This window comes from Nicotiana tomentosiformis, chromosome 9 (assembly GCF_000390325.3).
Source record: "Nicotiana tomentosiformis chromosome 9, ASM39032v3, whole genome shotgun sequence".
Lineage (NCBI taxonomy): Eukaryota > Viridiplantae > Streptophyta > Magnoliopsida > Solanales > Solanaceae > Nicotiana > Nicotiana tomentosiformis.
This window is the reverse complement of record NC_090820.1, coordinates 22,954,991-23,027,079: the sequence shown is the minus strand read 5'-3', so window position 1 is coordinate 23,027,079 and position 72,089 is coordinate 22,954,991. Positions and strand designations below refer to the sequence as shown.

The 72,089-nt window shown below is 37.8% G+C and overlaps 1 protein-coding gene and 1 long non-coding RNA gene across 2 annotated transcripts; both read left to right on the top strand.

Annotated features, from left to right (window-relative positions):
* Window positions 1–44,243: 44,243 nt before the first annotated feature.
* Window positions 44,244–45,728, top strand: LOC104115146 (probable glutathione S-transferase). Its single transcript, XM_009625729.4, has 2 exons — window positions 44,244–44,580; window positions 45,278–45,728. Exons 1-2 carry the CDS (start codon window positions 44,272–44,274, stop codon window positions 45,632–45,634), a joined length of 666 nt encoding a protein of 221 aa, XP_009624024.1. The 5' UTR covers window positions 44,244–44,271; the 3' UTR covers window positions 45,635–45,728.
* A 1,669-nt stretch (window positions 45,729–47,397) lies between these two features.
* Window positions 47,398–49,603, top strand: LOC117281171 (uncharacterized). The gene is made up of 2 exons (XR_004511787.2): window positions 47,398–47,951; window positions 48,057–49,603. It is a non-coding gene; the product is annotated as an uncharacterized lncRNA (long non-coding RNA).
* Window positions 49,604–72,089: the final 22,486 nt, after the last annotated feature.

Genomic DNA, 72,089 nt, shown 5'->3' with positions numbered 1-72,089 from the left:
AGTCATTGCCTTTCACGCCAGTAGTTAACGCAGTCACGTGATCTCGAGGGTCAGTTGTTCCATCATATTTGGGAATATCATGCATTTTAAACTTTTTAAGAATTGGTAAAAGTGCTGCACTTGGCTTCCAGGGTTGTTGTGAATACCCCTTTGATTACAGGTGGTACACATGGTATCTGCTCTATACGATCGTTATGTTCCTTCAACTGTTTTTGAAAAGTTAGCACTAAACTTTGAAAATTAGAATTATTTGGAGTACCTGACCCTTCATCACGGATTCATTAGGATTTTTTCCACTTCCGGAATTATCAAACCCTGAACGTGGGTTCTCCAAAGTTGTTGTATTAACCGGTGGAGGAGTTTGCGCCTCATGGGGTAATCCTCTGACAAAAGCTTGCAGCACATTATTCACATGCCCCTCCATCAATTACTTTAGAGCGTCTTGCTCCACAGTTTGGTCATTTCCCTGTTGATCATCAACGCGAGAGGTGGACCTTGAAGGCGAACTCCCACGTGACTATTGAGGGGATCCCGTTGGTGTGTGGCGAGGTGGAGTTACACCTTATTGGTTTAGTTGGTTATTGTCCTTAACAGTAGACATATATGATTGTTAAAGATTGGAAAGTGAACAAATTATTAGATTCCCGGTAACAAAACCGATTTCTTTAACCAAAAATAGATTTCTCGGTCAAAGTCATTATCTATAAGAAATCGGGTTACTGATAACAAAGATTTACTTCACATTCCCAATAATTTTGGAAGAATAGATCAAAGAATGGAAATGATTGACAAAGGAAAATAAGAAATTAACTGATAATCACTTCCCAAAATTAAGGCTTAAAGCTTAGAGAATAATGTCACGTCCCAAAATCTACTATAGGTTGTGATGACGCCTAACACCGTCGTCACGCAAGCCAACGGTGAACTATCACATTAATTATTCATTTTATTACTTTCGAAATCAAAAGTTTTATTAAGGAACGAAATTTACACTTTTAAATCAACGGAAACATACTTAAGTAGTTGTTTATAAAAGAAAATAAAGGTGATAATGATATATAAATCCGTAAGCAACAACTAGCATATCCCAAAACCCGGTGTCACAAGTGCATGTGCATTTACTAAGAAATACAATAATAATAAAACATCTGTCCGGAATGTAAATAAGACAAGATAAAGTAAATAGTACGATGAAGACTCTATGGGTTGCGATGCGTAGCCTGGAATGCAGCTCACCATATAATCTCCTTAGCAGCAGCGCCTACGCGCCAAGATGACCACCAGATGAACATGTCGGATCCTGCACATTTAGTGCAGAAGTATAGCATGAGTACGTAAATCAACGTATACCTAGTAAGTATCTAGCCTAATCCCAGAGAAGTAGTAACAAGGGATCGACCTCGACACTTACTAGAGGTCCAATAAAGCAATACAATAAATCATAAGCAGATATGAAACACACAACAATAATGGGGTAAATCTGTAAGTTACATAGTCTTCCAAAAATTTCTTTTAAAGGTATGAATTTCTCAGTCTTGTATCCTACCTCAACAGCTCAGATGTATCAAGTGCCAGTATCAGACGGATAAGGAATACCATATAAAATGCCAGGCATTAGTGGATAGATAATCTCGTGAATATTCGATTGCTAGCTATAACGCACGATTATGCCGAGGTCGTTCAGCCCGATCCAGAACAGAGTGTACACTGCCGAGGGTCGAGCGCAACAAACCATAAATGCATCTATTATACTGCCGAGGCATTCGGCCCGCTCCATAAGAAAGAAAGAAACTTATCAAATTACAAGACACATGCTTACAATACAGTACATGCACAAAGTGAATATAAGGTGATAAGGCGCAGCCAAACACACACACACACACAACACACACACACACACACACACACACACACACACACATATATATATATATATCCAAATAAATTTCAATTATAAATTTACTTAATTAAGCCATCATAGTGAGTTCAAGTAATTCACATATTACATGATAAAGTCCTAAGTCTACTCGAACATAAATATGCTTTAGCTACGTATGGACTCTCGTCACCTCGTGTGTACGTAGCACCCACAACTAGTAGCACATAACAATAATATCACCTACGAGGTAGTTTCCCCCTCACAAGGTTATACATGAGACTTACCTTGCTTGGAAGTTCCACAACCGGCTCCAACACCACTCTAACACCTCAAGCCGATGCCCGTCGATTCAAAGCTAGTCAACCAATCATTAAAAATAATAAAAATATACTCCAACATCATAATTAATTAATTTATAATACCTCCCAACTCCGCTCAAAAAGTTAACAAAGTCATCCCTCAGGCTCACGTGCCCAGATTCCGAAATGTTTCGAAGATAAACATTATCCATAACATTACGAACTCAAATATATAATTTATTCCCAATTACATGTCCAATTTCGTGGTCAAAATTCAAAAATACCAAATTCTAGGTTTCCTACGAATATTCCACAATTTCCATAAATTTTCATCCTTAAATCCACATATAAACCATATATTTGGATTTCAACAAGTGGGAAATTACTTACCTTGTATTGCATGATGGAAACCTCCCTCAAAACAGCTTCTCAAATTCAGTAACCCAAGAGAAAAATGCGAAAACTAAGAGCGAAGTCTCGATTTAAAAGCACCACTGCCCGACGACTTTCGCACCAGTGGACCACTAGCTGCACCTGCGGACAAATCCTTCGCAGGTGCGGTTCTCCCTAAGCCCAGGCAAATTCGCTTCTGCAGACCAAAGTCCGCTCTTGCGTGACCGCTTCTGCGGTCCGACCTTCACTCCTGCGCACACGCATGTGCGGAGCCCTTACGCTTCTACGACTCCAGTCTTGCCCAGCTCTTTCCTCTTCTTCGATCACTTCTCTGCATCTGCGACTTTGCAGGTGCGGGAGTTTCCTCGCAGCTGCACTCCCATGTCCCTTCAACCAAAATTGCACCTGCGTGGCACTTCTTCCGCAGGTGCGATGACACCAGACTTCAGTAGCAACAACATGCCCTAAAATCCAAGTTTTAATTCGTTTTCAATCCGTTTCAAACCCGAGGACCCCGGGACCCCGGGACCCCATCCAAACGAACCAACACAACCCAAAATACAATACAACATTATTCAAAGCCTCAAATCATGCCAAACAACATCAAAACTACGAATCGACGATCAAAACCTGTCTTTAAACTTTTAAACTTCCAAACCTCAACGAACGCATTCGTACCATATCAAAACATTTCGGAATGACGCCAAACTTTACGTACACGTGATAAATCACGACACGAACCTATTCCAAGGCTCGGAATCCCAAACAAACATCGACACCATCAAATTAAATTCAAATAAAACTTAAGAAATTCTTGAACTTTAAAAATGTCAACCTTCCATAATAAGCGCCGAAATACTCCCGGGACACCCGATATCGACCCGAACATACGCCCAAGTACGAAATCATCATACGAACCTATTGGAACCTTCAAATCCCGATTCTGAGGTCATTTACTCAAAATTCAAACCTTGGTCAACTCTTCCAACTTAAAGCTTCCGAATTGAGAAATTTCCTTCCGAAACCACTTCGAACATTCCGAAATTCAATTTCGACCACACGTCCAAGTCATAAAAACATGAAGTGGAGCCACTCGAGGCCTCATACCGTCGAACGACGCGCTAGAGCTCAAAACAACCGATCGGGTCGTTACGTTCTCCCCCACTTAAATATACGTTCGTCCTCGAACGTGCTAAGAACTGCTCCGGAGTTGCCCCAAAATCACTGTTCAACACCTTGTGCACCTACCTATGCCACCAAAACCCAGTTGAGCACATTAGCTCGAGCCAGACTGAAGATCCTCCATTTTATTTAGTTTATAAGCCTTAGAACCAAATTCCAACCTCCAAATTTCTCTACAAGACCCGATTCTAATATACGAACACCTTATCAATCACTACACACTATACCAAAACATGATCATACACCTTTGCTGAATTCAAACCAAGCACCGCATTATTCACACGGCCATAGTACATCCTCCGACCACAATAGCTACAATTTCACAAATCTGATGCCTGCAATACGCCTCATAACACATGTAAGCCATGTTCCAACTCTCGCAATACCGTCACGACTGAAAGAGATGTGTAGAAACTATTAACCACCTGCCAGAACAATAAATCATGGGGTCTCTTCACCTGACAAGCACAATTACCTCATTCTGAACTAAATAATGATATTTTCTCTTTAATATACCCTACTTAAGTCCAATTGTACTGATTTCATGTCCAATAATCTCGTCTCACGCAGTACAGGATGCTCGGTAAATAAGCCACCTCAAACACCATCTAAAATCTTATATGATGCCATCAATGTGCCAACAAGCTACAACCCGAATATGACTCATAAGGAAAAACGAACTCAGACAAAGAATTAAACGGCCAAGCCGATGTTATGGTTCCATCTCGGAGATAAGAAACAAGGAACACAAATAAGTATAAGAAACCATACTTAAAATCTCACTGTTGCGGCGTGCAACCCAATCCAAACATAACATCGTTGCGGCGTGTAACCCAATCCGATATGACATTGTTGCGACATGCAAATCGATACACTCAACATACCCGTGGCGACATGCCAGCCGATCCAACAATATACATGTGGCGATGTGCCACCCGATCCATAAAATAATCAATAAGAAAACACCCATCAAGCCGTAATGATTATACTTACGAATGCTCGAATGTCGACCACAAACACGCCAAGTGCATAATACAACCTTGGGGAGACAAATAGCACCATATGATACAAAAACCAAGCACGACTAAGGTGTAATAAATGACTTGTATCACGAGAGCCATCCTACTCATATAACACCATAAGCTACGCGGGATCACAACACATGTGCGAATAATCAAGCCGTCTCACAACCCACATAGCATAATAGAGTATTACATGGAATAACTGACCATAGAATTAACATCCAATGCCCGAAGACTCCTCCGTAAGCAATGCTATGTCGAATTAACACATCCGATATGATGTAAATCTACTAGTGGACCTCAAGTTGATTCCGCTTACCCCATGCTGGGCTAATAACCTTTCAAGGATCCACCATAACATTATTCATGATACATAAGAATAGTCATCAAATCCGTAACAAACTCACGTAGTCCACAACCAATGTAATAGAGCGCCTCTCAGTCATAACCTCTCCCATTGGTGACAATACCAAAATCTCCATACCTGTTTTTAAATCTCTACCAATTGAATGATTGCATTTCAATACCCAACACTTCTTCCATAAATAGACCATCCTCAAACTGCCCAAAAATAATGCCGGCATACTCCGAACATCTTAAATCTTCCCCCACTCCTCCGAGCCCGTGACATTCTTATCAACACCAAATCTCGACCTTGGCCCTCAACCTCCAAATTACCATATCGCCCGCTGTACTTACCATGCCGCTACACGAGAGTATAAGAATTTCATCATAAATCCTTAACCACCAATAGAATAACCACTTCATCATCTAGAAACCTTTCACTTAACTCATTTCAAAAGAACCATTGTAACACGCGACTTAATTCCCATAACCGCAGAATATACAAACCTCAAATCGCGGTCTAAACCGACATAACTCTTCCGAAAATCCATTTACACAACAAGACCATTTGAATCGAATACCTCCCAAATCAATCAGATTATGGTGCCCGTCAAGCCCGCACGTACAACCACAACCCACTTATATAATTTAACACGCCGAAGGAACTGATTATTTCCACAATCCTGCTGATTCAACCATTACTAACCGACCAACTTCTTCTAGTTTACTCTTGACTTGCCTTAGAAATAATAATATCTCAATTCAAAACATAACGTAACCCAGCAACACTCAACCCGGGTGACCCAATTCACGAGACCACGTGGTCTCAATACCCACGAACCATCTCATGCCATCCTCAAGCATACAATAGCATCTCCAACTGGTACACCCATTCTGCAAGACCTTCTGTGAATCCAAAGCTATTTCTCCCATTCCTCCAATACTACCCTGCATACCTGATGATAACATAGAAAATTCCCTGAGTATTCTTCACACTCTGCCGCAAAATCCCGGTCTCCATCCACACAATGAACCCAAAATCCTTAGGCACCGCACTTACACCCTTGAACCCATTAGAACCACTGTTGAGAGTCACCCACTCTGATTTGGTCCCGAATATAAAACCAAACTCTAGTGTGTTGTTAGCGCATAAAAATTCCGAAGGAAGCAACTAGATTAATTCTTTTCCTTGTACATCACATACACAAGAAGCATAAACTTTGAGTCTTTCCAAAACCTGCACTTGAGTCAATAAGGCAAAATATAGCACACATTCATCAAGTTCTTTGCTTGAATTACCCCTCATGTTTTCTTTTCTTAGTCATAAATAATCCACCAATGCATCGGTAACCAGAAACCGCACAAGCAGACAACCACGTGATCCAATTGTAGACGGTGGGCTCCCCCACTTAACTTTAAGCTACAATCGCATAAATCTAGAACCCACAAAGATTCCTCCTTCTCAATTTACCATGATCTCGCACCGTTAACCCGCCAAATTTCTCGAAATCCCTTGTTAAATTTTTCATGAACATTCTGATTTATCAGCCACAATCGCATATTCGAACTTCTGCGGAGTAGTAAGTAGAACTCTTCGTAGAAGCTTCATCAAAATCACGCAACCGTTAACCTGCTCACAGGAGATAACCCACCTGTGGAATTCCATTTCGACACTTTCCAACAACACTTCACTGGTTACAACTACCACAAAATTAGTAAACCCTCCTAAGCCCATGCTCGTCCACCAGCTGTACAAGTCTTTTCATTCTCCATTGATATCAACTGAAAGTCCGATAAAACATTCTCAAACTCATAGTTACGTCATATCCCATAACGATAATCAAGCTCTTACACCCCTAAACACTCCAAGCAAACTTCTTTCCGTCATATTCAACCTTCCTTGGCAAAGTAGCCACCATTCCAAATAAATCCGTAGACCTAAGCACTATCCACCATGAATCCCAAATCGCTCTAAACTTTTCTCAAGGCTTGTGGCTATCCTACCACATAATCCATATGCTACTCTGCCACTCCCACTTCGGTTAAACCATCTCCTTTAAGAAACTTCTCGACCTTTGCTTTTAATACTTGACCTGCTAGCAATTCAACCACCACGAAACACCTCCCACCACGTCCTTCCTCATTCTTCGCTACGCAAATGTTGCCTCAAATCAAAATCCATCTCTGTAGCACCTGAACTAATAAATTGCTACCAACTCTAAGCCTCTTCGCAGATCATCTTTCTCGAGACATCAACATTAGAAACACCGATTTGATTCTGAAACTGCTACACATCGCCTTCTCTGACAACCTCTTCTCCGGCACCATTTCACAACACCTTATCCCGAAGGAAAACTAAAGAAGACCATAATTCCGGAGAACCTTAATGCATTCAAATAAGGACGACGACACCACATCATAAATAAGAATTCCACGACGCTCGAAAATATCAAGTCTCGTTACTCATCAACCAAAGCCTAAACATCCACAGTCCAAACCTCTAAACCATGGACTGAGAAATCCTCCTTTCGAGTCGTTCTCTGCCTCGACATATAAACAAGCACCCTACCATTACACCAATATTGTAGGATTACAACGTATGGACATCATGATAGTCTGTGTATAACTTCGAAACCATAGGAAATACAGATGCTGGGATGAAAAGACAGAACACCCTTTCACAAGGCGACGATAATAGCCTGCCCGAATACGCAGGGAGAAACATCCTGCACCACGCCTGCCATAGAACTACAACTCCTTGATGCCCAATTGATAACAAGCATTCCATGTCACATAAGATTGAGTAGGAAGGAAATGAAGACATAAGCTCCAATGGAATGAAACTGCACGAAGAGGAATCAAGAAGGGAATTGCTCCTACTAGCCTTGTAGCCTCTCAAAGATAAGTACAAACGTCTTTGACCCATCCACAAGACTCTACCAGGTTCCTCATGGCTCGTGAAATCCAAGTGAACCTAACGCTCTAATACAAAGTTGTTACTTCCCAAAATCCACTATAGGTCGTGATGGCGCCTAACGCCGCCGTCAGGCAAGCCAACGGTGAACTATCACATTAATTGTTCATTTTATTACTTTCAAAATCATAAATTTTATTAGGGAAGGAAATTTAAACTTTTAAATCCATGGGAATGTACTTAAGTAGTAGTTTATAAAAGAAATAAAAGGCGGTAATGATATATAAATCTGTAAGCAACAACTAGCATATCCCAAAACCTGGTATCACAAGTGCATGAGCATTTACTAAGGAATACAATAATAATTAACATATGTCCGGAATGTAAATAAGACAGGATAAAGTAAATAGTACGATGAAAACTCCATGGGATGCGATGTGTAGCCTAGAATGCAGCTCACCATAAAGTCTCTTCAGCAGCTGCGCCTACGCGCCAAGATAACTACCAGACGAACATGTCAGATCCTGCACATTTAGTGTAGAAGTGCATCGTGAGTACGTAAATCAATACGTATCCAGTAAGTATATAGCCTAACCTCGGAGAAGTATTGACGAGGGGTAGACATCGACACTTACTAGAGGTCCAATAAAGTAATACAATAAATCTTAAGCAGATATGAAGCACACAACAATAATGGGGTAATTCTGTAAGTTACATAATCTTCCAAAAATTTCATTTAAAGGCATGAATTTCTCAGTCTTGTATCCTACCTCAACAACTCAGATGTATAAAGTACCAATATCAAATGGATAAGGAATACCATATAAAATACTAGGCATCAGTGGAAGGATAATCTCGTGAATATTCGACTGCCAGCATTATAACGCACGATTATGCTGAGGTCATTCGACCCGATCCAGAATAATGTGTACACTACCGAGAGTCGAGCGGTACTAACCATAGATGCATCTATTATAATACCGAGGCATTCAGCCTTCTCCACAAGAAAGAAAGGAACTTATCAAATTATGAGACACATGCTTACAATACAATACAATACATGCACAAAGTGAATATATGCTTTACCATTTCTCAAATAACTTGCCTACTACTCTAGGTGATATATATATATATATATATATATATATATATATATATACATATTTCCAAATCAATTTCAATTATAAATTCAATTAATTAAGCCAGCAGAGTGAGTTTAAGTAATTCACATATTATATGATAAAGTCCTAAGTCTACCCGACATAAATATGCTTTAGCTGCGTACGGACTCTCGTTACCTCGTGCATACGTAGAACCCACAACTAGTAGCACACAACAATTATATCACCTACGGGGTAGTTTTCCCCTCACAAGATTAGACATGAGACTTACCTCGCTCTGAAGTTCCACAACCGGCTCCAACGCCACTCTAACACCTCATACCGATGCCCATCAATCCAAAACTATTCAACCAATCATGAAAACCAATAAAAATATACTCCAACATCATAATTAATTAATTTATAACATCTCCCAACTCTCATCGAAAAGTCAACAAAGTCAACCCTCAAGTCCACGTGCCCGGATTCGGAAACTTTTTGAAGATAAACAATACCCATAACATTACTAACTCAAATATATAATTTATTCCCAATTCCATGTCCAATTTTGTTGTCAAAATCCAAAAATACCAAATTCTAGGTTTCCTACCAAAATTTCACAATTTTCATAAATTTTCATCCTTAAATCTACATATAAACCATATATTTAGCTTTCAACAAGTGGGAAATTACTTGCCTTGTATTCCATGATGGAAAACCCCCTCAAAATATCTTCCCATATTCGGCGACCCAAGAGAAAGATGAGAGCTAAATCTCGATTTAAAAGCACCAGTGCTCGGCGACTTTCGCACGAGCGGACCACTAGTCGCACCTGCGGACAAATCCATCGCAGGTGAGACTCTCCCTAACCCCAGGAAAATCCGCTTATGGGGACAAAATTCCTCTCTTACGCGACCGCTTCTGTGGTTCGACCTTCGCTCCTGCGCACACGCATGTTCGGAGCCCTTCCGCTTCTGCGACTCCAGTCTTGCCCAGCTCCTTTTGCTTCTGCGATCACTTCTCCGCATCTGCGAATTTTCAAGTGCGGAATTTTCCTCTTACCTGCGCTCCCAGGTCCCTTCCGCAAGTGCGATGACACCAGACTTCAGCAACAACAACATGCCCTAAAATCAAAGTTTTAATCCGTTTTCAAACAGTTTCAAGCCCGAGATCCTCGGGACCCCATTTAAACGTACCAACACAAGACAAAACACAATATGGACTTAATCGAAGCCTCAAATTGCACCAAACAATATCAAATCTATGAATCGACAATCAAAATCTTTCTTTAAACTTTCAAATTTCCAAATCTCAACGAACGCGTTCGAAGCATAGCAAAACATTCCAGAATGATGCCAAACTTTGCGTACAGGTCATAAATCATGACACGAACCTATTCCAAGGCTCGAAATCCCAAACAGATATCGACAACATCAAAATTCACTTCAAATCAAACTTAAGAAATCCTTGAACTTTAAAAATGCCAACCTTCCATAATAAGCGCTGAAATGCTCTCGGGGCCACCCGATACTCGACTCGAATATATGATCAAGTCCGAAATTATCATATGATCCTATTGGAACCTTCAAATCCCGATTCCTAAGTCGTTTACTCAAAAGTCAAACCTTGGTCAACCCTTCCAACTTAAAGCTTCCGAATTGAGAATTTTCCTTCTGAAACCATTCCGAACTTCCCGAAATTCAATTCCGACCGTACGTACAAGTCTATAAATTTGAAGTGGAGCTACTCGAGGCCTCAAACTGTCAAATGACATGCTAGAGCTCAAAACGACCGGTCGAGTCATTACAAATAAAGCAAAGAATAATAGTGTGGATTTCAATAATAATCGTAACTTGCCCTTACAAAATGAGATTCCTCTCCTTATATAGGAGCATACAATTATAACGGTCCCCACTCTTAATTTGGGCTCACTAATGGTATTAAATGTATTTATTGCATGTTAAAATATGTTACCGTAACAAATATATTTATAACTAAAGATTCCTTGTAACTGTACCGATTTTTCCTTCCTTATTTACATCAAGTTCGTGTATCTTCCCTTATTTGCAGCCTTCATTCATTTTGCTCATGTTTCTCCTATAACAACTGTCATTTCCGGTTCTTTCCTCATTGTAAACCCCTGGTGCTTCTCCCGTGCCGTTTCTGCATTCTTTAATTCGTCTAATTAAGCGCGCCACTTGTCCTTACATAGATTTTTCATGTGTCATGCCCTGTCAGCTAGTTGATAGTCCGCGTGTCATGTATCTTTCCCACCAATAAATATATAAGGGGAAAAACCAGTATGAAGCAATTCAGTAGACAAATTGTGATGACCCAAAAGGTCATCTTATATTTTAGAGCTCGATTATGTGCTCTTAAGACTTAAAATCTCATTTTTATCCTCCTCGATTTACGTACGCAATCCGGATATGTTTTCGGAAAGCTTTTATGTTAAAAATTGATAAAAATAAGAATTTATGCTTTAAACGTTGATTTTGGTTGACTTCGCTCAATATTTTTGGTAAACAGGCTTGGGATCGTGTTTTAATGGTCCCGGTGGGTCCGTATCGAATTATAGGACCTAGGCGTATGCCCAGAATCGAATTCGGAGGTCCCTAGCTCTAGTTATGATTTTTTATGAAAATAAAAGGTATGAAATTTAATGATTTTTAAGAGTTGATTGATGTTTGGCATTGTTAGTATCAGTTTCGTATTTTAGTTCCGGAGCTCGATACAGGTTCATTATAATATTTAAGACTTGTCTGTGAAATTTGGTGAGAAACGGAGTTGATTTGACATGATTCAGACGTCCAGTTAAGAAGATAGAAATTTTAAAGTGTTCTTGAGAATTTCATTTGATTTGGTGCTAAATTCGTAGTTCTAGGTGTTATTTTAGCGTTTTGATCGCGCGAGGAAGTTCGTATGATGTTTTTAGACTTGTGTGCAAGTTTGGTTTGGAGCCCCGAGGGCTCGGGTGAGTTTCAGATAGGCTACGAGATGTTTTGGACTTAGAATAATCTGGTATTTTCCTGCAGCAGGTGTTCTAGTATGTCGTTCTTCGCGTTCGTGAAGGATCTCTCGCGAACACAAAGGGTAAGCTGGTCAGGCTGGAATTTTCTTCTTCGGGACGGCTTGGTCGTGAACTCGAAGAGATGGGGGCGTTACCCTTCGCGAATGTGATCAGCTCATCGCGAACGCGTAGTGTTAGGCACTAGGGGAGGGGGGAGTCAGTTTTTCCTTCATCGCGAACGCAAGCAATGTCTCACGAACGCGAGCAATGTCTCACGAATGCGAGCAATGTCTCGCGAACGCGAAGGCCGGGGGGTAGCCTACGCGAACGCGAAGGCTTGACAGCCTATACTCTTCGCGAACGCGATGAACATTATCGCCCAACACTTAACAAAATCCAAAAATGGGAAATTGACCATTAACTCATTTTCTCATAAACCAAACGGGCTAGAGGCGATTTTCAAGAGGTGTTTTCTTCCTCAATGTGTTGGTAAGTGATTCTAAACTATTTTCTTTCAATTACCCATTACATTTTATGAATTATCAACCTAAAATCTAGAGGTTTCATGGTAGAATTAAGGGTTTGGGTAAAAACTAGAGATTTCGGAAATTTGGGGATTTAGACATCAATTTGGGGTCGGATTCCAAAACCAATTATATATCCGGGATCGGAGGTAAATGGGTACATGGATTTTGGTCCGAACCTCGAGTTTTGACCAAGCGGGCACAGGGTCGATTTTTGACTTTTTGGAGGAAAATTCGGGAAATCTAAATTTATGCAATGTAATTAATTCCTTTATAAATATTTGATATTATTGAGTTATTTTTTAATATATACGAGTGGTTTGGAGGTGAATTCTAGAGGAAAAGTTGTTATTGAGTATTAAGTGGCCTTCAGAGCGAAGTAACTGTTGTGTCTAACCCCAACTTGAGGGAATTAGGAACCTCAGATTTTTGTTATGTGAAATTCATGTGAGCGGCGTATATGTGAGGTGACGAGTACTTATGCGCCGCCAATTTACCTGTTTTCCCTGTTTTCTCCCATTTTTCTTATATTGTCTCTTTCCTACACCTAATTGTTACGTGTTTAGACTAGTGTTGTTAAATTGATCGTTCTTATCATGTTTACGGATTTTCTGGTGATAATTGAGTATTTATTTCAAAGTTGAGATTGATATTTTGGAACCAGATGTTGAAGCAAGGCTTGTATTTGTTATTCTATCTCCCTGTTGTTATTTATGCATTACATTATGGTAAGGGAGAGTGTTAATGCATGAAGGGTGATGTCGTGCCATATTGTGAGTGTTAATGCACGAAGGGTGATGCCGTGCCATATTGTGAGTGTAAAAGCACGAAGGGTGATGCCTTGTCATATTGTGAGTGTAAAAGCATGAAGGGTGATGTCATTCCATGATATGAGAGTTAATGCAAGAAGGGTGATGTCGTGCCGTTTCTATTGATTTTATGGTGAGATTGAGAGTAAAAGTACAAAGGGTGATGCAATGCATTTTTCCTTTACTGTATTTGTGTTCCTGTTGATTCATAATATATTGGTTGTTCCAGTTATCATTTTGCTGTAGTTCTTTATCTCATATTCCCCCCAGCATATTTCCCCATCCCGATATTTCCTGTCTAGCTCTTCATTACTGTTATTTGTATATACTCTGTTAAATTGCACATGTTGATTTGTAGGTGCTTTGCCTTAGCCTCGTCACTACTTCGTCGAGGTTAGGCTCGACACTTACCAGTACATGGGGTCGGTTGTACTAATACTGCACTCTGCACTTTCTGTGTAGATTTTGGTACCGGCTCGGGTTGAACGAGATTTTAGCTGTTGGACCCGCTATCCAGAGACTCAAGATAGATTTGTCGATGTTCACAGAGCTTAAGTCCCCGTCTATCCTTCTGTTTTACTGTTTCTTTCATTCAAACAGTTGTATTTCTTTCAGACTATTACTTGTAGTGAATTCTAGAATGCTCGTGAATTGCAACTCCAGATCCGGGTGGTAGTAATTAATACATTTTTTATATTATTTCGCACGTATTATATTTCATCTTAGTTAAGTATTGTTATTTGCTGAATGGAAATAAGGATTTGGCTTAATGATTCTCTAACGTTAGCTTGCCTAGCAGGTGAAATATTAGGCGCCATTACGATCCCGACGGTGCTAATTCCGGGTCGTGACAAGTTGGTATCAGAGCACTAGGTTGCCTAGGTCTCATCATTCACGAGCAAGCTTAGTAGAGTCTAGAGGATAGGTACGGAGACATCTGTGCTTATCTTCTAGTGGCTATGAAGTTTAGGAACAAATTTCACTTCTATTCTCCTCTGTCGTGCGATGTTTTTTTCTAAATACTGATTAAACTCTTCTACTCTTATTCTCTTGCAGATGGCGAGAACACGTACCGCTTCCTCAGCTGAGCAGCAGCCAGATCTTCTAGTGGCAGCTCCTATGAGGGGCAGAGGACGAGGCCGAGGCTGTGCCAGAGCCTGAGGCAGGGGCAGGGCTCAGCCCAGAGCCCGAGCAGCATCCTCAACAGTGGAGCCTTAGATAGATCTTAATAAGGAGATTCCAGCTGAGACTATTCCTGCCGGACAAGCTCAAGTACCGGAGGGGTTCATTGCTACCCTAGCACTTCAGGACGCTTTGGTCCGTTTGGTGGGCCTTATGGAGAGTGTGGCCCAGACTAGTGCATTTTCCATGGCACCAGCAGTCTCTCAGGCTGGATGAGGAGACCAGATTCCCACTACTCCCGCTCCAGAGCAGATAGCTCTCCAGTATCATGCTCCAACAACTCACCCAGTCGGTGTAGTTTAGCCGGTTGTTGCGGCGCAGACCGGTGATGGGTCAGCTTTGTCTTCTGAGGCTTTATGGAGATTGGACAGATATACCAAGCTCTTCCCAGTTCACTTCAGTGGTGCTCCTTCAGAGGATCCCAAGGAGTATCTCGACAGCTGTTACGAGATTCTACGGAACATGGGTATAGTGGAGACCAATAGGGTTAATTTTGTTGTATTTCAGATGACTGGTTCCGCCAAGAAATGGTGGAGAGATTATTTTTTAACTAGACCAGCAGGGTCGCCTGCTCTTACTTGGGACCAGTTCTCTCAGCTCTTCATAGAGAAGTTTCTGCCTATCACATTAAGAGATGAGCGTCGACGTCAGTTTGGACGTCTCTAGTAGGGCAGTATGACCGTTACTCAGTATGAGATTGTGGAGTTGGCCCATAATGTTATTCTTCTGCTTCCCACCGAGAGAGAGAGAGAGAGAGAGAGAGAGAGAGAGAGAGAGAGAGAGAGAGAGAGAGGTGATGAGGTTTATTGATGGACTTTCTCAGCCTATCAGATTACAGATGGCTAAGGAGGCTAGGAGTGACATTTTTTTTCATGCGGTTGCTAATGTCGCCAGACGAGTCGAGATGGTTCTTACTCAGGGAGGTCAGGGATCTGACAAGAGACCTCGTTATTCCGGTGAGTTCAGCGTTGCCTTATCTAGAGGCAGTGGTACTTTGGTACAGTCCATCCTCCCAGGTCGTTTCATTTAGTACTCCAGGCATCCCACGGTGCCTCAGGTGGTCGTGACCCTCAGATGCATTATTCCGACCGGCTAGCCTACAGTGCACCACCAGCTCCTATTAGTTCACCTCCACTCCAGAGTTATCAGGGTGGTTACTCAGGTCGACATGGTCAGTTTCAGGGTCAACAGTCACAACAGTCATGGTTATGTTATACTTGTGGTGATCCGAGGCATATTGCTAGATTTTGCCCTCAGGCAACGGGCAACTCACAACATCAGAGTTCTCGTGCCATGGTTCCGGCACCAGTTATTGCACCACCTGCTCAGCCAGCCAGAGGGAGGGGTCAGACAGCCAGAGGTAGAGGCCAGATTGTTAGAGATAGAGGTCAGGCCGTTAGAGATGGAGACCAGCCAACTAGAGGTCATCCAGGGACGTAGTTCAGGGTGGTGGGCCCCAACCCCGATGTTATGCTTTCCAGCCAGGCCTGAGGTTGAGTCATCTGACGTTGTTATCATAGGTATTGTTTCAGTTTGCAGTAGAGATACTTCAGTTCTATTTGATCCGGGATCTACTTACTCCTATGTGTCATCCTATTTTGCTTCGTATTTGGTTGTGCCCCGTGATTCTTGAGTGCTCCTGTGTATGTGTCCACGTCTGTGGAAGATGCTATTGTTATAGATCGTGTTTATCATTTGTGTATGGTCAGCACTGGGAGTCTTGAGACCTGTGTAGATTTTCTACTTCTCGACATGGTTGATTTTGATGTCATACTGGGTATGGATTGGCTTTCACCTTATCATGCGATTTTAGATTGTCACGCTAAGATGGTGACCTTAGCCTTACAGTGGTTGCCTCGATTAGATGGAAAGGAACTCTTGGAAATTCTACCAACAGGGTTATCTCTTATGTGAACGCTCAGCATATGGTCGAGAAGGGGTGTCTAGCTTATTTGGCTTATGTCGCGATTCTAGTGCAGAAGTTCCTTCCATGGATGTAGTGCCAGTTGTTCATGAGTTTCAAAATGTGTTTCCTGCAGACCTTCCGGGGATGCCACCTGACATGGATATTGATTTCTGTATTGATTTGGCCTCGGGCACTCAACCCATTTCCATTCCACCATACCGCATGGCTCCACCAGAGTTGAAAGAATTGAAAGAACAGTTACAATATTTTCTTGATAAGGGCTTCATTAGACCTAGTGTCTCGCCCTGGGTGCACCTGTGTTGTTTGTGAAGAAGAAAGATGGATCGATGAGGATGTGTATAGATTATTGACAGTTGAACAAAGTCACCATCAAGAACAAGTATCCATTGCCGATGATTGATGATTTATTTGATCAGCTTCAAGGTGTCAAAGTGTTTTCAAAGATTGATTTGAGATTTGGCTACCATCAGTTGAGGATTAGGGCATCTGATGTCCCTAAGATAGATTTTCAGACTCGGTATGGGCTTTATGAGTTTCTAGTGATGTCATTTGGGCTGACAAATGCCCCTGCAACATTCATGGATTTGATGAATTGGGTGTTCAAGCACTACTTGGATTCCTTTATGATTGTGTTTATTGATGATATCTTGATCTACTCCCACAGCCGAGAGGAGCATGAGCAGCACCTTCGGATCGTTCTTCAGACTCTGAGAGACAAACGGTTATATGCTAAGTCCTCGAAGTGTGAGTTTTAGTTGAGTTCATTTGCTTTCTTGGGTCACGTTGTATTTGCAGAGGTTATTCAGGTAAATCCTAAAAAGATTAAGGTAGTTCAGAACTGACCTAGACCCACATCAGCTACAAAGATCTGTAGTTTCTTGGGATTTACAGGTTATTACCGTCGGTTTGTGGAGGGATTTTCATCCATAGTAGCCCCATTGACCAGGTTAACCCAGAAGGGTGCCCCGTTCAGGTGGTCGGACGAGTGTGAAGCGATCTTTCAAAAGCTCAAGACATATTTGACTACAACGCCAGTATTTGTGTTACCCATAGGTTCAGGATCGTATATGGTATATTGTGACACATCCTGTATTGGTCTGGGTGCGGTATTGATGCCGAGTGGAAAGGTTATTGCATATGCTCCGCGGAAGCTGAAGGTGCACGAGAAGAATTATATTGTTCATAATCTAGAGCTGGCAGCCTTTATTCACGCGCTAAAGATTTGGAGGCACTATCTTTACGGCGTGCCATGTGAGGTATTCACGGATCATCGGAGCTTGCAGTATTTGTTCTAGCAGAAGGAACTCAATTTGAGGTAGAGAAGGTGGTTGGAGCTTGAAATATGGGTAGCCTTGCTTATATTCCAGTTGGTGAAAGACCATTTGCATTGGATGTTCAGGCCCTGGCCAACCAGTTTGTGAGGTTGGATGTTTCTAAGCCCAGCCGTGTTCTAGCTTGTACAGTTGCTCGGTCTTCTTTGTTTGAGCGCATCAGAGATCGGCATGATGACGATTCTCATTTACTTGTCCTTAGATACACAGTGTGGCATGGTGGTTCCAAGCAGGTTTCTGTTGGAGATGACGGAGTTTTGAGGATGCAAGGTCGTATTTGTGTGCCTAATGTGGATGGACTTCGTGAGTTGATTCTTGAGGAGTCCCACAGTTCCCGATATTCTATTCATCCGGGCGCCGCCAAGATGTATCAGGACCTGCGACAGCATTATTGGTGGAGGAGGATGAAGAAAGATATAGTTGCATATGTAGCTCGGTGTCTAAATTGTCAGCAAGTCAAGTACGAGCATCAGAGACCTGGTGGTTTGCTTCAGAAGATAGAGATTCCTAAGTGAAAGTGGGAGCGTATCACTATGGATTTCGTTGTTGGACTCCTACAGACTCAGAGGAAGTTCGATGCAGTTTGGGTCATTGTGGACAGGCTGACCAAGTTAGCGCACTTCATTCCAAGGGCAGTTACCTATTCTTCGGAATGGTTGGTAGAGATTTACATTCGTTAGATCGTCCGTCTTCACGGTGTGCCCGTGTCTATCATTTATGACCAAGGTACGCAGTTCACCTTGCACTTATGGAGAGCAGTACAGTGTGAGTTGGGTACGCGGGTTGAGTTGAGCACATCATTTCATCCTCAGACGGACGGGAAGTTCGAGCGCACTATTCAGATCTTGGAGGATATGCTCCGTGCGTGTGTTATAGACTTCGGAGGATCGTGGGATCAGTTCTTGCCCCATACAGAGTTTGCCTACAACAACAACTACCAGTCGAGCATTTAGATGGATCCCTATGAGGCATTATATGGTAGGCGGTGCCGGTCGCCAGTTGGGTGGTTTGAGCTGGGGAAGGCTCGGTTGTTGGGCACAGACTTAGTATAGGATGCCTTGGATAAGGTCAAGATTATTCAGGATCGACTTTGCACAGCTCAGTCCAGGCAGAAGAGTTATGTCGACCATAGAGTTTGTGATGTTGCATTTATGTTCAAGGAGAGAGTGCTGCTTCGGGTATCACCCATGAAGGGTGTGATGAGGTTTGGAAAGAAGGGCAAGTTGAGCCCTAGGTATATCAGACCTTTTGAGATTCTAGAGAGGGTAGGAAAGGTGGCTTACAGGCTTGCGTTGCCACCTAGTTTGGTAGCTGTTCATCCGGTATTCTATGTGTCGATGTTTCGAATGTACCACGATGATTCGTCCTATGTGTTAGATTTCAGCTCTGTCCAGTTGGACAAGGATTTGAGATCAAAGAATTACCCTTCAGTTTGAGTGCAACGGAGAGGTTAGCCTGTTAAGGCAGCTACTTGGGAGTCCGAGTCGAACATGCGGAGTAGATATCCTCATCTTTTCACCAGCTTAGGTACTTTTCTATGTCCGTTTGAGGATGAACAATTATTTTAAAAGTGGAGAATGTGATTACCCAAAAGGTCATCTTATGTTTTAGAACTTGATTATGCGCTTTTAAGCCTTAAAAATCTCATTTTTATCCTCCTCGTTTTACGTGCGCAGTCCGGGCATGTTTCCAGAAAGCTTTTATGTTGAAAATTGATGAAAATAAGAATTTATGCCTTAAAAGTTGGTTTTGGATGACTTCGCTCAACATATTTGGTAAACATGCCCGGATTTGTATTTTGATGGTCCCGATGGGTCCGTATCGAATTATGGGACCTAGGCGTATGCCCGGAATCGAATGCGGAGGTCCCTAGCTCGAGTTATGAATTTTTGATGAAAATTAAAAGTATGAAATTTAATTTTTTTAAGAATTGATTGATGTTTGACATTGTTAGTACTGGGTTCGTATTTTAGTTTCGGAACCCGGTACAGGTTCATTATAATATTTAAGACTTGTATGTGAAATTTGGTGAGAAACGGAGTTGATTGGACGTGATTCGGACATCCAGTTCAGAAGATAGAAATTTTAAAGTGTTCTTAAGAATTTCATTTGATTTTGTGCTAAATTCGTAGTTCTAGGTATTATTTTGGCGATTTGATCGTGCGAGCAAGTTCGTATGATATTTTTAGAATTGTGTGTATGTTTGGTTTGGAGCCTCGAGGGGTCGGGTGAATTTCGGATAGGCTACGGGATGTTTTGGACTTAGAAAAATCTGATATTTTGCTGCAGCAGGTGTTCTGGTATGTCCTTCTTCGCGTTCGCGAAGGCTCTCTCGCGAACGCGAAGGGTAAGCTGGTCAGGCTGGAATTTTCTTCTTCGCGAACGCGAAGGCTTGGTCACGAATGCGAAGCGATGGGGGCGTTACCCTCCGCGAACGTGACTAGCTCAACGCGAACGCATAGTGTTAGGCACTAGGGGAGTGGGGAGTCAGTCTTTCCTTCATCGCGAACGCGAGCAATGTCTCGCGAACGTGAAGGCCGGGGGGTAGCCTACGCGAACGCGAACAAGATCTCGTGAACGCGAAGGATTGGCAACCTATACTCTTCGCGAATGCGATAGTGTTCTCGCGAACGCGATGAACACTGTTGCCCAACACTTATCAGAATCCAAAAATGGAAAATTGGCCATTTACTCATTTTCTCAAAAATCAAACGGGCTAGAGGCGATTTTCAAGAGGTGTTTTCTTTATCAAAGTGTTTGTAAGTGATTCTAAACCATTTTCTTTCAGTTACCCATTATATTTTATGAATTATCAACCTAAAATATTGAGTTTTCATGGTAGAATTAAGGGTTTGGGTAGAAACTAGGGATTTCAGAAATTTGAGGATTTTGACCTCAATTTGGGGTCGGATTCCAAAATTAATTATATATTCGGGCTCAGGGGTGAATGGGTAAATGGATTTTGATCCGAACCTCGAGTTTTGACCAAGCGGGCCCGGGGTCGATTTTTGACTTTTTGGAGGAAAATTCGAGAAATCTAAATTTATGCAATGTAATTATTTCTTTTAGCAATATTTGATATCATTGAGTCGTTTTTGAATATATACGGTGGTTTGCAGGTGAATTCTAGAGGAAAAGTTGTGATTGAGTATTAAGTGGCCTTCGGAACGAGGTAAGCGTTGTATCTAACCCTGACTTGAGGGAATTAGGATCCTCAAATTATTTGTTATGTGAAATTCATGTGAGCGGCATATATGTGAGGTGACGAGTACTTATATGCAGCCAATTTACCTGTTTTCCCTGTTTTCTCCCGTTTTTCTTATATTATCTCTTTCCTATGCCTAATTGTTACGTGTTTAGACTAGTGTTGTTAAATTGATCATTTTTATCATGTTTACGGATTTTTTTGTGATAATTGAGTACTTATTTCAAAGTTGAGATCGATATTGTGAAACCAAATGTTGAAGCAAGGCTTTTACTTGTTATTCTATCTCCCTGTTGTTATTTATTCATTGTAGGTAAGGGAGAGTGTTAGTGCACGAAGGGTGATTCCGTGCCATATTGTGAGTGTTAATGCACGAAGGGTGATGTCGTGCCATATTATGAGTGTAAAAGCACGAAGGGTGATGTCGTGCCATATTGTGAGTGTAAAAGCACGAAGGGTGATGTCGTGCCATGATATGAGAGTTAATGCACGAAGGGTGATGCCGTGCATTTTTCCTTTAATGTATTCGTGTTCCTGTTGATTCATAGTATATTGGTTGTTCCAGTTATCATTCTGCTATAGTTCTTTATCTCGTATTTTTCCTAGTATGTTTCCCCTCCCGATATTTCCTGTCTAGCTCTTCATTACTGTTATTTGTATATACACTGTTAAATTGCACATGCTGATTTGCAGGTGCCTTGTCTTAGTCTCGTCACTACTTCGTCGAGGTTAGGCTCGACACTTACCAGTACATAGGGTCGGTTGTACTGATACTATATTCTGCACTTTCTATGCAGATTTTGATACCGACTCGGGTTGATCGAGATTTTAGCTGTTGGACCCGCTATCCGGAGATTCAAGGTAGATCTGTCGGCGTTCACAAAGCTTGAAGTCCCCGTCTATCTTTCTGTTTTACTGTTTCTTTCATTCAAACAGTTGTATTTCTTTCAGACTATTACTTGTAGTGAATTCTAGAATGCTCGTGAATTGTGACTCCAGATCTGGGTGGTAGTAATTAATATAGTTTTTATATTATTCCGCATTTATTATATTTTATCTTAGTTAAGTATCGTTATTTGTTGAATGGAAATAAGGATTTGGGTTAATGATTCTCTAACGTTGGCTTGCCTAGCAAGTGAAATGTTAGGCGCCATCACGATCCCGACGATGGGAATTCCGGATCGTGACACAAATAAGTGCATAAAATTCCTAGTTTCCAACCATGGCCAAAGCCTTACTACTTTCACTAGCCATATTAACCATTCTTGTTCAAGTAGTTAATTCTGCACTGACTGCCGGATATACCGTTCATATCACCAACGCCCTCCAAAATAATGACATTCCTTTATCGTTTCGTTGTCAATCTAAAGATGACGATCTTGGACTTCAAAAGCCTAATATAGGTCCATTTCTTCTTCCATTGGGCTGCTTTTGGTAGTACTCGTTTCTATTGTCACTTTTACTGGGGATCCAAACAACAATTTTTTGAGTGATTGTGGAAGAACAGACATATTTAAAAATGAGTATGAATGTTTTTGGAAAGTGCAGGACGATGGATTTTATTTTGCAGGTCATAATTCTCCTGAATTGTTTTCCAAAAAGTTTGACTGGAATTTATAACATACTCCTTTGATATGATTGCTATATAATTTGCTTGTTTTATTGTCAAACATTTCCTTTTATTTTCTTTGACAGTTGAGAAGTTATTATCAATATTAAGTCGTTACTATGTTTCGTTAAAATGCATCTCAATTTATTTGGCACTTTAAATAGAACAAGTCGGAGTAATTAATTCGGAATAGATTGAAATAATTAAAATTAAAATTTTAATATTTAGAAATTACAAGAGACATAATTTTTTTTATAAATTTCTTTTTTCAAAATGATATACGAATATAATAATGTTATCCAAATTTCATTATTTGAAACTCTGAATAACGAAAGTGTACATTTACGAAGATTTGGGATAAGCTCCTTTTGCATTTACATCATGACCTTTCTTCAACACTAACTGAAAGCACAAACTCAATGGCGAGGCAAGTGACACATTCGATGTTTCATCATATGAAAATCGTATGCGAATATATATATTAAAAGTTTAGCTAATTATGTAGAACAACAAGGGGAACTACCTCGGCCTCTATCTCGGCCCCGACCTCTTGCAACCCTAGCAGTATATGCGGATGCCAGCTCAGCTAACCCGGTAGCACGTGTCCTCACCATCTATGAGAGAATAGAGATACAAATGCTCAAATTCTAAATTCAACAAATTTCGCATGACAGGAATAAAAGAAATGAAAATTTCCTAACAGTTCTGTAGCCTCTCGAAGATAAGTACAGACGTCTCCGTACCGATCCGCAAGACACTACTTGACTCGTTCGTGACTCGTAGAACCTATGAACCTAGAGCTTTGATACCAACTTGTCACGACCCAAAATTCCCACCACAAGCGTCGTGATGGCACTTAGTCTCTAAGACTAGGTAAGCTGATTACACTTACATTTCAAGCCTTGTTTTTCTTTTATAGAAACTAACAGCGGAAATAGTTATAACAACCTCCCAAGACTGGTAGTACTGAGTCATGAACTCTAACTGAATACATAAAATGATTTCAAGGATCGAATACGCAATACTGTATGAATAATAATTAGCAGTACAATAAAATGGAAAGACTCCAAGGAACTACGACAACCAAAAAGCTCTATCTTGAATCCTTGCGATCACACTTTAACTTTGTCCGAGTCCGATATCTCCAACACCTGGCTCTACACAAAAATGTGCAGAAGTGTAGTATGAGTACACCACGGTCGGTACCCAGTAAGTATCAAGACTAACCTCAGTGGAGTAGAGACGAGGTACAGTCAAGACACTCGCGAGTCTAATAACTTGTGCAATATAGTATACAAAATAATAGAAAACAAATAACAATAAGGGCAACACAAACCAACCAGTGATATGCCCGGCATGGTAACAAGAACACTATTAATATTGCTCAACAAACAATAAATACAAGTACACCCAATTAAATCAAGTTCTTCAAATAAATATCTTTCACATATAATTCTTCCAAATAACTCTCTTTCAAATATAATTTCTCCAAATTAATATCTTTCAAATATAATTCTTTCAATAAATTATTTTCAAATATAATTTTCTCAAATAAATATCTTTCAAATACAATTCCTTTTAATACTACTTTTTTTGAAAAAAACTCCTTCCAAATAAATATTTGAATATAATTCTTTCAATTAAAAGTCACCATGTGACACCTCATTTTATAATCATAAAAAAAAGAGTCTCAGCCCTTTTTATATTTTCACGGCACTTCGTGCCCATAATTAACTCATCATATTTCCTCCGCACCTCGTGAACATTTTTCATATCACATCTTCACGGACAGTTCACGTGCCTATAATAAAACCATCATATTTACCCCCGCACTTCGTGCTCACGTTTCATATCTCAACTGCACGGACAATTCATGTGCCAATATCATCATTACTTACTCACGACACCTCGTGCCCAAATTTCTTTTCATAATTCGCCTGGCAATAGCCACATGCTCCCAATTTTAACATAAATCATACTATTATCAATTTACTAAAAACAAGACAAATTGCACAAGGTAAAAAAAATAAACACAAGGAAATCACAACATCACATAAAAATCACCAATGCAACCCCTCCACATCATCACATATCATCCCTGATAATAGCCACTCTTATTTCTCCTATAGCCACCCTTATCACTCCTATAATAGCCTTCATTATCCCTCCGCCCTAACAATATCAATAGCCACCCTTATCGCTCCTATAGCTACCCTTATCTCTCCTATAGCCACCCTTATCACTCCACCCATACAATATCCCAACATACATAACAACAGTAAAATGCCACCCTTATACCCAAATAATATCAACAGTGAAATGACACCCTTATGTCCTCAAAATAATAACTCAAATAATACAACAATTTACACGGAATATTATCACGGTAACATAACAAAATCAATTCATATCACGATTTGCCCAATGGCCACAACCAATTCCAAAGATATAACAAAATTAATAAATTTCACAACAAATAGCCCAAGGCTCCACACAATGTGTATAAAATCTCAAAAACAATCAACAAAGATAGAAATTAATCAACATAGGGCAAGGCCTTCATTAATCCAAATGTTTGATAATTATATTAATACTTCTTCTTAAGCTTGTTTTAATTAATTATTTGCTTAGGGAACATTCATAATGAAATTAAATCCCAAAAAATATCAAACCATCGAACTCACGGGATTTACATAAATATACAAGTAATAATTACATCGAATTGTCGTATAAAAACAAGTTCAATAGATGAGATTCAAGGCATGGCAATTAGATGATTAAATATATGCCAACAATTATCCAATTTACTATACAATATGCTCAAGACTTTAACTCAATAAATTTTTTACATATAAGCCTGGGTACGTACTCGTCACCTCGCGTACACGGCTTTTTACATTTCACAAATGGCACATAAGACTCGATGCCTAAGGGGTAATTCTCTCACTCGAGGTTAGGCAAGATACTTACCTTTTTGAAATTATACCGATATTCCAAAATCACTTTCTTGCTTGAATTGACCTCCAGGCCGCTCAAATCTATCCAAATTAATTGTATAACTTCATTAAAATTCATCAGAAAAAATTCCGGATAATAATACGCTGACTTAAAAATTCATTCGAAAAAGTGAACAAAAGTCAACGCGGGGCCCACCTCTCGGAACCCGACATAATTTTTACTAAATCCGAACACTCATTCCGATATGAGTTCAACCATACCAATTTTATCAAATTCCCATAACAACTCGACCTCCAAATCTTAAATTAAACCAAGAGGGTTTTTATAATTTTCCAACTTAATTCACCGATTAAATGTTAAAAACAACCATGAATTAGGGTAATTTAATCAATATTGAGTTAAAAAAACTTACCCCGTTATTTTTCTTGAAATACTCTCGAAAATCGCCTCTTCCCGAGCTCTAATCAGACAAAAATGGAAAATGGGATGAAGTCCCAATTTCAGAACTTAAAATCACTTCCCAAGCTTTTACTCTACGTGATCGCGAACATTCCCACACGATCGCGAAGAACAGTTTTCCACTGCCCATATTTAACCTTACGCGATCGCGAACTTTCCCACGTGATCGCGATGTACAACATCACAGACCTACGCGATCGCGAACTCGTCCACGTGATCGCGAAGCACAAAATGCATGACTTCTATTTTCGCTCCACTTACTCTACGCGATCACGACCTTTTTCACGCGTTCGCGAGTCAAAATATCCCATAACTACGCGATCACATCCCTCTTCATGCGATCACGTAGAAAAAAACTTAGCAGCCCCTCAATTAACCCTACGCGATCGCGGATATCCCCACGCGATCGCAGACACATTCACGCGATCGCGTAGAAGGTAAACAAAATCAGATATCAAAAAATTCTAGTAGTTGTTCAAGTCCAAATTGTTTGATCCGTTAACCATCCGAAACTCACCCGAGCTTCTAGGGACCTCAACCAAAAATATCAAAAAGTCCTAAAATATCATACGAGCTTAGTCGAACCTTCAAATCACCTAAAATAACACTAAAACCACGAATCATATCCCAATTCAAGCCTAATAAACTTTGAAACTTTTAATTTCTAAAAACAACATCGAAACCTATCAAATCACGTCCGATTGAGCTCCAATTTTGCACACAAGTCATAAATGACGTAACGGAGCTATTCCAATTTCCGGAATCAAAATCTGACCTCGTTATCAAAAATTCAACCTGCGGTCGGACTTTCCAAAAATCTTCTATTTTCCAACTTTCGCTAAAATGCGTCGAATTGTCCTATGGACTTCCAAATCCAAATCTAAACATACGCCTATGTTTGAAATTGTCATACGAAACTATTGCCGTCATCGAAATTCTATTCCGGGGTCGTTTTCTCAAAAGTCAACTCTCTGGTCAACTCTTTCCATTTAAACTTCTAAATAAGAATTGTTCTTTTAATTAAATTCCGAATCTTCCAAAAATCAAACTCGACTACACCTGTGGGTCATAATACATATTACGAAGCTGATCGGGACCTTAAGTCGCTGAACGGGGAGTTAATTCTTAAAATAACAAGTCGAGTCGTTACATTCTTCACCTCTTAAACATACGTTCGTCCTCGAACGTGCCAAAAATCTTTCTAAGGATTTTAAATTACTGAGTATATTCTTACACACATACTCGTGGGTGATTCTACGTCCCGTAATTTAACATGGGTCCGACAGCACCATCTCAGTTGAGATTATTTCTTTTATCGAGACTGGTAAACTTTAAGACCAAATTTCTTATACTCCCAACATTTTCAAAAAAGTCCGATTTTCACATCAACGCACAGTATTATTCTCAACTAGCTATAGCAACTCGTGTCTACGCACACATCAACTTATCAGAAATTTTGACAGAGTCTCCCCTGTAATTGGGCCCATCCACTTGCCAGAGTAACACCAAAACAACTCCTAACAACACATCCACAACCCCACAAAGCACCACAATGTATATATCAATAACACTAATCTCAGCATTACAAGCACCACATTATCATAATGATATCAGGACATGAAACACATCATATGTATGCCCATCACCATATCACTGGTCTTAATAGTTGTTCATAATCGATTACAACATCGCCAATTAACCTCATATTAACCAAAACCTCGTTTTGAATTTTCACAACACTGACAGCAAAATGTGAGGCATGAAAACCTCATAACTATTTACCCGAATTAACGAGTCCCATTTAACGTCACGTGGGCACTCACCTCGTATGCTAAAACTCAATAATTACAGCACAATTATGGCACAAAAACACATAAAAGAATTATCACATAAGCCTATCACGCATAACTCCCTATTAGTACTATAGTACAAATTTTTTAATTTCACAAAGGGAGAATTTAAACTGATAAATTTTTCACCACAAAGACCTCGTCCTTATATAGCTTCCACCGTGGCTTGTAGCCCGGTTTAAATATTTCACATCATATAAAACAAATGTGAGGATCTCGTCCTCAACTCCGAATCACAAGTATTTTGCACATTGTGCTAACTGAAATTTTCAATTTCCTTTCTTTCTTCTATTCAATAAATTTCGTAAATATTTTTCGTAACACATAATGAACCCCCATCCCGGTAGGGCATATAATTCATAAAATTGAATTCAATTATTCCGAAATCACATCGAAACCCACTGTAGTGAGTAAAAAAAGTCGCATTTAGACTTATAGCCCCCAATGGTGTACACAAATAAAAACGATAGATACGGGCTTACCTCATCGAATCTCCCAACAAGGATAACATATAAGTGATTCACAAAATTACGAAGCTCACCCATAAGCGGAGCATAACAGGAGGACTCACCTTAATATTCAGATCCAAATCAAATTAAGGGAAACTATTCTTTTATAGCAAATCAGGATCGTACCTGTAACGACACCATCTGGTGTGTCGGCCTCAGCCAAATCATAGCGATTATATCAATGAGTCGGGCCTCCACCTCTTAGGCGCCCTCTACCCGTCTATCCTCCATCCCTAACTAGCTGTGCACGTGGGGTAGTAGCTGCATTGGGGCCCATAGTCTGAGTGTTCTGATAAAATCCACCCCTCCCAAGTCTGGGACAATCTCTCATAATGTGCCTAGTGTCACCACACTCATAACAGCCCCTCTAAAATCGCAGTTGCTGAGTCGGTACCGGATAACTCTGGAGCACTCCGAGTCATCTGATGTGCAAACTGAGCTGGCCGACTTCTCGAGCCTCTGCTATAATGGGTCCTAGCTGAAGAGTAAATTTCATTGATCCCTCCAGAGCTTCGAGACCTTTTGGCCTCCTTAGACTCCCTTTCCTCACCTAGAACACCCTCAATCTTCCTCGCAATCTGCACTACTTGTTGAAATAGAGTATCAGTTTGTAACTCTCGACCCATGCATATTTTAATATCTTAATCGAGCCCCTCAATGAATCTGCGGACCCGCTCTCTGACTGTAGGAACCAAGATAGGTGCATGACAGGCTAACTTACTGAACCTGATAGCATATTCTGACACTGTCATAGTGCCCTGACGCAACCGTTCAAACTCTGTGCGCCACGCATCTCGAAGAGTCTGGGGAATAAACTCTTTCAAGAACATTTCCGAAAATTGAGCCCAAGTTGGTGGTGTTGCATCGACTAGTCAACATTCTTCATAGATTTTCCACCATTGATACGTTGTGACTGACAGTTGAAATGTAGTAAAGGCAACTCCGCTCACTTCCACAATACCCATGGTGTGGAGAATACGTTGACAATTTTCTAGAAATTCTTGGGCATCTTCTGTAGCTGTGCCACTGAAAGTAGGTGGACTATACCTCATAAACCTCTCAAGTCTCTTTTGTTCTTCTTCTGATGCCTCTGGACTGACCTCAGGCCGAACCAGAATAACAGGTTATACTGGTACTACACCCGGAACCTGACCAACGTAAACCTGCTGCTCAGGAGTTGTGGTAGGAGTCTAAGCTACTCCCCCAATCCACGAAATATTTGGTGCAACAGAGATCAATCCCGCCTGAGTTAATGTACCAAACATTCTCAGGAACTGTGCAAAGTCTCCTGAAGCCCGGGGGTAACAACAGGTGCTTCTGGTACCTGTCCCCTAGCTGGAGCTACTGGCGGTTCCTCAACTGCTGCTCTGACGGGTGCTCCAGTCGCGGAACGTGCCCTTCCTCGACCTCTACCTCGGCCCCGACCTCTTGCAACCCTAGCAGTATGTGCGGATGCCAGCTAACCCGGTAGCATGTGTCCTCACCATCTATGAGAGAATAGAGATACAAAGGCTCAAATTCTAAATTCATCAAATTCCGCATGAGAGGAATAAAAGAAGTGGAAATTTCCTAACAGTTCTGTAGCCTCTCGAAGATAAGTACAGACGTCTCAGTACCGATCCGCAAGACACTACTAGACTCGTTCGTGACTCGTAGAACCTATGAACCTAGAGCTTTGATACCAACTTGTCAAGACCCAAAATTCCCACCACAAGCGTCGTGATGGCACTTAGTCTCTAAGACTAGGTAAACTGATTACACTTACATTTCAAGCCTTCTTTTTCTTTTATAGAAACTAACAGCGGAAATAGTTACAACAACCTCCCAAGACTGGTAGTACTGAGTCATGAACTCTAACTGAATACATAAAATGATTTCAAGGATCGAATACGCAATACTGTATGAATAATAATTAGCAGTACAATAAAATGGAAAGACTCCAAGGAACTACGACAACCAAAAAGCTCTATCTTGAATCCTTGCGATCACACTTTAACTTTGTCCGAGTCCGATATCTCCAACACCTAGCTCTACACAAAAATGTGCAGAAGTGTAGTATGAGTACACCACGGTCGGTACCCAGTAAGTATCAAGACTAACCTCAGTGGAGTAGAGACGAGGTACAGTCAAGACACTCGCGAGTCTAATAACTTGTGCAATATAGTATACAAAATAATAGAAAACAAATAACAATAAGGGCAACACAAACCAACCAGTGATATGCCCGGCATGGTAACAAGAACACTATTAATATTGCTCAACAAACAATAAATACAAGTACACCCAATTAAATCAAGTTCTTCAAATAAATATCTTTCACATATAATTCTTCCAAATAACTCTCTTTCAAATATAATTTCTCCAAATTAATATCTTTCAAATATAATTCTTTCAATAAATTATTTTCAAATATAATTTTCTCAAATAAATATCTTTCAAATACAATTCCTTTTAATACTACTTTTTTTGAAAAAAACTCCTTCCAAATAAATATTTGAATATAATTCTTTCAATTAAAAGTCACCATGTGACACCTCATTTTATAGTCATAAAAATACGGGTCTCAGCCCTTTTTATATTTTCACGGCACTTCATGCCCATAATTAAATCATCATATTTCCTCGACACCTCGTGCCCATTTTTCATATCACATCTGTACGGACAGTTCACGTGCCAATAATAAAACTATCATATTTTCCCCGGCACTTTGTGCCTACGTTTGATATCTCAACTGCACGGACAATTCACGTGCCAATATCATCATTACTTACTCACAGCACCTCGTGCCCACATTTCTTTTCATAATCCGCTTGGCAATAGCCGCATGCTCCCAATTTCAACATAAATCATACTATTATCAATTTACAAATAACAAGACAAATTGCACAAGGAAAATCACAACATCACATAAAAATCACCAATGCAACCCCTCCACATCATCACATATCATCCATGATAATAGTCACCCTTATCTCTCTTATAACCACCCATATCACTCATATAATAGCCTGTATTATCCCTCCGCCCTGATAATATCAATAGCCACCCTTATCGCTCCTATAGCAACCCTTATCTCTCATATAGCCACCTTTATCTCTCATATAGCCACCTTATTGCTCCGCCAAGACAATATCACAACACACATAACATCAGTGAAATGCCACCCTTATACCCAGATAATATCAACAGTGAAATGACACCCTTATGTCCTCAAAATAATAACTCAAATAACACAATAATTTACACGAAATATTATCACGGTAACATAACAAAATCAATTCATATCACGATTTGCCCAATGGCCACAACCAATTCCAAAGATATAACAAAATTAATAAATTTCACAACAAATAGCCCAAGGCTCCACACAATGTGTATAAAATCTCAAAAACAATCAACAAAGATAGAAATTAATCAACATAGGGCAACGCCTTCATTAATCCAAATGTTTGATAATTATATTAACACTTCTTCTTAAGCTTGTTTTAATTAATTATTTGCTTAGGGAACATTCATAATGAAATTAAATTCATAAAAATATCAAACCATCGAACTCACGGAATTCACATAAATATACAAGTAATAATTACATCGAATTGTCATATAAAAACAAGTTCAATAGATGTGATTCGAGGCATGGCAATTAGATAATTAAATATATGCCAACAATTATCCAATTTACTACACAATATACTCAAGACTTTAACTCAATAAATTTTCTACATATAAGCCCGGGTACGTACTCGTCACCTCGCGTACACGGCTTTTGACATTTCACAAATGGTACATAAGACTCGATGCCTAAGGGGTAATTCTCTCACTCGAGGTTAGGCAAGATACTTACCTTTTTGAAATTATGTCGATATTCCAAAATTATCTTCTTGCTTGAATTGACCTCCGGACCGCTCAAATCTATCCAAATTAATTGTATAACTTCATTAAAATTCATTGAAAATAATTTCGGATAATAATATGCCGACTTAAAAATTTATTCAAAAAAGTCAACAAAAGTCAACGCAGGGCCCACCTCTCGGAACCCGACATAATTTTTACGAAATTCGAACACTCATTCCGATATGAGTTCAACCATACCAATTTTATCAAATTCCGATAACAACTCAACCTCCAAATCTTAAATTAAACCAAGAGGGTTTTCATAATTTTCTAACTTAATTCAACGATTAAATGTTAAAAACAACCATGAATTAGGGTAATTTAACCAATATTGAGTTAAGAAAACTTACCCCGTTGTTTTTCTTGAAAAACTCTCGAAAATCGCCTCTTCCCGAGCTCCAATCAGACAAAAATGGAAAATGGGACGAAATCTCAATTTTAGAACTTAAACGCACTGCCCAGGCTTTTACTCTACGTGATCGCGAACATTCCCACGCGATCGCGAAGAATAGTTTTCCACTGCCCAGATTTAACCTTACGCGATCGCGAACTTTCCCTCGCGATCGTGATGTACAACATCACAGACCTACGCGATCGCAGACTCGTCCACGTAATCGCGAAGCACAAAATGCGTGACTTCTATTTCCGCTCCACTTACTCTATGCGATTGCGACCTTCTTCACACATCCTTTTTCACGCATTCGCGAGTCACAAAATCTCAGAGCTACGCGATCGCGTAGAACAAAACTCAGCATCCCTCAGTTAACCCTACGCGATCGCATAGAACAAAACTCCACTGCCCAACTAAGCCTAAGCGATCACATACACATTCACGCGATCGCGTAGAAGGAAAACAAAATCAGATATCAGAAAATTCCAGCAATTGTTCAAATCTAATTTTTTTGATCCGTTAACCATCATCTGAAACTCACCTGAGCCCTTTGGGACCTCAACCAAATATACCAACAAGTCCTAAAACATCATACGAACTTAATCGAACCCTCAAGTTACCTCAAACAACACTAAAACCACGAATCATACCACAATTCAAGCCTAATGAACTTTGAAACTTTCAATTTCTACAAACAACGCTGAAACCTATCAAATCACGTCCGATTGACCTCAAATTTTGCACACAAGTCATAAATGACGTAATGGAGCTATTCCAATTTTCAGAATCGAAATCCGACATCGTTATAGAAAATTCAACCTTCTGTCGGACTTTCAAAAAAATTTCTATTTTCAACTTTCGCTAAAATGCGTCGAAATGTCCTACAAACTTCCAAACCAAAATCCGAATATACGCCTAAGTTTGAAATCATCATACGAAACTATTTTCGTCATCGAAATTCTATTCCGGGGTCGTTTTCTCAAAAGTCAACTATCTGGTCAATTCTTTCCATTTAATCTTCTGAATAAGAATTGTTCTTTTAATTAAATTCCAAATCTTCCAAAAATCAAACTCGACCATACCCGCGGGTCATAATACATATTACGAAATTGCTCGGGACCTTAAGTCGCTGAACGAGGCATTAATTCTTAAAACAACAAGTCGGGTCGTTACAATAATTATTATTTCATATGTGACATGAAAATGAAATAAAAGTATTTTTGGATTTTGAAATTGAAAAAGATTATTTGGAAGTAGCATAATATTCATCAAAAGTATTTGGGACCAGCATTTTGTTTTCTTTTTGGGACCAGTAGACTGATGCCAATTTCAGTTCCGAAAACAAAATTGTATCAATTATTAAGTTGCTTAATAGTTTACTAATCTTTAATCATCTCATGATCATGATCGTACCTACAGACTATGATTATATTTTCTGTCCATTACTTTATCAAAGGACATCCGTACAATAAAAATTAGCATCAATAAATCAACAAAGGCCAAAGAGTGTTTTACAAAAGTTCGATTTGCACTGAAAACGAAAGAACTAGAATCTCATCAGCAGCTAGAAAGCAAAACACATTTCTGATCCTATTCTTGGCTTTATTTGTTGATTGATATGTAATTCTAATCAATCATTTATGATTAGTATATACGTAAGAAACAATAAATTAAACAGAAGGCCACGACTTTGCATCAGCGGCGTCTAACATGATAATTTTAGCTTTATAAAAGGATATAATAAGTACGTGTTATATTATATTGTCATTGTAGTTTAACCTACATGTTAGTATTATTTTTATCATGTTGCCAACTAATTTTATCTCTAAAATTTATGCTTATCTTAGATATTTTTATGTAATTACCTTATGAGTTGTGTAAATATTTTATTACACGATCATTGCATATAACTTAAGGGTAGGCACTACTAGAAATTCGCTAAAAACCGACCAAAAATACCGACCAACGTTGGTCGGTTATGGCAAATTACCGACTAAAATGCGACCATTACGGTGTGGACGGCGTTTTGATAGTCGGAATGGCTTACCGACCAAAGTTGGTCGGAAATTACCTACCAACTTTGGTCGGTATATTAAAACGATCATCTGACAAGTTTAATTACTTAACGACCAACTTTGGTCGGAAATATATTTTATTAATTTAATTTTACCGACCAAAGATGGTCGGTTTAATTAAATTATATTTTTTTTATTAATTATTAAAATTAAAAAAAACCGATCAACTTTGGTCGGTAATTGAAAATATATATTTTTTAAAACTAATTAAAATTAAACATTACCGACCAACTATGGTCGGTAATCTCAACAATGCAAGCAAAATACTGACCAAAGTTGGACGGTAGTATTGAATTCTGGGAATTCAATGTTCATTAACCGACCAACTTTGGTCGGTATTTTGGAATAATTTTTATTTATTTATTAAAAACCGACCAACTTTGGTCGGTTTTTCTGCGTTTAGTTTTGGCATAAAATGCCTGTTTTGGCAGCTAAACCACCTGTCAGCATACCAATACAACAACACAACAACAACAACAACAACAACACAACAACAACAACAACAACAACAACAAAAACACAACAACAACAACAATAAAAACACAACAACAACAACAACACAACAACAACAACAACAACAACACAACAACAACAACCAAAACATTCAATAAATACTTTAAAACTAACAAATTAAAGTTCAATTGAACATAAAAATCCAAAACCAAGTTAAAACTAATTACAACTAGTTCAAAACTGGTTCTATTTGTCTAGTTCAAAGTATATAAAAGTCAAGAGGTGTTTTGTACAACATCATCATCACCGTCTGATGAACTTTCATCTACAAGACGATATAAAGAACGGTCTTATGGAGGACGGGAAGTACGATCACGGGGAGGACGGGAGGAACGATCACGAGCAGGGCGGGAGGAACGATCACGTGGAGGTCGACCCACTGGAGATGACTCACGAGATCGGGGCAACGGAAAAGCTCTACTAGATAGGAGAGTTCTGATCTGAGCTTGCATGCCAAGGAATTGAGCATCTCTAAGCCTTTCTCTTTCCTTGGCCGCTTCTAGCTCTGATGTGAGCTTTGTCACTGTCTCCCGCATAGCGGAGAGGCTCTCCCTATTAAGTTGCTCGCCTTGCGAGGAAGTCCCTATTCCTCGCATTCCACACTTATAGCGATGGAAGTTTTTAGTAGGAAGCCCGTATACCTTCCCCCATTTTGGACCGCCAACAGACTCCAACCATATTCTTTCAGCATCCTCGTCCGAAGGTTGGGTTGGCTCACCCGATTCACCAGCTGGATGACTACGGATGAATTCCTCCACGTTACTTTGGTAGCGACCCTATATTATTTTAAATTAAATCAGTATTTCAAGTTGTTTATAAAAGTAAATTATAATACTTAAATAAAATTGAAAGCTTACATATGCAGTCGAGGCCCGGTCCTCGACCCACCTATCTTGATCCCCCTCTTTCTTCTTCTTCACAACATGTGTCTCCTTGAATAGCTCATCATGACTCATTGGACGCCCATACTTCTTTTCCTGAAAACAAATTAATTTAGTTAATAAACAGAATAGATATACTTAGAAAAGTAAAATAATTTAAGCAATTACGTACCAATCTTCTTTTTATTGTCCCTAGGCTGATCGCACCTCCAGTGTGCAAGGAGACTCCCTTCTCGGATGCGCGAGCTTTCTTTCCTTTTTCGCTCCTCTCTAAGAACTCTGCGGTAAGCCATTGCCTTTGCAAATCATTCCACAAATTCTCAAGTAACCAGCCAGGCCTCTTGTTCTTCTTTCTAGCATCCGAGAAAGCATCTGCCAATCTCTTGCGAGCTTTATGATGAAAATTTGTAGCCACTTTCGCGCTATAGCGGTCTTCCCATACACACTTGCTCTATATTTCAAAAGTTAAATATTAGATGGAAACATCATAAATATAAATTATTAAACTGTTTAAAAGAACATTTATACCTTAAATTGATTGAAAATTTGCTCCTTCAGTGAGAATGGGCAATCAGTCCAAGTTGCATAAGGGCTATCATAATCCAAGTTTCATAAGGGCCATCATAAAGCTTTCTGATGGCATTGGTGATTATCCTCGTAGTCTTATTACCCGGCCTGAACCTGCAATTTAACAATAAAAACACATTAATATCTTAGTAAAAATGTTACAAATCAATAGACGCAAAAATAATGAATAACACTTACCCATCACCCTCAGGGACTATGATGATCCTTCCATATCGATCATAATGCACTACCTCGTCATCACCATCCTAAGCATGTGTATCAGAGGCATATGAAGACGGTGTAGGCGGGTCAGAGCTAATGCCTCCCAGGCGAAGGCCTGCAATAGATGGAGTCGATGATGAAGATGGTTATGATCCCTGTGACTGCGACATAGCTGGATGCGACCCAAGTGGCTGTGATACCGATGGCTGTGACCCGAGTGGCTGTGACATGGGTGGATGCGATCCATGTGGCTGTGATATGTAGGGATGTGATCCATGTGGATGTGATGCAGATGGTTGTGAGGCAGCTGGACTGTATGTCGGACGTATAGTCCTGTGGCCCTGTGATGGAAGACTGGGTGTCTGAATGAAGGTGTACGGCTCGTGATGCTGTGGCAGCTCAGTATAGCCGTGTGGTGGAGGATAAGACATAGGCATCTCTGAAAAGGGTGGACAAGAGAGAGTATTATTTTCTACCCTCCTCTTTCCCTTCCTACCCTTTTCTCGACCCCGAGAACTAGTAGGGTCATTGTTACCTTGACCCTTGCCTGCCATCTGCATAATATAATACACATTTAGATTGAAACATATAAGAAACTAGCTATAAAATGAGAGTGCTTTAAAAAACCAACTTTTTAATCCTCATCGACGTATTGTTCCTCGTCCGAGAATTCTTCGTCCTCACTTGTTTGAGCTTCATCAGTTGATTCTTCGTCCTCATTTTCAATAATTGTTACTTCATTTATATCAACTTCTTCCAATATGCGTTCAGGATGTTCCAAATCATTTTCTAACTGATCGTCCACTATTTGGTGAATATTGGAGATATCGTTTTGATATGCAACATCTAACACATTATCGACTTCCACCCTACCTACAGGCTTAGTTTTTATTACAACCCACCAATCGGACTTATTCCGCCGCAATGGATAAGGAGCATAATACACTTGCCTAACGTTATGTGCAATTATGAAAGGATCATAGCGATCATACTCCCTCGTATGATTAACCTCAATTATGTTGTATTGGTTGTGTACTCTTGTACCTCTTGTTTGATTTGGGTCAAACCACTTACATCTAAAGAGTATCAATTTCTTATATGGCCAACCTGTATATTCTAGTTGTAATATTTCTTTGACCACACCATAATAATCAATATCTCCAACTTGGTTGCCATCACCACCTTGAACCCACACCCTGCTGTTGTTGCTATTTTTATTTTTAGAGCAATCCTCTGTATGAAACTTATAACCATTCACTACGTACTTAGACATTGTTGTGACCTGAAGCCTAGGTCCCCAAGATATATCTTTCAAAAATTAATTTACACCATTATTTGGATTATTTACCTACATAGAGTTAAAAAAAGTCATAAGTTAGCACAACTTATGAATCAATTTTTATACATTCACTACATATGTGTATATATATATATATATATATATATATATATATATATATATACACTTACAAACTGTTTGAACCACGTATCAAATCTCGTATATACAGCATCATAGCCAAATTGACCCACGAAGTGACTGTGACATATAAAATATTTTTAGTAGTTGCATCAATATGTAGTCACAGTAAATTTTACATTTTGATAACTAATAAATCAATACTTACTTGAGAAATGGTACAACTTTGGGACAATTTAGCAACACATGAAGTGTAGCTGACTTGTACTCCATATCACTCAAACTTCTCTTTCTAACATCCTTAGAACATCGGCCTGGTTGATTGAATATGAACATTGGTGGATATAATGGATCATTCACACATTCGACCGTGTGCCTATTGGGCCTATTCCTAGAACATGGCACGTTACTCTCAAAATAATAAGAACAAAAATGTGCAGTTTCCTTTGCAAGATAGGCTTCGCATATAGATCCTTCAATCTTATTCCTCTGCTTAACAAATTGTTTGCATTTGCCAATTGTCCTACATAATCTCATGTTAGCCAAGAACATTCAAATAAAATAGAATATTACATCAAACTTATAATATTACCTCTCAAAGGGATACATCCATCTGCATTGAACAGGCCCTCCAAGTCGTGCCTCGTGTACAAGGTGTATTGGAAGGTGTTCCATCACATCAAAGAAACCACATGGGAATATTTTTTCCATCTTACTAGAAATTACACGGATGTTCTGGTCCATCCGAAGTAGGTTTTCTTCCCTTAATGTGGTAGAACACAAGTCTTTGAAAAACAAACTAATCTCTGTGATGGGTTTCCAGATTCTTTCAGGCAAACCACAAAATGCAATAGGCACTAAGGTCTCCATGAAAACATGGCAGTCATGACTTTTCAAATGGCTCAACTTCCCTACCTCCATATCTACTTTTTTTCCAAGATTCGACGCATAACCCTCAGGCATCTTTAATTTCGTAACCCAATCACAAATTTGTCGTCTTTCCTCCAAAGTGAATGTGTAACTTGCTTTGGGCTTGAACACCTTACCATTGTTTGCTGTCTGCAAGTATAATTCAGGCCGCCTGCAATATTCTTGTAAGTCCATTCTAGCCTTCGGGTTATCTTTTGTCTTACCTTTAACATCCATCACTGTGTTGAATAAATTATCAAAATAATTCTTCTCAATATGCATGACATCAAGGTTGTGTCGGAGAAGATTATCCTTCCAATAAGGTAACTCCCAAAATATACTCTGTTTCGTCCAATTATGATTAACACCATATCCGGGGAATCTATAAGGTGGAGCCTCAGTAACTTTACTAAAGTTCTGGACCCTCTCCCAAATTTCCTCACCTGAAAGTATCGGAGGTGGAGAATCATATTCCACTTTATTCTTTTTGAATGCATTTTTCATCCTTCTAAACTGATGATCATCAGGCAAGAATTGACGGTGACAATCAAACCATGATTGCTTTCGGCCATGTTTCAAAGTGAACGCTTTACTATTTTCTATGCAGTAAGGACAAGCTAGCTTCCCAGCAGTCATCCACCCAGACAACATTCCATACGCAGGAAAATCATTAATAGTCCACATTAAATTAGCACGCATATTAAAATTCTGCTTGGTTGATATGTCATATGTTTCAACACCATCATACCACAATTGTTTTAGCTCATCAATCAAAGGTTGCAAATATACATCAATCAAACTTTTCGGATTACGTGGACCGGGGATAATACAATTTAAGAATATATATGGACTAGTCATACACAACTCAGGTGGTAGATTATAAGGTGTAAGAAAGACAGGCCAACATGAATATGGTGTCGCAGATATAGAAAAAGGCGTGAAGCCATCGGCACACAGACCTAACCGAATGTTCCTTGGTTCACTAGCAAAATCTGGATATGTCCTATCAAAGTGCTTCCAAGCTTCTCCATCTGAAGGATGACACATAACACCAGGTGGTCTTCTATTTTCAAAATGTCATCTCATATGAGGAGCAGAACTCATCGACGCATATAACCTCTTTAACCTAGGTATAAGAGGTAAATAATGCATTGCCTTGACAGCGACCATATTCCCGCTGGAAAGCCTCTTGAAACGAGGCTTTTCGCAAAATTTACAACTGTCTAAAGTTGCATCATCTTTATAATATAACATGCAACCATCTTCACAACAATCAATTCTCATTGACGAAAGTCCTAACTTAGAAACCAATCTCTTCGCCTTATAGAAATCACCAGGTAAGTTGATATTAGGGTCAACTAGTTCACTCATAAGGTCAATGAAACAGTCCATGGCTGCTTGAGAAATATTCCAATTAGATTTGATACTTAGTAATCTAACTGCAACAGACAGCTCAGAGTGCGGACTTCCTTCACGTAGTGGACGACTAGCTTCCTCTAACTGTTCATAAAAACGTTTTGCGTCATCATTAGGAGTTTGTTTAACATTTTCATTGGGCTCACCCCCAAAAGCATCCGCAACCATATCCTGAATTCTAGAATCAAGATTTGTATTCTCCACCGACCTATTACTTTCACCAACAACCATATTATGAAATATCCCACGGCTACCATCGATCTCTCCATGATTAGTCCACACAAAGTAATTCTCTATAAACCCCTTCCTATAAAGATGAAGCTTAACTTTCTCCGATTTTTTAAACTTCATACAATCCACAAGGGCACCTAATTACTCCTTCACTTTGGTATGGTAGAAGTGACATTGCATGTCTAATAAAGTCATCAACCCCTTCTACAAAATCCTCCCGCAATCCCTGCCGATTAGGATAATTTCTATTGTACATCCAAGTATGATGTTCCATCTATACAAATAAAACAAGAACAAATTAATTTATTCTACAATTATAAATTAATTATATCTTTTTTAGTTAATTCAAGAAAATTATTTTTTCCTAATTACACCAATTTATATCCTAAAAGTTCAATTCATATCCAAAAGGTCCAATTCATATCTTAAAAGTTCAATTCATATCCTAAAAGTTCAATTCACAAGAACAAATCCTAAAAACTAAAATTTCAATTCATATCCTACGAGTTTAAATATAAACTAACTAAACTAAATAAATTCAACCCATACCCTAAAAGTTCGATTCACAAGAACAAATTAATTTATTCTACAATTATAAATTAATTATATCTTTTTTAGTTAATTCAAGATAATTATTTTTTCCTAATTACACCAATTTATACCCTAAAAGTTCAATTCATATTCAAAAGGTCCAATTCATATCTTAAAAGTTTAATTCATATCCTAAAAGTTCAATTCACAAGAACAAATCCTAAAAACTAAAATTTCAATTCATATCCTACGAGTTTAAATATAAACTAACTAAACTAAAGAAATTCAACTCATACCCTAAAAGTTCGATTCACAAGAACAAATTAATTTAGTCTACAATTATAAATTAATTATATCTTTTTTAGTTAATTCAAGATAATTATTTTTTTCTAATTACACCAATTTATATCCTAAAAGTTCAATTCATATCCAAAAGTTCCAATTCATATCTTAAAAGTTCAATTCATATCCTAAAAGTTCAATTCACAATAACAAATCCTAAAAACTAAAATTTCAATTCATATCCTACGAGTTTAAACATAAATTGACTAAACTAAAGAAATTCAACCCATACCCTAAAAGTTCGATTCACAAGAACAAATTAATTTATTCTACAATTATAAATTAATTATATCTTTTTTAGTTAATTCAAGATAATTATTTTTTTTCTAATTACACCAATTTATATCCTAAAAGTTCAATTCATATTCAAAAGGTCCAATTCATATCTTAAAAGTTCAATTCATATCCTAAAAGTTCAATTCACAAGAACAAATCCTAAAAACTAAAATTTCAATTCATATCCTACGAGTTTAAATATAAACTAACTAAACTAAAGAAATTCAACCCATACCCTAAAAGTTCGATTCACAAGAACAAATTAATTTATTCTACAATTATAAATTAATTATATCTTTTTTAGTTAATTCAAGATAATTATTTTTTCCTAATTACACCAATTTATATCCTAAAAGTTCAATTCATATCCAAAAGGTCCAATTCATATCTTAAAAGTTCAAATCATATCCTAAAAGTTCAATTCACAAGAACAAATCCTAAAAACTAAAATTTCAATTCATATCCTACGAGTTTAAACATAAACTAACTAAACTAAAAAAATTCAACTCATACCCTAAACTAAACTAATTTATAAATAATTGACTAATTAACAAAACTAATTAGTTAATAAAACTAATAAACAAAACTAATTAAAACAAGACCTAAACCCTAATCCTCAATAAAATACAATGTTCAAATAATTAAAACACTAATCAATTGAAACTAATTCATAACTAATTAACAAAATCTGGAAATAATAAATAAATAGGTTGTAATTCAAACATAGAATTTTTAGGAAATGGAGAAGGAGATCGAGGGGCGGCAGTGGCAGTGGCAGCGGCGACAGCGCGGCGACGGCGAGGGTGAGGGCTGGACGGCGAGGGGGAGGGCTGGACGGTGAGGGGGAGGGCTGGGAAAAGGAGAGAGGGGAATGAAGAAGAGGGAAAAATTTCAGAGAAATGGGGGTTTTCCCCGTTTTTCACTTCTCTGATTTTAGAATTACCGACCAAAGTTGGTCGGTAATTTTGGTCGGTACATTAAGTGCTGACCGTTTGACCAAAAACCGACCAACTTTGGTCGGTTTTTTTAAAAAAAATTTAAATTCTTTAACCGACCAACGTTGGTCGGTAATTTTAAATATAAATTCTTAAATATTATAAAATATTTTAAATAATAAAATAATTATTAAAATTTAAAAAATTGGATCCAGATTACCGACCAACGTTGGTCGGTAATTCAAAATTTTCTTGTCTGACCAGCTATTGACCAATTTACCGACCAACGTTGGTCGGTATTTTGTTTAAAAAAAATATAAATATTTTTTTTCCCCAGTTTGCGTCTAACCTGGACGGTTTTTGATCGCATTTTTTGACCGACCAACGTTGGTCGGAAATAGTTGATCGGTTTTTAGTAGATTTTTAGTAGTGAGGCTGGAGTCTTGGAGCAATGGTAAAGTTATCTCCGTGCGACCTATAAGTAGTGGTGGCAAAATGGTTAAAAGAAAATAGTTATCCACCCATATTATCCATTAAAAATGGGTTGGATAATCAATTTCTTAAAAACGGGTCAAATATGGATAAGAACTATATTATCCACTTAGAAAATGGATAACCAATGAATTACTAATGAGTTTAACTTTTACATTTGTAAATCCTCAAATTGGGGGTTCCTCAAGTTTGGAAGACTAGAAATTCTTTCAAAAGTAATCATATTGAAGAAGACATGGATAATATGGATATCGATATTATCCACCGGTTAACCCGTATTTTATCTGTATTAAATATGGGTCGGGTCAGATAATTTATCCGTTTTTTACATTACCCATTTTCGACCCGTCCATATCTAACTCGACCTGCCCGTTTGCCACCCCTACCAATAAGTCACCAGTTCGAGCCCTGGAAGTAGCCACTAATACTTGCATTAGGGTAGGTTGTCTACATTACACCCCTTGAGGTACTGTCCTTCCCTAAAACCTACGAATGCGGGATGTTTAGTGCACTGTACTGTGCCTACCAGTACATATAACTTAAACTCCATTTCTAAATCAATGTGGGTCCATAAAAATATAGCATGGCTAGTTTCATAAATATAGAACTTCTATTAATTATCTTTCCATTATATATACATCAATTTGAGTTTATGGTTCTTAAGTTCATCAAATGGAAGAAGTAAAGCTCCATGGAACTTCTTATAATTTGTTCACTTATAGGGTTATTTGGGCTCTAAAGCTAAAGGGAATACCTTTTGACTACATAGAAGAGGAACATTCTGATAAATGTCCTTTAGTTTTGAAATATAATCCAGCTTTTAAGAGATTTCCAGTGCTTTTTCATGGTAAAAAAGCACTTTCTGAATCCATGGTTATTCTTGAATATATTGAAGATACTTGGCCTCAAAATCCACTTCTTCCCATTGATCCCATTGATAGAGCTATGTCAAGATTTTGGGTTAAATTTGCTGGAGATAAGGTTTTTTTTTTTTACTATAGCACTTACACAATTTAGTCAAACAACTTAACCCTCAATAACAACAACAACAACCTCAGTGTAATTCCACAAGTAGAGTTTGCGGGTAGTGTGTACGCAGTCCTTACCCTACCTTGAGAAGGTAAAAGACTGTTTCCGGCTAGACCGTGGGCTCAGGGAGGGTCTCACCTAAATTTAATTGTGCCTTACTGCCTTCTATTTGGAGTTTCAATGTTCTTTCAAAATGCTAACATTCTTTAAGTGCTTTAAAAAAAATCGATGATCTTATTCCCAAATTATTTCTTTTTCTTCTTCTTTTTTTGGTTTTCAATATTTAGAAGACATTTTTTTCGCACAAACTTCTTTATTTTCAAAAAATGTTGTTGGGAGAGTTGTCCAAATTGGTTAAATTTCACGGATAGTGGCCGGTTCAGCTTTTCATGATCGGCTTATTGCACCAAAATCATAAAACTAATTTGTAATGAAAAAGCAACTCAACTATGCCAAATATATCAAAGAAAACAAAAAGAGCTGAAAAATATTAGTAAATCCCATCCCGAACACATGCAAGTTGCTACTTCAACAACGTAATTCACCTTACATAATATTCATGTGGTACACCGTTAAAAAAATGCCCGCTCTTTTTATCTTCCGTGATTATCCCGTTAAAATCTTAATGAAATTTGTTATTGTGATATAGGGACATTGTATTGGGACAATGTACTACACAAGTGGAGAAAAGCAAGAAAAGGCCATCAAAGAAACAATAGAAATGCTTACAATTATAGAGGAACAAGCTTTTGTTGGAGAAAAGAAATTTTTTGGTGGTGAAAAAATTGGAATTTTGGACATTGCTTTTGGTATAATTCCTCATTGGCTTGAAGTAATTGAAGATATTGTGGGTGTGAAATTGTTGAAACCTCACTCATTTCCTCGTTTGCTCAATTGGGTTCAGAATTTCAAAGAAGAAACAGTCATTAAAGAGAATCTCCCTAATCGTGATGACATGTTTGTGTTTTTAAAAAATCAAAGAGAGATGCTATTGTCATCTTCTTGAGCTTTTACTTTGTTTACTTCTGTTTGATAACTATTGTAAATACTTCTTTTTACTTCTCATGTGTGTTTATGAAGGTAAAATTTGTTGAGAAATATATTTTAGCTTCCCCGGAAATAATAGCAGATAAAATATATATGTATATTATATATATATATATATATATATATATATCATATACACATTTTTGGTTAGTGAATATGAATAATTTGGACCAACCCGCCAAGTTTGTATTTTGCTCAAAGTTGTTTATCTGCCACGTCACCTCTGAAAGGACATTGAAGAAAAATGAGGCTCGCAAAATTAAAGTATGTAAATGACTTTAGAGTGTCAAGAGTAGTTTGAGGAATACTCTTATTCTCACTTTTTGCTTCTTATCCACACAGAATGATATCAAATTCAAATGCCTTATTCTCACAAGTCACGACACTTATAAAGTATAATCATAATTTTGTAAAATTGCATAATTTTCAGTTGTTGTTACATATTAATATTAGAGAAATGTACATTTGTAACTGTTCCAAAAAATAATAACTGACAATTTTTTTTTTGCATATATTTATATTGTATATGATATACATATTTTATGCACTGTTAACTAGCAAATGTTATTAATTTCGACCGACTCGCCAATTTTATATTTTGCCCTTAATATTTCGTCTGACTTGATCATAATTCTAAACAATTAATTTACCATTAAATTTATGTTCTATACACTTTAACTGTTGTATTGGCTTCTGAAATCAATTTTGTAGTATATGATAAAAAGGAAAAGGGAAAATTACACCAAATAGTTTTCCAAAAAATAATAGTCATGAAAAAATATATATTATTTATATATATATATTTGGTCGACCGGCCAAATATGTAACTCGCCCAGGAAAACCGTAACATGGCACTATCACTTTAAAAGTCTAAACAAAAGGCCCAAAATTTTCAGCCTGTTTGGATAAGCCCAAATCAGCTTTCCTAACTAATCAAATATTGAGAAAATGACATTGTATAGTAGCCCTCAAAATAATACTCTATCTGTTTCAATTTAGATGATATACGTTTGACTTGACACAAAATTTAAGAATAAAAAGAAGTCTTTTGAAATATGTGGTCCTAAAAGTTTAAGGGACAAAAGCTTTGTGGGGCCATGATATTTATGTGGTTATAAAAACTTCTCATTAGGGATAAAATGGGCAAAATAAAAAGTTTAAAGTTAAATTGGTTCCAAATATAGAAATATGTCATTTCTTTTGCACGTACTAATAAAAAAAATATGTCATTTAAATTGAAACAAATAGAGAGAGTAGCAGAAAAATATTTTTTTTTGTATATATATATATATATATATATGTATTTTGTATGTTATATACAAAATTTATACAAATTTTATATATTTTTTCGACTATCAAAATATAAATAGTTTCTGACGCGAATTTAAAAAAAAAAAAAAAAAACCCTCCAATACTAGCCCAAATAACCACACCCACAATTCTGTCTATTCAAAACCCACTCGCAGTCTCCCCCTTTATATTGTAAAAATAAGTCCAATTTGTTCGCAACACAGATTATTCCCTCCATCTTGAAAAAAATGACACTGTATAGCCGCTGTAAAAGTAATAGTCAAAAAAAATATATAAAATTTATATATTTTATATATATGTCTATTCTGTATATTATATACAAAAATTATATAAATTTTATACACTTTTACGCTCTGAGTTGTATATAGTTTCTAGGCATGTTAAAAGTATCATGCACGGACGAAATTTCCAAGTCCTAGCCCCAAAGAAACGCTTTTACTACCCTGTAACACCCTCTCATTTAATTTTCTCCTAAACAAACTGCAGACGCAGCTGAGGCGTGAAAGCTATGCCTCTATCTCTGCTTTTTATCTTTTGCCAAACTTTTTGCAGCCTTACCATCAATAATGGAGGGGTGTACGAGACGCAGAAAAGCCGATCAATTGATTGACTCCATTTTTGTGAAATTTCATTAACTCCCCCTTCTTCACAACAGATTTTGTCCCTCCTTTTTTGTGAAGCTCTTTGTCGTATTGCTCAGAAGATTCGTTCACTAAAAGCTTTTCTCAGAAAATCAGATTTTTATGTACCTACAAAATCGGCATTTTGATGGAGATATGATTCTCAATCAGAAGGAACTATTCTCTAACCCTAGCTTTTCTCTCGCCTATAAATACTCCTTTATTCCAGATTTCATAGCATTGTCTTTTTACGGCAGAGCATTGCATTAAGGTCAGTGTTTCATATCTCATTTCTGAATTGGAAGTGTTCAAGCAAATAACAGAAAAGGAGAGCTTTTTGGAACGGTAAGATCAAAATAATCATACAAGTCCTTTCTGGTAAATTTTACATTGAGAAAGTGATTATTATTATATTTATTTACTAACTAATGTTTTATATACTTATTGAAGTGCAAAATCAACAATGAGTAGCAGGGCAAGTTCTTCAAAAGTATTTAACATTTTAACCAGGGAAAAGGTCCAAAAATGATCTTGTGGTATTCGAAATGGATCAATTATAACTCCCGTTTAAATTTGAATTCAAAAATGACCCTGCCGTTATAAAATGGGTCTAATAATGCCCTTGTGTTATTCAAAATGGATCAATAATGCCCTGAATTTTTTTTTTTAAAAATGCTTTTAAAAACTGAAAAATATATATTCTGTAAAAACTAGAAAAAGAAAGGAATTTGCAAAATATATATTTTTAAGTCTTTTCAGTTTTTTTAAAGTATTTGTTTTGTAAAAACTGGAAAAAAAAAAATTTAAAAAACTTGAAAAAAAGAACTCTCCTAAAACAGTGGACTATATATGCATTAGTTTTTAAAAAATAAAAATATTTATTTACAGTTATATGTCGGTTTTTTTTTAATAAATTTCCAGTTTTTTAATTATTAATTTTTTCCAATAAATTTTCAGTTTTTTTAATAAAAAAAAATCAGTTTTTACAAAACAAATATTTTTAAAAAACTGAAAAGACTTAAAATATATATTTTGCAAATTCTTTTCTTTTTCTAGTTTTTACAGAATATATATTTTTTAGTTTTTAAAAGTATTTTTTTTTTAAAAAAAATCAGGGCATTATTGATCCATTTTGAATAACACAAGGGCATTATTAGACCCATTTTATAACGGCAGGGTCATTTTTGGATTCAAATTTAAACGGGAGTTATAATTGATCCATTTCGAATATCACAAGGTTATTTTTGGACCTTTTCCTTTTTAACTATGATATCTTTGGAATGTAAATGGGTCAGGAGAGGAACATGACCAAAAAGGTATAAAAGGAGTTCTAGCACATAATTATCCGAACATTGTTATATTACAAGACGTTAGCCAAGCCTACCCATGGAAAAGTAATATTAAGACGCATTTATACAATAATGTTGTATTAATGTGGGATGAAGAACATGTTGAACCTGTCAACACTACAACTCTCACCTGTACCCGAATAAAAACACATATATATCGAAGGAATTTAAATTAGTTAATCAGCCAAGTATTGATTTTATATTTTATGGAAGTTCAACCGACGGCCTAGATTTAAGCTCAATTGCATCAGCAATTACTGCAAACTCCCATTGGATTATAATGGGGGATTTCAACATGTGTAGTATACACGAGTGTAGCTTCTTATCTTCTCACCAGCCAAAATCACAATGGGAAAAATTCAGGAATTTTGTGGCCCACTCTTATGTTCATGATTTGAACTTCGAATTTGATTATACTGCAGAGATGAAAATGTTCCACAAGGGTTGTACAAGTTAGATAGGATTGTTTACAATACAAAATTTATATCGTTGTTTAAATATCATCGTCTAAGCATTATTGCAAGCAGTTACTCTAATCATCTACCAATCTCTATAGTGTTGCAATATTGAAAATTAGTGTATATTAACTTTTCTTCTATTCTGTACTTTTAGTTACCTAGTTAATGAGAACTCACTTCGTTTGTTTAAGTTGTGAACTTGTCACTGGTTATCTTTTTGCTCCCTGTAGTTCTCTTTGTTTTTTCGTGAATTTGTCGGTTCACTATTTAACAGACGTGGATTCAAGATTTAAAATTTTTGGGTTCAATTTTTAAGAATCCTTTTGTAATTTTTGTAATTTACTTTATTTTTTCGTATTGTGAATTTGTCACTGTTTAGCAGAGCTGGATTCTGAATTTAAATTTTTTTGGTTCAAGCTTTAAGATTTTTAGCCTTAAACAAATTATATTTTTAAAGTTATATTTTTATATATACTATTTATTATAATTTTAATAATTTTTTATAAATAGATTTATGCTTCGCTAAGAAAGTGTTAGGGTTTAGAACGCAGAAAACTAGAAACCATACATATGTCGAAACCCTTGACTTTCAAACTCACTAAAACTGACAGAAAGTAAAATTGGTTGTATGCATTCAGTAAATAACTAGAGGAATATGTGTTTAGTTAACAAGATCATGGAACAAAACATTTTTTTTTTGGACAAAAAGAGACTTCATAACTTGAATGTTACTCGTTAAATCTTCAATGTGTAGATGCTTTATTTATAAAATTAATTTCAATGTTTAAAGCAGTTTTTTCATCAGTTGATTCTTATTAGTTACTATTAAGGGTTAATTACACTAAACGTCCTTATAATATAATTCGGTTCCGAATGTACTCTGCATTTTTAAATCAAACACTTCCCCCTATACTATAAAAATTTACACTTAGATCCCCTATGAGGTATATCTATAACTAAATATATTAATAGCATTTATAGACAAAGTAAAATAAAAAGTTTTGACGTATTTATTTTTATGGAATTTGAAAAAGAAGATGAACATTTGTTGTAATTGCAAAATAAAAGTTGTGGTCAATTGCCTTTAGTTACTAAAATCATACATTTAGCTTAATTGAAGTTAAATGTGCTAAAGTGAATAATACGAGGATTAAAATTAGAGTAACGCAATATCACAAGGAAACAAACTGCTATTTTCCCTCCTTTAATTCTGGTGTTCATACATAAAAATTCTTGAAGGACAATTTTAATGGTTGTGAGAATTTCAATCCCCCCCCCCCCCCCCCCCCCCAACCCAAAAATATATATAACTTATTTTGAAAATATCATAAAATTTTAATGAAATATTTCTGTTATCATTGAAAGAGCTCACATGAACCAACGAATGCAATTGATTAGTGTTAGCTTGGATGTTTACTAGAGTTTGCCTAAATACCTTGTTCTTTACCTTACGTCATTTACGAGTAATATATTAAAGTGCAGATAAATAAAGAACACAAAATCATTCAACATGGAAAATTGGCCAACTCAAAAGGTGCAAAAATCGTCACCTGCCCGTAGAATTTAACTTCAAATACCACTAAAATAAATGAGCCAAAAACGTTAGATTACAAAATTTGCAATCTAAGATTTAACTCTAAGCCTTGCCCTAACAACCCAATGACAGTCACATACTTTCAAGTTACTCTAACTTGAAACTGTGAAAGCTTTACAAGTTTAAACAATTATGATTGTCATAAAATTAATATTACAACTCGATAACCTAATACAATTAGACAAGAGGGGTTGCTCTGATGGTAAGCAACCTTCACTTCCAACCAAGAGGTTGTGAGTTCGAGTCACCCCAAAAGCAAGGTGGGAAGTTCTTGGAGGGAAGGATGTCGAGAGTCTATTGGAAACAGCATCTCTACCTCATGGTAGGGGTAAGGTCTACGTACACACTACCCTTTCCAGACCCCACAAACTCTTTGGACGAACATAGATTAAGCACTTCAACAAGACTTAGTTGAATTAATTGTTTGTTAACTAGAATACTCTAGCCCTCTATATGTGTGAATACATTTCCTGCAATACAAAGGAAACTAATATATACACTTCTAAGAATCTTGTTCTTAGCACATATACGTAACATAATTTTGTTAATCATCAAAACACATCAAATCTAATGTGATGATCCAAAATGTCATCTAATTTAAACATTCATTATTGTGTTCTAAGACCTTGAAAGTACTATTCATCATTTCTCGACTTGCGTGCAAAGTCCGTATAATTTTCCTGAAAGTTTTTATGTAAAAAATGAATTAAAATGTGAAATAGAGCTTCAAAACTCAATTGAGTTGATTTTGGTCAACATTTTAAGCAACCAGACCCGGATTAGTATTTTGACAGTCCCGGTAGGTCCGTATCGTGATTTGGGACTTGAGCGTATGCCCGAAATTTAATTTAGAGGACCCTAACTTAAATTATCGCCATTTAACGAAAACTAAAAATTTAAAGGCTAAAGATTTTTAAAGTTTGACCACAGATTTAACTTTTTGATATCGGGGTCGGAATCCGATTCTGAAAATTTGAATAGGTCCGTATGTCATTTATAACTTGTGTGCAAAATTTGAGGTCCATCGGACTTGATTTGATAGGTTTCGGCATCGAATGTAGAAGTTGAAAATTCTTAAGATCCTTAAGCTTGAATTGGGGTATGATTCGTATTTTTAGCATTGTTTGATGTAATTTGAGGTCTCGACTAAGTTCGCATGATGTTTTAGGACTTGTTGGTGTATTTGGTTGAGGTTCCGGAGGCCTCGGGTGGATTGCGGATGGTTAACGGATTAAAATTTGGACATAAGGAAAATCTGAAATTTTGGCTTCTGGTGTAATCGTACCTGCGGATTTTAGACCGCAGGTGAGAGCTCGCAAAAGTGAGCCATGCCTCACAAAAGCGGATGAAGTGTCGCAGAAGCGGTCCACGCATCGCAGAAGCGGGAAAAGGTGGAAGGGGCAGCCTTGCGCAGAAGCGGACGCTTCTTCGCAAAAGAAGACTCTTGTCCGTAGAAGCAACCCCAACCTCCGCAAAAGCGGAACTGCAGATGCGGTTAAGTGTCCGCAGATGCGAAAACTCCTGGACAAAACCCATAAAATCGGAAGTAAACTATTTTTACCCATTATTCAGCTTTGGGTCTCTGATTTAGGTGATTCCAAAGGGATTTTTTATGGCTTTGAATTGGGTAAGTGTTCTATAACCAAAAGTGATTATATTTCATAAATCCATGTCTATATTCATCATTAATTTCGGATTTATATGGAAGAAATTGGAATTTTTGTAAAACTTTCCAAAAACGAAAATTTAAGATTTGAAGGTCCATTTGACATCGAAATTTGATAATTTTTTTATGGTTGGACTCGTATCGGAACGGGTGTTCGAATTTTGTAAGTTTTTTTTGAGATTCGAGACGTGGGACTCACTGTTGATTTTTTAGATGAATTTCAGATTTCAATCCGGAAAATTCAAAAATTCATATGAAATTAATTCCTATGATTTGTATTGAGTATATTGAATTGTTTATGACTAGATTTGAGGATTTCGGACACAAATGCGCGAGGTAAAGGTTTATTGAAATCTTGAATTTGGTTGCAAAGCGAGGTAAGTGTCATGGTTAATCTTGACTTGAGGGAGTAGGATTTATTTGCTTATTTGCTACGTGATTTAATGTGCGGGTACAACGTATATGTGCATTGACGAGTACTTATGCGTTGTGGTTGAGTCAAAGCATGCTGGAGAAATTTAATTCATTTTGAATAATTATTTATTTAATTAAGATATTCATGCTTAAGTTTATTATTGATTATTTGAACATTATTTATGGATTTTTTATTGATTTAATTATTGTTGAATATGGTGAGAAAGAGCGTAAAAGCACGAAGGGTGATGTCATGACATTTTTATTATTTATACTATCATTGTCATGGTGAGAAAGAGTGTAAAAGCACGAAGGGTGTTGCCATGCCATTTTTGAGTGTAAAAGCACGAAGGGTGATGCCGTGTCATTTTCAGAGAGTGTAAAAGCACGAAGGGTGATGCCGTGCCAAAAGAGAGTTAAAGCACGAATGGTGATGTCGTGCCAATTATTATTATTTATTTATCAGTTTATGGGAGGAATGAGAGTAAAAGCACGAAAGGTGGTGTCGTGCCATTTTCATATTGCCAGTTGCTCATTTTATTGTTGATGAATTAATTGGCTGCTAAGTGATAATTTTTCCTGCTGAAATTATTATATCACCCCCATTCGCATGTTCCCTCCCAAATTTATAAAGTATTATTTATTGTATTATTTGACCTTCGCATTTGTATATACTTGCACAGGTTGTTTACGTATATATCCTGTCATAGCCTCGTCACTATTTTGTCGAGGTTAGGCTTGAAACTTACGGAGTACATGGGGTCGGTTATACTCATACTACACTCTGCACTTCTTGAGCAGATTTTGGAGTTGGTCCCAGCGGCGTACCATAGACTTGCTCGGATTCAGCTACTCAGAGTAGACTTGAGGTATACCTGCATTGCGTTCGTAGTTCTGAAGTCCCCTTCTATCTTGTCTTAGATGTGTATTATCTTTCAAATAGCTTTAATTTTATTCAGACCTTTATTTGTATTATTCTAGTAGCTCGTGCACTTGTGACACCAGATTCGGGGATGTATTTTCATGATTCGGTAGTTATGATCTTTCGCACTTTATTTCAGTAATTGACTTCCGTTTAATTTAAATTGTTTAAAAATGGTTAAGATTATTATAACGTTGGCTTATCTAGCAAGTGAAATGTTACGCGCCATCACGGTCCCGAAGGTAAAAAGTTCGGGTCGTGACAAGTTGGTATCAAAACACTAGGTTACCTAGGTCTCACGAGTCACGAGCAAGCTTAGTAGAGTCTAAAGGATCGGTACGGAGACGTCTGTACTTATATCTCAGAGGCTATGAAGTTTAGGAACAATATCACTTCTTTCTTATTCTGTCGTGCGATTTTATTCTTTCATCGATGATTGAACCATTCTATTCTTATTCTCTCGCAGATGGCGAGAACACATAATACATCTATCGACGGACAGCGACTAGAGCCCCCTGTGGCAACTATGACTAGGGGTAGAGGCCGAGGCCGAGGTCGTGCCAAAGGCCGAGGTAGAGGCAGAGGCAGAGCTCAAGCTAAAGCTCGAGCAGCATCACCCGTAGTAGAACCTCAGGTGGATCTTTAGGAGTAGGTTCCAGCTCAGACTGTACATGTTGTACCAGTCCAGGTCCCGGAAAGATTCATAGCTACTCCAGTACTTCAGGACGCTCTAGTCCGTTTGGTGAGTCTTATGGAGGGCGTGGCCCAAAATGGTACATTTCTAGTGGCACCAGCCATCTCACCGGCTGGGGGAGAAGCACAGACTCCCTCTACTCCCGCTCCGGAACAGGTGGCTCCACAGTATCAGGCTCCAGCTGCCCCACCAGTTGGGGTAGTTCAGCTAGTTGTTACGGCACAGGTCGGTGATAGGCTCGGCATGTCTTCTGAGGCTTTATTGAGGCTGGACAAGTTTACTAAGCTCTTTCCAGCTCACTTTAGTGGTACACCTTCTGAAGACCCACAAGATTATCTTGACCGCTGCCATGAGATGCTGCGGAACATGGGTATAGTTGAGACCGATGGGGTCGATTTTGTTGTATTTTAGATGACGGGTTCCACCAAAATGTGGTGGAGAGATTATACGTTGACCAGACCAGTTGGATCACCTGCATTGACCTGGGAGCAGTTCTTACGACTATTTCTAGAGAAGTTTCTCCCTATCACATTGAGAGAGGATTACCGCAGGCAATTTGAGCGTCTACAACAAGGCAATATGATTGTTACTCAGTAGGAGACTCGTTTGTAGATTTAGACCGTCATGCTCTCCTTTTACTACCTATTGAGGGAGAGAGAGTGAGGAGGTTTATTGAGGGACTCACTCACCCTATCAGGCTTCAGATAGCCAAGAAGACCGGAAGTGAGATTTCCTTTCAGGCGACTGCTAATATTGCGAGGAGGATCGAGATGGTTCTTGCATAAGAGAGAATGTATGGGGTCTGATAAAAGGCCTCGTCAGTTCGGTGGGTTCAGTGGTGCCTCGTCTGGAGACAGGGGTAATTTTGGTAGAGGCCATCCTCCCAGGCCATTTCATTCTGCGCTCCAGGCATCCCACAGTGCTTCAGGTGGTCGCGGCCCTTATGTGTCCCATTCCGACCAGCTAGCTTACAGTGCACCACCAACTCCTATTAATGCACCTCCGATCCAGAGTCATCAAAGTGGTTATCCAGGTCGACATGGCCAGTTCCAGGGCTAGCAGTCATAACAACCGATTACCTGTTATACGTGTGGTGACCCGAGGCACATTGCTAGATTTTGCCCTCAAGCATCGGGTAGTTCACAGCAGTAGGGTTCCCGTGCTATAATTCCAGCACCAGTTGTTTCGTCACCCGCCCAGCCAGCTAGGGGCAGGGGCCAGACGACTAGAGGTGGAGATCAGGCCGTTAGAGGTGGAGGCTAGCCAGTAGAGGCCGTCCCAGGGGCGCGGTTCAGAGTGGTGGGGCCTAGACCAATTTTATGCTTTTCTGGCTAGGCCTAAGGCCAAGTCATCCAATGTTGTGATTATAGGTATTGTTCTAGTTTTTCATAGAGATGCTTCAGTTCTATTTTATCTAGGACATATTTTTTTCCTATGTGTACTATTATTTTGCTTCATATCTGGTGATGCCGCGTGATTCTCTGAGTACTCTTGTGTGTGTGTCCACTCCGGTGAGAGATTCTATCATGGTAGATAATGTCTATCGTTCATGTGTGGTTACTATTGGGAGTCTTGAGACTAGTGTGGATCTTTCACTTGTTGATATGGTAGATTTTGATGTCATCTTGGGTATGAATTGGCTGTCACCTTATCATACTATATTGTATTGTCATGCCAAGACGGTGACCCTACCCATGCCAGGGTTACCTCGATTAGAGTGGAAAGAAACTCTTGGTCATTCTACCAGCAGGGTTATTTCTTATATGAAGGCTCGGCGTATGGTCGAGAAAGGGTGTCTAGCCTATTTAGCTTATATTCACGATCCTAGTGCGGATGTTCCTTCTATGGACTCAGTACCAGTTGTTCGTGACTTCCAGAAGTATTTCCTGCAGATTTGCCTGGGCTGCCACCCGATAGAGATCTTTCAATTTCGGCAGGGCCATACGGTATGGTGGAATAGAAATGGACTGAGTGCCCGGAGCCAAATCAATATAGAAGTCTATAACTGAAGGAGCAACTACAAGACTTGTTTGATCGGGGATTTATTAGACCTAGTGTCTCGCCTTGGGGTGCACCAGTGTTATTTGTAAAGAAGAAAGATGGTTAAATGCGAATGTGTATAGATTATCGGCAGTTGAAAAAGGCTACTATCAAGAACAAGTATCCACTGCCAAGAATTGATGACTTATTCGATCAGCTTCAGGGTGCCAAGGTGTTTTCAAAGATCGACTTGAGGTCTGGTTAACATTAGTTAAAGATTAGGGCATCTGATGTCCCTAAGACAACTTTTCGGACTCGGTATGGGCACTACGAATTCCTAGTGATGTCATTTGGGCTGACAAATGCCCTAGCAGCATTTATGGATTTGATATATCGGGTGTTCAAGCCCTATCTGGATTCATTTGTGGCTGTATTCATTAATGACATCTTGATTTACTCCAGCAATCGAGAGGAGCATGAGCAATATCTTCGAATTATGCTTCAGACTTTGAAGAATAATCAGTTATATGCCAAATTTTCAAAATGCGAGATTTGGTTATACTCAGTTGCCTTTTTGGGGCATGTTATATAGGTAGAAGACATAAAGGTAGGTTGATCCTAAGAAGATTGAGGCAGTTCAGAACTGGCCTAGGCCTACTTCAGTTACGGAGATACGGAGTTTTCTAGGTTTGACAGGTTATTATCGCCGGTTCGTGGAAGGGTTTTCATCTATAGCAAGCCCATTGACCCGACTAGCCCAGAAAGGTGTTCCATTCGGATGGTCAGACGAGTGTGAGTTGAGCTTTCAGATGTTCAAGACTTCCTTGACCACGGCGTCAGTGTTGATATTGCCCACAGGTTCAGGATCTTATACGGTATATTGTGATGCATCTCGCGTTAGACTTGGTGCAGTATTGATGCAAGATGGCAGGGTGATTGCATATGCGTTGCGGCAGTTGAAAGTTCATGAGAAGAATTATCCTGTTCATGACTTAGAATTGGCATCCATTGTTCATGTGCTGAAGATTTGGAGGCATTAACTTTACGGTGTCTCGTGTGAGGTATTCACTGATTATCGTTTGCTACAGTATCTGTTCAGGCAAAAAGATCTCAATTTGAGGCAGAGAAGATGGATAGAGTTGTTGAAAGACTATGATATCACTATTTTGTATCACCCGAGAAAGGCCAATGTGGTGGCTGATGCTTTGAGTAGAAAGGCTGTGAGTATGGGCAGTCTTACATATATTCTGGTTGGTGAGAGGCCGTTAGCTACAGATGTTCAGACTTTGGCCAATCAGTTCGTGAGGTTAGATGTTTCTGAGCCTAGTCGGGTTCTAGTTTGTACAGCCGCTCGGACTTCTTTATATGAGCGCATCAGAGAGCGGCAGTATAATGGTCCTCATTTACTTGTCCTTAAGGACACGGTGCAGCACGGTGGTGCCAAATAGGTTACTGTGGGGGAAGATGGAGTTCTACGGATGCAGGGTCGTATTTGTGTGCCTAATGTGGATGGGCTTCGTGAATTAATTCTGGAAGAGGCCCACAGTTCCCGGTATTCTATTCATCCAGGTGCTGCCAAAATATATCAAGATTTGCGGCAACATTATTGGTGGAGGAGAATAAAGAAGGATATAGTTATATATGTAGCTCGGTGTCTGAATTGTCAACAAGTTAAGTACGAGCATCAGAGACCTGGTGATTTGCTTCAGAAGTTAGAAATTCCTGAGTTGAAGTGGGAGCGTATCACTATGGATTTTATTGTTGGGCTTCCACGGACTCAGAGAAAGTTTGACGCAGTATGTGTCATTGTGGACAAGTTGACCAAGTCACCACATTTCCTTCCAGTAGCAGTTACCTATTCTTCAAAATGGATAGCGGAGATTTACATCTGCGAGATTGTACGCCTTCACGGTGCGCCCATGTCTATTATTTCTGATCAAGGTACGCAGTTCACCTCGCACTTCTAGAGGGCTGTACAGCGTAAGTTAGGCACGCGGGTTGAGTTGAGTACAACATTTCATTCACAGACAGACGGGCAGTCAAAGCGCACTATTCAGATATTGGAAGATATGTTTCACGCTTGTGTTATAGACTTTAGAGTTTCTTGGGATCAGTTCTTGCTACTTGCGGAGTTTGCCTATAATAATAGCTATCAGTCGAGCATTCAGATGGCTCCATATAAGGTATTATACGGAAGACAGTGTCGTTCTCCAGTTGGCTGGTTCGTAAAGTTTGTGACATTGCATTCATGGCAGGAGAAAGAGTATTGCTCCGGTTTTCACCTATGAAAGGTGTAATGAGATTCGTAAAGAAGGGCAAGTTGAGCCCTAGGTATATTGGACCCTTTGAAATTCTTGAAAGGGTGGGTGAAGTAGCCTACAAGACTGCACTACCACCTAGTTTATCAGCAGTTCATCTGATGTTCCATGTGTCTATGCTTTGGAAATATCATGGTTATCTGTCCTATGTATTAGATTTCAGCTCAGTCTAATTGGACAAAGATCTGACTTATGAAGAGTAGCCAGTAGCTATTCTAGCCCGACAGGTCCGACGGTTGAGGTCTAAGAGTTATCCTTCAGTTCGGGTGCGATGGAGGAGTCAGCCGAGAGAAGCATCTACCTGGGAGTCCGAGTCGGACATGCGGAGTAGATATCCACATCTTTTCACCACCTCAGGTATTTTTCTAATTCCGTTCGAGGACGAATGTTTGTTTTAGAGATGGAGAATGTGATGACCCAAAATGTCATCTTTAATTTAAACATTCATTACTGTGTTCGAAGACCTCAAAAAGCACTATTCATCATTCCTCGACTTACGTGCACAGTCCGTATAATTTTTCGGAAAGTTTTTATGTAAAAATAGATTAAAATGTGAAATAGAGTTTTAAAACTCAATTGAGTTAATTTTGGTCAATATTTTGAGCAAACATACACGGATCAGTATTTTGACAGTCCCGGTAGGTCCGTATCGTGATTTGGGACTTGGGCGTATGCCCGAAATTTAATTTAGAGGTCCCTAGCTCAAATTATCGCCATTTAACGAAAACTAAAAATTTAAAGGCTAAAGATTTCCAAAGTTTGACCACAGATTTGACTTTTTGATATCGGGATCGGAAACCGATTCTGAAAATTTGAATATGTCTGTTATGTCATTTATGACTTGTGTGCAAAATTTGAGGTTCATCGGACTTGATTTGATAGGTTTCGGTATCGAATGTAGAAGTTGAAAATTCTTAAGTTCCTTAAGCTTGAATTGGGGTATGATTCGTGTCTTTAGCGTTGTTTGACGTTATTTGAGGTTTCGACTAAGTTCGGATGATGTTTTAGAACTTGTTGGTGTATTTGGTTGAGGTCCCGGGGCCTCGGGTGAATTCCGAATGGTTAACGGATCAAAATTTGGACTTAAGGAAAATCTGAAATTTTGGTTTCTGGTGTAATCGCACCTGCGGATTTTAGACCGCAGGCAAAAGCGAGCCATGCCTTGCAGAAACCGACAAGGTGTCGCAGAAGCGGCTCACGCATCGCAGAAGCGGGAAAAGGGGGAAGAGGTAGCCTTGCGCAGAAGCGGACTCTTGTCCGCAGAAGCGACCCCAACCTCCGCAAAAGTGAAACTGCAGATGCGGTTAAGTGTCCGCAAATGCGAAAAATCGTGGACAGAACCCTTAAAATTGGAAGTAAACCATTTTTACTCATTTTTGAGTTTTGGGTCTCGAATTTAGGCGATTCCAAAGGAATTTTTTACGATTTTGAATTGGGCAAGTGTTTTATAATCAAAAGTGATTATATTTCATAAATTCATGTCATTATTCATCATTTATTTCGGATTTAGATGGAAGAAATTGAAATTTTTGTAAAACTTTCCAAAAATAAAAATTAAAGTTTTGAAGGTCCATTTGACATCGAAATTTGATAATTTTGTATGGTTGGACTCGTCTCGGAACGGGTATTCGAATTTTATAAGTTTTTCCGAGATTCGATACGCGGGCCCCACTGTTGATGTTTTAGATGAATTTCGGATTTTAATCCGAAAAATTAGAAAATTCATATGGAATTAATTCTTACGATTTGTATTGAGTATATTGAATTGTTTATGACTAGATTTGAGGATTTCGGATATAAATTCGCGAGGCAAAGGTTTATTGGAATCTTGAATTTGGTTGCAAAGGGAGATAAGTGTCGTGGTTAACCTTGACTTGAGGGAGTAGGATTTATTTATTTATTTGCTACGTGATTTAATGTGCGGGTACAACGTATATGTGAGGTGACGAGTACTTATGCGTTGTGGTTGAGTCAAAGTATGCCGAAGGAATTTAATTCATTTTGAATAATTATTTATTTAATAAAGATATTCCTGCTTAAGTTTATTATTGATTATTTGAACATTATTTATGAAATTTTTATTGATTTAATTATTGTTGAATATTGTGAGAAAGAGCGTAAAAGCACGAAGGGTGATGCTGTGCCATTTTTATTATTTGTACTATCATTGTCATGGTGAGAAAGAGTGTAAAAGCACGAAGGGTGTTGCCGTGCCATTCTTTAGTGTAAAAGCACGAAGGGTGATGCCGTGTCATTTTCAGAGAGTATAAAAGCACGAAGGGTGATGCCGTGCCAAAAGAGAGTTAAAGCACGAAGGATGATACTGTGCCAATTATTATTATTTATTTATCAGTTTATGGGAGGAATGAGAGTAAAAGCACGAAGGGTGCTGTCGTGCCATTTTTGTATTACCAGTTGCTCATTTTATTGTTGATCAATTAATTGGCTGCTAAGTGAGAATATTTCCTGCTGAAATTATTATATCACCCCCCTTCGCATGTTCCCTCCCAAATTTATAAAGTGTTATTTATTGTATTATTGTTGCTTCGTATTTGTATATACTTGTACAGGTTATTTACGCATGTATCCTGTCATAACCTCATCACTACTTCGTCGAGGTTAGGCTCGATACTTACTGAGTACATGGGGTCGGTTGTACTCATACTACATTCTACACTTCTTGTGCAGATTTTAGAGTTGGTCCCAGCGGCGTACCATAGACTTGCTCGGATTCAGCTACTCAGAGGAGACTTGAGATATAACTGCACAGCGTTTGCAGTTCTGAAGTCCCCTTCTATCTTGTCTTAGCTGTGTATTATATTTCAAACAGTTTGAATTTTATTCAGACCTTTATTTGTATTATTCTAGTAGTTCGTGCACTTGTGAAATCAGATTCGGGGATGTATTTTGATGATTCGATAGTTGTGGTCTTCCGCACTTTATTTCAGTAATTGACTTCCGTTTAATTTAAATTATTTAAAAATGATTAAGATTATTCTAACGTCGGCTTGCCTACCAAGTGAAATGTTAGGTGCCATCACGATTCCGAAGGTGAAAATTTCAGGTCGTGACATCTAAACAATTAGAGAAGTCTAATTTGAAAAAAAATCAAATGTAGCACTTCAACCAAAACATGTTATTCCTGAAGCAACTTAATGTTTATGAATTGTTGCTTAATTTGGTCCCTCCTACTGTCAAATTATTTTAAACCAATGTCACTATTACTTCTCATTTTGAACGGACTATTAAGTTTATCAATTTATCGTTTCTTCCCCTTAAATACACACAACAATTAAAGAATATAATCTTATTTCTACACACATGCATTTTTCAATTATCGCTACATATTAATAAGGATTGGCTGAGTTGGTTGGATGATTGGTTTCCCACATGGAAGATCTGAGATAAATAAGCAGCTTACCTAGTGCGCACCCGAAGGATAGCGACTACTGATTTCCCTTAAAATTTTTCCCAAAAAAATATTACGTTGCGTTGATCATATTTATAAACAATTCATTTACCATAAATTTATATTTTATATACTTTAATTACTGTATAAGTATTTGATACAACTCATAACATCGCACTAACTGTAAGTCCACTTGAAAATCAGATGCCTAAAGAAAATTCAAGAAAAGGGAAAGGTGTCTTTCCGCAAATAGCAGGTAGATGCATTATTTATTTTTTCTAGAAGATATATATAAATTATATAGTGATTACCGATAGTTATACATATACTAGTTTTAGGATACGCGCGATGCGCGTGATCCTCTATCTATGCGTATAAAATTATAAAAATATAAGCCCTTGAAAATAGTTTTTTTTTTTTAAATATAAGATCTTGAAAATGACAAATATTGAGCCTATTTAATAAAAAAAGGAGCGGATAGCCTAGCTAAGTATGAAAACAACCAAGATAACTTTGAAAGTTTAGTGTTCTATTATGTAACCCCTTCTTTTATATTAATTCGTATCAAAATAATCGTCTAGATACCATGTATTCTAGCTAAGTCAACTATAAAAAGAAGAAAAATTAGCGAAGACAAATTATGTAGTCAAATAACAAAAATTTATCACTAATCCTATTCAGTGATAAAATTAGTGACAGATTATTAAAAAAATCATATCAGCCACAAGATGAATTTCGTAAGTAATTTCTATTTTGTAAATTTATATTATATAATAAACTTTCTTAGTAATAATATTAGTTTCTTTTTTACCAAAAAATAAAAGTCTGTTTTCATCTATTTAACATGAATATGCATTGAGGTAATTTAGGTATTTTCTATAAACTAAATTACAATAATTAATTTTTTATCACAAATTAATAATTACTATTTTTTTTCAAAAATAATTACTATTTCAAAACCTAATGGCGTATTAATTTTTTAGAATAGAATAAACGAATTTGACCAAGCTTCTTAAAAAGTACTTATATATGTTTAAATTTTAAAAACAACAAATAAATCATATGGAAAAAAAATAAAGAGGCAAAATTGGTCTTTATGATTAAACAATGACAAGGAACAGAAATATTAAACAAAATCGTGAAGTTTCCTTGTTGGAAACCAACAAGAAACTTTCCTCCTATTTTTTTGTATTCTTTTAATGTTTTAATATTTTGTATTCATGTTAGGAGATGATATTTAGAACTCCTAAATATTAGGAAAGTTTTTTGATTTTACAGTTTTATCCAATGTGAAATCTATTTCTAAATGGTAAAAAAGGTGAACGACATTTCGCTAAAAGTTTTCGTGCTTTTAATATAGTATAGATATAGATTATATATTCATCCGTTATTTCTAATTTAAGCGGTTGGGTGTTCGACTATTTAAATTAATTTTCCATAGGGGAAAAGGCTTAATATTTTCGGGCGTATTTAAACGGCTCAAGCTTACCTATGGAAATATAAAATTAGGACCTACTTATACAATAAAACATGGTATTAATGTGGGATGAAAAACATGTCGAACCTGTTGGCACCAAAACTTTCACACGTACTAAAGGGTCAAACACATATATATCAAAGCGATTTAAATTAATTAAGAAGCCAAGTATTCATTTCGTAATTCATGGAGTTTATGGAAGTCCAAGCGACGGCCTAGAATTAAACCCAATTGAATTACCAACGAACTCTCCTTGGATTAAAATGGGAGATTTCAACATGTGTGGTGAAAATGAGTGTAGTTTTTCATCTAGTCACCAGCCAAAATCACAATGGGAGAATTTCACAGAGTTTAAGGCCAGATCTTATGTTCGTGATGCGGTAATTGGCTTTACTTTCAGATATTGTTTACACTAAAATTTTTGAAAAGATAGTTTAAATATATTGAGTCAAGCACTATCTCATGCTGTGAATCTTCTCATCTGCCTATCATTATAGAGTTTGAGCATTGAGAATTAGTTTCTTTTAACTTTTCTTTTATGTTGTACATTGAGAAAAATGGAGTTTTTGGTTATTCATTTGTTCTTTATTTCGTTATGTTGTTCACCTTACCAAGCTTAACCCTTAATAAAACTTTAGTCGCCAGATAAATTCCAACTTCTTTTAATGTAAGCCTAGTTATTATAAACAAAATGAAACAAAAATGACCTAAAAGGACAGGAAAGGGGAAACCAAAAAGGAATATACAAAGAACTTGTTCAACAGAGGAAAGTAGGGAGGGGGAAAAGAGAAGCAAAAAAATGCAGCATGGGAGAAATCTAAAGGTTTTTTTTTGTTTGTTTGGTAATAAAAGCTAAATTTAGTTTTTATGTATTATATCCATTTCTATACAAGTGACACAGATACGAGGAAATGCAACATTTTGAGTATATTATATTGAGAAACAGTTTCTTTGACCAAGAACGTAATGTTGACTCTACAACAACAACTTAGTGGAATTCTGCAAGTGGGATATGGGAAGGCAAAGAGGCTATTTACAGTAGATCATCGGCTCAAGAGAGATGAAAAGAAATAAAAACAAGTAATATCAATAAATAGGGCCAAAAAGATAGTACTACAACAATCTCAAAGCCAGAAAAATAAATGAAAGGAAGCAGTAGTAACAACAAGCAGTAACAACAATAAGATACTAAGAGATCGAAGTGGAAGATAATAGGAAAACAACATGAAATACTAGTAATCTAAGACAAGAAAAACTACCATACTAACCCTAATACCCTCGGTAAGGAACTGTAATGACCCGGGCGATCGTTTTGAGTATTACATCTCCGTTCCCCCATCTACTGCTCAATTCATGCTTTACAGTTGTTATGTGACTTGCCGGTGTAATTGGTTCGAGTCCGGTGAGGTTTCGGAAGGAATTGAGATACTTAGTCTCAAGGATAAAAGTTTAAGTTGAAATAGTGGACCGGATGCTGACTTATGTGTAAACGCCTCCGGAATTGAGTTTTGATGATTCCAATAATTTCGTATGGTGATTTTTGAGTTAGGAGTGTGTCCGAAAAATTATTTAGAAGCCCGTAGTTAAATTAGGCTTGAAATGGCGACAATAGGAAGTTTAAGTTTGGAAGTTTGACCGGGTAGTTGACTTTTTGATATCGGGGTCGGAATCTAGTTTTAAAAATTGAAATAGGTCTATTATGTCAATTATGACTTGTGTGCAAAATTTGAGGTTAATCGGACTTGATTTGATATGTTTCGGCATCGAAGGTAGAAGTTGGAATTTCTTAGTTTCATTAAGCTTGAATTAGGGTAGGATTCGTGGTTTTAGCGTTGTTTGATGTGATTTGAGGTTTCGACTAAGTTCGTATGATGTTTTAGGATTTGTTGGTGTATTTGGTTGAGGTCCGGGGGCCTCGGGTGAATTTCGGATGGTTAACGGTTTTAATTTTGGACTTGGAGTTTTGCTGAAGTTTTTCTGATGCACTGTCTGGTTTTCTTCTACGCGATCGCGTGAGAAGGTCCGCGATCGTGTAGGCTTAGCTGGGCAGAGGAGAATTTTGTTCTATGTGATCGCGATAATGGGGTTGTTATCGCGTAGCTTTGGACGCTAGTGCATAGCGAACGCGTGAGGCGTGTCGCGTTCGAGTAAAAGAATTGGAGCAGAAGTTGGGGTCACGCATTTGTTCTTCGCAATCGCGTGAAGCGGGTCGCGTTCGCGTAGGTTTGTGCATCAGTGATCCGCGTTCACGTGGATTCAACCGTGTTCGCGTAGGCCAATTTGGGGGAAGTCTCTTTTGTTCTTCGCGATCGCGCGAAGATAGCTGCGATCGCGTAGGGTTATTTTTGGCAGTGAAAAATTTGTGCTTCGCAATCGCGGGACTTGGTCCGCGATCGCATAGAGGAAATGACTGAGCAGCAGATTTAAGTTCTGAAAATGGGATTTCGACCCATTTTTCATTTTTAACGATTTGGAGCTCGGGGAGAGGCGATTTTTGGGAAATTTTCAAGGAAAACATCGGGATAAGTGTTATTAACTCAATTTTGGTCAAATTACCCGAATCTATTACTATTTTTAGCATTTAATTGGTGTTTTAAATTGAAAAAGAATTGTGAAAACCCTTAGAGTTAAATTGAGGATTTGAAGGTCGAGTTGATGTCAGAATTTGGTAAATTTGGTATTGTTGGACTCGTGGTTGAATGTGCGTTCATATTTTGTAACTTTTATCGGGTTACGATATGTAGGCCCCACTAATAATTTTTGAGTGTAATTTTGGATTTTGTTGGAAAATTTATAATTTTATATGGAATTAATTTCTATAATTTATGTTGACTGTATCGAATTAATTGTGACTAGATACGAGGCTTTCGGAGGCCAATTCGCGAGGCAAAGGTATATTGAAATAAAGAACTTGCACGATTTGAGGTAAGTAACATTTCTAAATATGGAGCTGAGGGTATGAACCCTAATTATACGTATTATGTGAATTGTTTGGGAGATAACGCGCATGCTAGGTGACGGGTGTGTGGGCGTACACCGTAAAAATTGAGACCCAGTCGATTCTGTAGAGCTTTATAGTCAATTAACTTGTATTTTTCTATGTATTTGTATGTGTTAGGGAAACTGAATTGTGACTCATGTTAGAAATCATGCTTAGGCAAATATTGGTATTATTGGGACCCCCGGAGGTTATTTCTGTTGTTGAATTATATGTTTAAAAAATATAAATTTCATACTCAGTCATATTCATTCATTGCATATCATATCTCAGTCTTTGTTGTTATTTATTGATACATCATGTTATCATTTTGGGCTAGTTTCATGATATTGTGAGCCCGAGATACTGGAAAGATTGATGACTGAGTGAGGCCGAGGGCCTGATTTGTGAGGATATTATAGGATCAGGCTGTACGCCGCAGGAGGCTATATTAGCTTTATTATTATGGGATCGGGTTGCGTGATGCAACAGGCCAGATTGGCTTATTATAGTGGTTGGGCTGAAGGAGCCCCTCCGGAGTCTGTACCCCCCACAGTGAGCGCGGTTGATTTTATATTTGGGGATGGATCTTCCCCTAGGCATGTATCTTGCGTGAATAATTCATATTGAGGGATGGATCTTCCCTGGACATAGATCTTGTCAGAATCATTTATATTTGGGGATGGATCTTCCGCTGGACTGGATTGGCCTTGTATAGTACTGAGTGACTGAATGTCAGTTATTACGTATATATATTGGGATGGATCTTTCCTGGGCTGAATTGGCCATATACAGTACTGAGTGACTGGAGTGGAAATGCGAGATAGTGAGATTGAGTACTCTGAGAGTGTGAGTACATGAGCTCATCACTGTGCTGCATTGCATTAGATATACATACTTGATATGTAGGCATAGAGAAACATTTTTTCTCATGCCATTTGATAATGAAATTTCTTATCTGTTGTTAAAGTTTTTGAGAAAAATCACATATTTCAGACTTACTCATATTTTCGGTGATTTCGGCAAAATATTTGAGTTTTAGTGTTATAATTGAAAAGAAAATATTTATTTTTCGAAATTGTATACGAGCTGAGTATTTTATTGTTGAGTTATTACTGGTATTACTTTCATTATATTGTTATGAACTGTTGTTGGTTATTAGTATTGTAAGTTGACCTTTGTTTCAGATCGTCACTACTTTCAACCTAATGTTAGGTTTGTTACTTATTGAGTACATGGGGTCGGTTGTACTCATACTACACTTCTGCACCTTGCGTGTAGATTTCTGATGCTGATGTTGCTACGTACGGCGGGAGCTGAATCTGAAGATGTACCTGTGTTCCAGTCATTTGTTGCCTCTTGTTCATGGTAGCTCCAGAATTATCAATCTATTCATATATATTTCAAACAGCTGATGTAGTTTTATTTCACACCAGTTTTGTAAATTCTAAATCTTAGAAACTCATGATTTGTACTACCAGTCCTTGGGGACTGTATTAGAGTCAGTTAAATATTATTGAATCGGATATTTATAAGTTGGCTTACCAAACGGGTTGGGTTAGGTGCCATCACGGCTAGTTGGATTTTTGGTCGTGACAGGAACAGAGAAATGCTCGACTACCTACTAACCTTCTTTTCAAATTTTCGATCTCCACACTTTCTTATCAAGGCAATATCCTCGGCAATATCGGAGACATAGTCAGAACCTTCTATCGGTTCTTCTATATTTCGCCATGGATCTATATATAGGTTTATATCTTTCTATTAATAAATATATCAACTAAGAATTGGATATTTGTTCTATCGTAAATGTTTTCTACCAAAAAGTTTTGAAAATATTTAACTTAATTGAGACTAATAAAGAAATTCTTTTATAACTTTGTATTTTCTGGATTACAGTTCTTGTAACCTCCTTTCTTCAGTCATATATCTCTCCTTTTAAGCTCAAGAATGTTTCAAAAGGCGGAAAAGTCCAGAATTTAGCTTTCATGAAAATGTTTATATTCCCTCCAAATTGTCAAATAGGGAATATAATCAAGAAATTACCTTTGATAAATCCAATCCCTATAAAATGACAAGCAAAAATTTTCAGAATCTCATTGATTATTTCATTATATAACAAGCTAATACTAATACAATAATATGCATGAGACAAATAATTGAAATAATTTTTATAGAATATATCAACATGAGTCAATTCCCAATCAAGGTCATCTTTGTTACACCCAAGTTTCAATGATGACAATAATGCAAATCTAATTGTATCTATTTAATTGCAGAAAATTAGGAGGGCAGTACTAAATCAAAGGAAGTCAATATGCTAAAGATATCAAAAAAGAAACAAGATCAAATGCAGCAAGGACAATACTAAATCAAAGGATGTCAAGGCCATCAAAAAGGAAACAAGAAAAAGTGCAATCTCTATAGGAAGACAGTCCTTACTTCAAGGATTGATTTGGAATCGGGAGATTCTGAAGATTGACAAGTCAAGTCACAAATCACTCCCCTGATTATGAATACGAAAAGGAAGGATATAAATAAATCCAGCCCATCTCTTGAGCAGGATTGGAGACACCCCTTGGGTCAAAACTCTTAGAATATTTTTGTGCCTCAATCAAGGGTCAATCTGCAACGGCTACTCAAGATTCTCGTATAAGAAGATTGGCAGACTCAAGAATTCAACTACGCAACTTACCACTATTTTCTATGTCTTCCTAGTTCTTAACAAAAACACTATATTCCTAAGTTTATTAGCGTCCCAAAAGATAGGAAGTGTTAGGAAGCAAAACAAGAGTTGTGTCAAGTGTATAAAACATTGTTGCTGAATATCGTTGGTGGTAAACGATCCATTAAACCACTGATACTTTAACCAGCCATTGAAGATCTAAGAGAACCCTTGTGACCCAAGGGAACTAGATGTAGGTACCACGCCGGTACTGAACTAGTATAAAACTCATGTGTTTTTAGCCTTTAAATTTCTTGCAATTTATTTTCATCGACAATCAAACCTGCTAATAAAGCTAAGTCGACTAAGTCTCTTCTAAGTCGACTAAGTTTTAAAATTAGTTACAATTTACCCCCCTCCTTGTACTTTCAATTGATATCAGCGCAAGACTCACGAACATTGCTTTACAGCAAGTGAGGAAAAGATCATGGGATCAAATCATCAAATACAGTCGTTGGAGCACTATTTCAAGAAGGAACTTCTCAGGTACGACCCCCTTACTTCAATGGTCAGCACTTCTCTCATTGGAAAGTGCGCATGGAGATCTACACTATGTCATATGACATTAAAGTTTGGCATGTGATCAAAAAGGAAATTCTTCCAATTCCGCCAAAGAAGGACGACAACGATCAAATCATAGTATCATCTTATCCTTTTGACTTAGATGATTACACTGAAGAACAATCAGTCGTTATTCAAGTAAATACTAAGGCAAAAAATCTATTGTACAATGCTATCAGCGGAGAAGAATATGAAAATATATCAAGTTGTGAAACTGCAAAGGAAATGTGAGATAAGTTAGAGGTCACATATGAAAGAACCAACAAAGTGAAAGAAACAAGGATCAATCTCCTAGTTCGAGACTATAAATTATTTCAAATGAAGGATGGAGAATCAGTAGAGGAAATGTTTTCCAGGTTCAGCAAAATCCTTGAAGACTTAAAATCATTTGGTAAACCAATCAAAAGCGAAGAACAAGTCAGTTCTGAGAAGTCTTCCCACAATTTAGCAACCCAAAGTCATTGCTTTGGAATGTCAAGATCTTGAAAAAATTTCCTATGATGAACTTTGAGATGATCTAATTGCGTTTGAGAAAACACACTTAGACAGGCAAGTTCAACAAGAAAAGAAGAAGACAGTTGCTTTCAAGGCAATTGTGGCTGAATCAAAAGAAGAAGAAGAAGAAGAAGAAGAAGAAGAAGAAGAAGAAGAAGAAGAAGAAGAAGGAGGAGGAGGAGGAGGAGGAGGAGGAGGAGATGAGAACATAGCTATGCTTTCCAAAGTTGTAACAAGCATGATGAAGAAAAACAAAAACAGCAGAAGAGGTAAATCAAGTTTCAGAAAAGGGAAGATGAACAATTATAATGACAAAAATGATGGAAGATGCTACGAGTGTGAAAAATATGGACACATTCAAGTTGAATGTCCTGAGCTGAAAAAGAAACTAAGAAGGAACTTTCAAAAGAAGAAATTATTTGGAGCTTGGAGTGATGAAGAAGAATCTGATCACGAAGAAATTGCCAACATGTGCTTCATGGTCATCAAAGAAGATAGCGATGAAGACTCAGGTGAACTTGGTCTCATGGCAGACGAAGGAACAAGTGAGGTACGTCTTCCTACATGTCCTAACTGTCATAAACTCCAAGAATTCATTGATATTGCTCTTGCAGATATTGAGAAAGTTCTGAATGAACTTCAAAAAATCCAAAGAGAAAAGAAAGACTAGGCTTTGAAGTTGGAAGTATGTGAAATTGAGAGAGATATGCTTCAAGATGAAGTTAATGAACTTCAACTTCAACTAAATGGATTGCGAAAATCCACCAGTCATAGTTCAGTTAGATCAAATCAGTTTACCCGTCATAAATCTCTGACTAGAACTAGAAATCCTTCTGCATGTACTCATTGTGGCAAAAATGGGGACAACTCTAACCATTGCATGATTAAAATCAGAGAAGAAAAAGTCTCTGAAATTCCAATAACCCCTCCTGTTTATACTGCGGAAAACTCGGTCATACCTCTAATCATTGCAGGTTTAAGAACAACAGTAGATAGGTCTGTCGACCCAAGCCCTCTAGTCAAGATAATACTTATAGCACTAACCATTCAGGACCCAAGCAGGCTTTGGTACCTAAAAATAAGTAATTTCTCTTTTTTACAGGAACAACGCAAAAAGAATCGAAAAGGGAAATGGACTGGTAGAATGTAAGAATAAAACTTTACATGACATGGCAAGAACCATGATATTGGAAAACTCTCTCCCTCACCACTTTTGGGCAGAAGCTGTAAACACAACATATCTTATCATTAACAGATGCTTGATTCGATCCATTCTTAAAAAGACTCCATATGAGCTATGAAATGGTAAGAAATCCAACATCAGTTACTTCCACCCATTTGGCTACAAATGTTTCATTCACAATAATGGAAAAGACAATTTGGGTAAGTTTGATCCAAAAAGCGACACGCTTAAGGAATGAAAAATCTCGTGAAGATGAGGAAA

What these genes read in the sequence shown, in the direction of transcription:
- LOC104115146 (XM_009625729.4), top strand. Translation starts at nt 44,272, where the DNA reads ATGGAAGAAGTAAAGCTCCATGGAACTTCTTATAATTTGTTCACTTAT. An exon ending in TTAAATTTGCTGGAGATAAG is followed by an intron (nt 44,581 to 45,277) that starts GTTTTTTTTTTT and finishes ATTGTGATATAG; the next exon opens with GGACATTGTATTGGGACAAT.